Source organism: Dermacentor silvarum, chromosome 5 (assembly GCF_013339745.2).
Source record: "Dermacentor silvarum isolate Dsil-2018 chromosome 5, BIME_Dsil_1.4, whole genome shotgun sequence".
Classification (NCBI taxonomy): Eukaryota; Metazoa; Arthropoda; class Arachnida; order Ixodida; family Ixodidae; genus Dermacentor; species Dermacentor silvarum.
In genome coordinates, this window is record NC_051158.1 from 18,707,514 (window position 1) to 18,779,602 (window position 72,089).

The following is a 72,089-nucleotide window of genomic DNA, read 5'->3' on the forward strand; positions in this document are numbered from 1 at the left end:
GTGACCGCCCGCTCCCACACGCATAGTCGCCTTTACCGCTTTGAAAAACGCCCGTGTACTTGTGCTGTAGTGCACGTTAAAGAACTCTGGGCGGTCAAAATTATCCCGGAACCCTCCACTGCCGCGTGTTTCACAATTAGATCGTGATTTTAGCACGGAAAACCCCAATTTTTTTTAACGGCCTACAAACTGCTTTGCATCGTCATTTCTTGGTATGTGTGCTTCGCTTAGCGATATGCTAAGCAATATTTGAATGTCTGCATGCTTTCAATATAGTGGGCTACTTCTATTTAACGCAACAAAATTCACATGCACGGACATGCACCTAACTCTAAACCAAAACTCGCAGAAAGAAACGAACACACGTTTTGAAGCTTGGGGAAAAAGTGCATATAGGTGAACCATTGTGGCAAGAAAGCTTTCCCTGAATGAAGCAGCACAAAAAATACTGAGATAGTTTTCTCTGCCGCACGCCAAGAAACATGCTTTCATTGACTCACCTCGCCGAGGACGATGGTAAGACCCGACGACAGGCGCTTCGCTGCAACCTTCCTCACCCAACCGCTCGTGAAGTAATTGTGCGCCTTCGGCGATTTGTAAGCCTTTATTTCGTTCAGCGTCACGTAGCTCGTGGACGGGACAAGATAATTAATAATATCCACGTACGTCGTGGCCGGGTGTGGTATCCACGCCAACGTGCAGCTAGTATGGCTCCACGCCGTCGTACATTCCGACCTTTTCTTTGTAGCGAGCCCGCGTCGGCCCTACAAGCTCGTCCATGTAGAAAGGGCAAAATTCAGGGCTCCTCACTTTTGCCATCGCAAAGCTTTCACGACAGCAAACACGCGGCGCTAACACGTAGAAACGAACGCCGAACACAAACGCAACGGGCCAGCGGCTAGTAGCGAGGTGCCTAGCGATGGCGGACGGTCGGGGTAGGCGGCGGATATGACGTCACGTGCAAACTATGTATACAGCTTTCGCTGTAAAACACTTCTGTTTACTCATCTTTAATACTTTCAAAAATATTCCAGCAATCTTTGGACACCCATCAGCTCCCTGCAGACTGGAAAAGTGGGAAAGTGGTTCCACTCCACAAGTGCGGCAACAAAAGCTCACCTCCTAACTACCGCCCCATTTCCCTCACTATAGCATTCCTTGCAAAGTACTCAAACATATCTTCACACGCGCACAGCACGGTTTCCACAAAAGTTTGTCTTGTGAAACAACTGTTTTCGTTCACTCACAATCGTAATCTTATTCTTGATAAATGTTCATGCGCAGACTGTGTTTTCTTCAACTTCACAAAGGCTTTCGACAAGGTATGTCATAAACTACTCATTTTAAAGCTTATGTTGAATTCCAATGGCAGATCGCGAGCGCTCGGCCAGATCACGAACGGAGCGCGTCGCTCCGACTCGGATCGCTCCCGACCAGCTCGCACCAAATCTGCGAATGGAATGCATGCGCTCCCGCGGGGGCACTTAGTATATGGTCCCTTGAATATTGGCTAGTCTGCCGTCCGCGCGCCGTGCCGTATGGAGAGGGCAGGACGCTTCCTGAATGAAAGTGTAGAGGGCGCTGCGAGCAGTGCTAATGCTACGCTCTTCGCTCGAGCGAGCAGTGCATGGCATTGTGCAATGTGCGGCCAGGCTTCCCATCTGGTTAACCTCTCTGCCTTTCCCCTCTCTTCTGTCTCTAGTGCGGCTGGCCGAAAGTTCTCGCTTCTCAACCTATGCGACCGTCAAACAACTTCGTTTTGCGACGAGATCAGTCGCGCGTCTGGTCGCGATCGCCAGTGGGAATGTGCCTTTACGTTGTGCGTGTGCTTAGGTGGCAGAGCTCGTCATTTGCACTTCTTGTTGGATTTTCCCCATCTAGTCAAACATGTTAAAAACGCATTTGTCACTAATGGCTTCAACATACCTGAAGGTCGCGCCCATGTAGGGCCCATTCAAGAAGCGTGGAAAAAGGATAATAATAGTGCTTCACTTAAAGTGATGCCAAGTATTACCGTATCCATCCCAATTCCTTCGGGAAAATGAGGCTTGCCCCAGCTTTCCATATATTTGACTACGAAGTAATCAAGGGGCTCTTCCTTTATAGCTCTCATTTAGAAAGAGCTTATGGTTCTGTTGAAGCAACAGAGAATTTTGCGAAAATAATGAACAAACTGATAGGGATAATGACTGCTCGTATTTCAAAAGCGGGTTTTGTACATGCAGTCACCGAACTACATGTTTGTGAAGGAGTTCCTCGAATATCTGACGAAATGAAAATAACACGCAAAGGCAACAGTTGGCACTTTTCTTAGCTCAAGTACGTACCACTGAGGGCCTCTGAGTGACAATCTAAAGCACGCTGAACTTGCTTTCATACCTCAGTAGCATTGACTCAAGTACATACTTACTGCATGTTTGAGCCGGGACAAATTCGAAAATTTGTTTGGCATTGTCAGGCAATCTTCTGTAACTAACGATCACCCTACTGCTGCGCAGTTTTTACTTTTAATCAATTCACTTGCATTTTATAACCTTGCAAAACCACCTAAATTAGGAAGCTGTGCTCCAGAACTTATATAACTGCATTGGTTTCTGTTCCCAAGGTGTAACCAAAAAATTAGATTACAATACTGGACAAATTGATTGAGGTAGGAAAGTTTGGCGATGCCAAAAGTGCACTGAAATGCTGCGCTCTGCGCAGAAGCATTTTGTCAGACCGCACGGATTTTGTGACTGCAAGAAGCCATGGCAAGCTCGTATGTCATGTAGCAGGGTACACGGCAAGGAATATTTTGGATGCGCATCAAGCATATCTCGCCAAAGCCCTTGAGGCACTTCAATATCGCGCCACCAGGTATATTCATTCTACATACTCCTACGACGTCAGCATTTCATACTTGAAAAAAGAATCAAATCTTCCTTATCGCTTCTATCCTTTCGTCGCCGCATTGCCACCCACTCCCTCTTCCATAGGTTCTACTATTCGACGCTTAATCGTCCACCATACATTGTCCCCCATCACGCCGGTCACAACGCATTGGCCATCCCCTTTTGTGGTGAATTTGGTTGGCAGGTAGCACAACCAAACTCACGCACAAATACATTTTCAGCTTCGTTTTTCTACCCAGCATCTAAAGACTGGAATGCCCTTCCTCATCAAGTCGCTGCGGTCACCTGTTCATCCCAATTCGTTCAAGATGTAACAACTTTTATGTAACGAATTGAAATCATTGTAACACTTGTTTGTATATGTTGTATCCCCACCCCTTATGTAATACCCCTACTACGGGGTCTTTAAGGAAATGAAATTAAATGAAATTTTAAAGAAGACCTCTGTAAAGAATGTGCGCTGTTGCTGACAATTGAAAAGAACACAGCTATAGCTAACAGCGAAGCTTCAGCCTTCACATTGCAGCTTGACTATGGAGGCTTGCTGTACCCCTCAGGCCTTCTAATAATTATTATTACTTTCCTTGAAGATAGCTGCACTACATTTTTTTCCGTTTAAATGACAGCGTGAGAATAGCATTTTCGACTTTACTGCATTTATTTCTCAGGTGCATTTTCCTGCACTAGACTGTCTTAAAGATGGACAGCAAATCACTTGTGAAATAGTGAAGTTTTACACTCTTCTGCGTCACCGGTTTTTCACAAAGTCTCTCAATAATGAAAGGACAGCAAAGAAAGAAATGCTAAAACATTTGAAAATGCGAAGATGCTAATAACAGCATTTCACCAATTGCATCACAAATGAGACGCAAGCTCAGCGGCCTTGTAATTGTCTTTTTTCAATAATTTTTCGTCTTATTCACGAACCTCTTGCCAATTCATCGGTTGTTGTGTGCTGTAATTTGTTTACATTGTTTTCTAAAGGTTCTTTATGCTTATTTTTATAGTTTGTTTTTGGTGTTTTCGCTCACTCTTAAGAAGTGGTCACTCTCTGGAAGTGCTTTCTCTTTGTCTTGTATAGGTTTTGAACGAGCTTGACGCTTGATTTTTTTTTACCCTCTACTATGCCAAATTGCACACCTCTACCTCATTTTTTTTTTTTTTACTTTCAACCACTCCGGCCATAACTACCAAATGGCAGTTGGCAGTACAGCATGAATAAATAAAGTCAGTGCTCAACCTGTTCAAGGCTGAGCAGTCGCTTTGCGTTCAGAGGAAAGGGCTTTCTAGTATTTCATTGTTGCTTGTGCTAAAAAAATGATCTAAACAAAGTTGTCATTTTTTTTATTTTCATTTGGCTCTGAGGCAGTCAGCGAGCAAGGTAGAATAGTCGTATCCTCACTCCACAGGCATGCTTGCGATGCGGCTCAGCAAAAAGTCTTCGCGAATGAATGCCACGTTACGCGGCTAAAACATCTCATCACAGCCGTAACAAATGTTGCTTTAATGCGACACAAAATCATTAATAAATAAATATGGCTAAACTACGCCGAATGCGAGCGCGCTTCGCCCACATGCAGCCGGGCGGCCGAGCGCCGCGCCCTAGCATGAGGACTGCTCGCAGCGCCACCGCCACCGTCATTCGGAAACAGTCCTCAATCCCGTCGGCGGACGGCAGACTAGCCAATATTCTAGGGACCATACTTAGTACACGGAAATGAATTGAGAGGGCGCTGAACTAGAGGTAAAATAGAGAGGAGAACAACAACTTGGTGGCGCAGCCCACCACACCGCTTCAAAGGAGATGCTTATAGCATCTATCCATTCATGTGCATCGTCCCAGCATTCTCTGGGTTTGTTTTCCTTCTGGTATTTCGCGCGAGCATCGCACGCGTTGGCGCGCTTGTACCACCTTGGGCTGTACGGTACCTCGTCGTCCGAGTATCGCCGAACGACATCCTCGACGAACCCAATCACTTTAGGCCTCTTTGAAGGCAGGCGAAACATCACATCAAACGCCCGTTGACACACAGCAGCGTCACATTCACTGTCGGTGTCGGTAGAATCATCACTGGACTGTGTCCGAGTCGGAGCTGTCACTATCTAGTAGCATGAACAAAAGCGCACGGCGCGTCGCAGCATCCATGTGGTCCATGTTTTCCATGTCTACTGCCCGCGACCGGAAACAGGCGACCATGACAGGAAGCAGAGGCGGGTGAAGGAAATACGTCACGCGGACTTCCGGTGAAATCTCCCGATTTCGGCGGAGCAGATATTTTTGCTCCACAGAGCGATCCGGAATCACGGAGCAAGAAACCTTTAGGAGTGGAAACTCCGCCAGTTGCGGCGATTATAGATAATGTCACAAGCCCGCGGAGCCACTATCATGCTGGCGGCACCTGGCGGCTGAGAAAGAAATTACCGCCGTCTTGGTTGCCAAGGCAACCGGTCACATGTGTTTCTCTCGTTCGCGGCCGCGCGCGTTGCTCCCGTTCGGTCGCGCGCCTCACAACTTCTACTGAGGGCACTCACGCATCCCACCTGCATCCCATCTTAGGCTAGCAATTTCCGAACAAGGGTACACTGCACGTATCAGCGCTGTTAGTATTACGGCCCTCGAACAGACACCGACAAGAACAGTTACTGTTTGACGTAAAGGCCCACAAAAACAACGCTACGGCGTGCACGCTGAAGCGAACGCCGAACGCCTGTGTCGTCTACTTTGAGCGCGGGAGACACGGGCGCCGCCGAAGAGAACGCGCCCGAGCGGCACCACCGATCCGCCGGGCTGCTGCTCTTTTTTTTTTTTCGCTGCTGCTTGCATGACGTGCCGCAAGGCGCCGCCACTGCATGCGCCCCCATCGGCGCATAATAATGTGACGTTATCTGGTCGCACGCGAGCGCCCGCGCTGACGGGAGTTTCTACTCCTAAATAATCTTCCTCCGTGTCCGGAATCGGCGGCTGGTCCCAATCTGCCATTGGAACACACAACTCACGCTCCCATTCTGCCATTGGAATAGACTTGCTCCACACAGAGCAGAAATACTTGATCTGGATCTACCATTGGAATTCAACATTAGTAAACTGAAAATTATGGGGTTTTACGTGCCAAAACCAGTTCTGATTATGAGGCACGCCGTAGTGGGGGACTCCGGAAATTTGGACCACCTGGGGTTCTTTAACGTGCACCTAAATCTAAGTACACGGGTGTTTTCGCATGATTATGTGCATAATCAAAACATACATTAGTAAACTGAATCTTGATCCTAATCTGTTTGCATGGCTAGAGCACTTTGTTATTAATCCATCACAGTTCATTGCATCTAATAACCACTTCTCTCCATTTAGCCGTGTTGAATCTGGCGTTCCTCAAGGATCAGTTTTAGGCCCTCTCCTCTTATTAATTTACATTAACGACTTACCCAATGAAATTTCTTCTAACATTTATCTCTTTGCCGACGATTGCGGTATTCTTCGCGAAATTTCTGACATTGCTGATACTAACATTCTGCAAAACAACATTAGCGTTGTCTGTCACTGGTGCGAGTTGGGGTTAATGCAACCAAACCCATCTAAGTGCAAAATCATGCGTGTAACCCACCGTGAACTTCCTCTTCCGACCTTAACAATACTGCCATGTAAGTCGTTATATGCATCTTACAGATACCTAGGTGTTCATTTAACCTCTACTCTTTCCTGGTCTTTACACATCGACAGCGTTATCAATAAAACTAATCACATGTTAGGTTATATCCGTCGAAGCTTCTCTTCCGCTTGGTCATCATTAAAGTTAATTTTGTACAAGACGTTTATTAGAAGTAAAATGGAATACGCTTCATCAATTTGGGACCCGTATGCTGAGACACTAACCCAGTCTCTCGAATGTGTTCAAAATAATAACTATGAAGCGTACCTTCTATGAAAAACATCCTGCAACTTCCACCGCTTTCTGCTCGTCGCAAGTGCTTTCGCCTATAGCTCTGTTTCATCAAATATACTTCCATAATTCATATCTGCGCGATAATCTTATTTCATCCCCAACCTACATATCTCCTCGCACTGATCACCACCACAAAGTTGGAGTCTTGCAGTGTCGCACTAGAGCTTGTCAAGAGTCTTTTGTTCCCAGGACCTGTCAAGAATGGAACCACCTTCCCAGCGCGATGATTGCCATTGAAGACCACGCACAATTTCGTACACCCACAATCGACACCATCACTTCGATCGGGCTTCACATGACTATGTCTACGTCACTTCTGCCTTCCTTCTTTTCGTTGTTTCGTAACTTTTTTTTTCTTCTTTATTTTTTTTTACCCCACTCCCCTCTGTAATACCTTTGTGATCTTGAGGGTATGGTTCTGACACGTAAAACCCCAGAAAGAAGAAGAAGTTGAGGGTATAATAAATGAAAAATGAAATTACATGAAAACGTTTTCAAAAGCATTGTTCATCTTCATAGTGAAGATGAACAACGTACGATGAGTTGCGCATTGAAAGAGCCAGACCAGCTCATTCTATCTGTATTTGTGCAATGGGTTGGGAAGAAAGTAATTAGCAAAAGTAATCGATTGCACTTCAGTGATTGCTCAATTAGTTTCGTGCGTGATCGAGTACTTGGTCACTATAATAAACTACATTTCTGACTGAAATAATTGCGTTGAATTCCTTCTCTTCTGTAACGCATACAAGTCTGATCCTCGTTAGCGTTCACAGCGCGTGCTCCCGCAGTTCGCCGCATGCGTCGCAAGGCTTTCCATCCGCTTAGCTTACGTAAGGTGTTCGGTTCCTTATAAATATGTAGACATAAAACTGCCATGTAGGGCCTACATTTTCTCATCGGCTCACGTAGTCTAAATTGAGAATGACTGATAAAATTTCAGTAACAATTTAGACTAAAAAAAAAAACATATAAGTATTCTGCCTGTATTGACATATTTCAGAGTTCATTTCCTGTCTTTTGTATAAATGTAGATAATCATTTTGTATGACTAACTCCCTTTTACGCACGCCTCCTCGTTTTATGTTTCCCTATTGGTTTCTCTGTCTCTCATTGATTTGTCTACCACCGAGGTCTTCGTTGTACACTTTGTCTCGCATTGAAGCACAGTGAGAGGTCGTCGAATCGCGCTGCTTGAGTCCGTCTGCTGTTTATACACACGTCATCATGTAATGTCGGCATCGCAGCGGGATCTGAGAAAACTTTCAATTTCATTTTCAATTAACTTTATTTGATGTAAATCGACAGGGAAACCAAAACGTTGATTCTCCCAGCAGTTCATGACCGCAGCCATAAAAAATCACAGCCCCTTCCACTCCGTGAAAATGGTCGAACAGCGAAGCTGTGTTAGTTACACCAAGCGTTACGGGTGTTACATGTGCATGTGTTGCACGTGACGCAATTGCGTAAACACAAGTAAACACTGATCTACAACAGGAAATTATATTGAAACGTTGCGAGGCGAGAAGAGGCAGCGACTTCCGACGCTACTAGACGAGTGTCCAGTTCTCTGATCGAAACCTGCAAAGCTGCCGCCAGAGGTATCGGCTGCGATCACGGACACTGCGCGCGCGTTTGGCGCGAACGAGGGGAAACGTGGACAGCGTCGGCAGCAGCTCTACGCGTTCCGCGTTATCCGAAAGGGCCCGCCGCACAGAAAAACCTTCTCTTATTGCCTTTCCTCCTTGCGCCCAGAGCGGCCTCTCATTGGTCACCTCGTCCCCCCAGTGCGTGCCCTCTCATTGATCGCCTCCTCCCCCAGCGCGCCTCTCCTCTTTGGGTCACGTGATCTGCCCTCCCCCCGGCGCGACTCTCATCCTCTCCTGGTCACGTGACCTGCGTGACGACGGACAGATGGCGAAGGGCAGACTAAGAACAGCTCCGCTGTTAAAACCGCACACCTTGTTTGCATATACGGGCTGTAAAACCAGGCTGCATTCCCAGGCTGCGGAAATGCTCAGCTATTTCTCATATTCTGCGCTCCACAAACTTAATTATGACACCAACTGTATACTTAACGGGACAGTGCTCGCGTCGGTTCAAGAAAGTACAGCCGCGTTCGCATCATGAGTACAATCTGGTCAAGTCGGTCCCATTCTGCTACCGAAGTGGCGACAACATTTGATCGAGCCTTCGCGGGAACGGTAACAATGACACAACGCCGAAAGTAAAAGGAAGTATGTGTTGGAATGCATTAAAGGGGCCCTGAACCATTTTTTATTGAAGTATTAAAGAATTGCACTTAAGTTAAAATAAACGATTCCAGAAATAATTTGCTGCAATAAGTACTTCAATACGTTCAGAAGAAGCGGAGTTACTGACAATCAAAGGTCGCGTATGATCCTGTTCGCTGTGCTCCCTTTTTCAATGCTTGAATTGCGAAGGCTACGGCGGAGCGGGGTGTGCCCACAACGTCACCGTGGCGCACAAGTCAAATTTGATTTTGGATGCTCACGTAGACACCACTACCAATTTTGGCGCCTACGACGCGCCAAACGTGGCCAACCGCAGTTGTCCTCAGCGAGCCGCAGTGCGCTCAGCTAGCAGACTCGTCGCAGCACCTCACGGCGGCCGCAGTATCTACACTATACCAGTAACAACTTAATGAGGGCTAATTGGTTCATAATTAGAGCAAAAGGTATAAAGTAACAGCGCGAAAGGAACAAGGACGACGAAGGAACGAAGAATACAGGACAAGCGCTGACTGCCAACTGAATGTTTATTACAAGAAAACCAGCCTATTTATACATACTCAGAAAACATGCACACATCAAACACTCGCTAATCACAATCACAATCTTTCTTTCAGGAAGTTTCTTTCTTTCTCTGATAGTAGAAGAGGAGGCAAACTGACACAACTGTCACCTTCATTGCTGATCCAAAAGGCCTCTAAAATTTCTCTTTCCTTCTTAAGATTTTCCTTTTCCTATAAATTTTGTTTTATTAAACATCGGAGCACATGCGTGTTTCTTAAAATGGTCAGCTCATATCCGTTCTTTACGTTATTGCAGTGTTGACGAGCACAATCATTGAAACATTGTCCAGTTTGACCTATGTAAACTTTTCCACAATTCAAGGGAATCTGATATACTACATTACTCGTGCAATCGGACAAAAACGGGTTTTGTGTTTGATAGTGCAAGCAGGGGGCCTGTATTTTGGTTTCGTGCGTGCACAAATCGAAGACAGCTTGCAAGGGGCGTTGAAAAACAAGTTAACATTATACCTATTTGAAATTTTCTTAAGATTGTGTGATAACTTGTGCATGTACGGAATAACGTGCACTGGTCTCCTGTCTTGCTTCTTTTCTTTGTTGCCTGGTTCTGTTTTTGCTCTCTGCAGGATTGTCTCGCACATAGATGTGATGACATATTGTGGAAAGCCTGCATCTCTTTACCTTGCTAGCCGATTAATCAGGCTACGCTCACATTCGTGCTCACATGACTTATTTAATGCTGTCTTAATACACGCGGTGGCTGTGCCCCTCTTAATCAGTTTAGTCTGTGCGCTGTCATATGGCAACAAGGTTTTCTTGGATCTAGGCTGATAGGCTCAGCATATATGCTGACTTAATGAAAAACATAGGTTAATGTCAAGGAATTGAATTCAGTTACTGATTGGCAACTCGTGCGTGAACTTGAGTCCTCCCGATGACTTGATGAAAATGTTATTCACTTGGTGCTGTGAATGGACACAATCACTGTTCTTCATAACAACTAGGTAATCGTCAACGTACCTGAACACTTGTGTTACAGGCGTGTCTACTAACTAATCGGCGATAACGTTGTCAAGAGATGATAAAAATATGTCGCACAAAATGGGAGCTATGGCTGAACCTATACAGATTCCGGTTCGCTGTATGAAAGGTGCCTGCCAAATTCGATGGCCGTTGAATGAAGATAAGATTCTAAAAGCATTAAAAAGTTGTTGCTCCTAAGGCCCACAGAATTCTGCAACTTCACTTCCCCAAAATCCTCCATTCTTTCACGCACAGCTGACATAAGACCAACATGTGGCACTGAATAATACAAGTCCTCAGCATCTATTGAAAATGCAGCTCGATTAGTCCCTTGAGCTTCCTTGATTGACAAAATAACTTCATCTGAGCTTCTTACCAGGAAAGGGTTCTTTAACGGCAGCTTTTTGAGATGAGTCTGTAGAAACTTCCCCAGAAGGCACTGCCAATATGTCTTCTAGGATACAATTGCCCTAAGAGGGTAATCAGGCTTGTCGGTTTTGCATGTGAACAACACTTCCAAGAACGCTGCATCTGCTGTGTTGACAAGCTGCCTCAACGAGTTCACGTGCATATCCTTTAGTAGCTTCAGGGCAACTTTCTTTTGTTTCTTCGGTTCGAAAGAAATTTATATGAAGTTCTTCAAGACAGCGTTCCTAGATTTTTCTTTCATTAACGTTTCGGGCAGAACGACGAAACCACCTTCTTTGTCTGCCTGTACACAGCAGATGCAGAGTTCTTGGAAGTGTTCTTCAGTTTCCGTTGCAGCGATATACCGCACGAACCTTCGCTCGCTGCTGCCACCACGCTTGCTCACGCCAGCATTTTGACAGTGGTTATCTGCAGTCATTGAGTGTGATCTATTCATGTTTGCTTGTGCGCGCTGACACCAGGCTTGTTAATTGAGTTAGTAAGCGAATATGTCCAAGTTTATGCAGCCAATAAAACTATCCTTACTCTGTATAGCTCCTAGTAATTTGCTATCGCAATTGATCCTTTGCCTTTCGAGCGAAACTGCAACTTTTTTTTTTATTGTTTACCCTTGGTGGCAGCTCACGTAAGCACAATATTGTATAACAATATTTGAACTACCACTATGAGAATGGTAACAGTGCCTGGCCACCGTCCCAGCACAGCAGTACACTTTTAGATGCTCCGTCTGCATTGTGCAACGGCAGGAAATTATTAATCGCACTGTCCATGCCAAAGCTTGTCCTACACTCCTGAATCATTAAGTTAAATGTTTAGATGACTTCTGGTAAAACTACACACACTGACTCTATACTGCTCAGCTGAATATTGTTACCAGTGACACATGCAGTCAACTTACAAAGGATGATGTTTTAGGTAGTCAACAAACTTAGGTGGACGGTAACCTCTTTTGTGAATGTACCGCCACATGAATTGCTGTAAAACTATAGTTTGATTAGTCAGAGGCAACTAAGCTGCTCACTGAGAACAACACTGACAAGTCTATCAGCACAGGAAAACAGAAGCTGCTCCACTAACAACAAACTTTATTCGAAAACATGGTAGCTGATGTTCAAAGAACATGCCAAAGCTGACAACACATGTTTTCCCATCTGTACCTAAGCACCTGTGGCACTGTATAGGTGCCCCAAGAGATAACAATGACAGGGTCCTTTGCAATCCAATCACTATTGTTTATTAAATGTTGCAACTAGGAACAGTGTATTTCATAGATGGTTCTTACTAAACCAGCTCTTTAGAATGAAAACTTGGGCGAGCTTGACTTCTTAATTAGCTAAACGGCACAAAAAGAACAACACAGCAAAAGTGACAGTGTTTTATCGTCTTGGTGCAGCTTAGCTAATTATGGGTGCTATTCTGGAGACCATCACATCCCACCATAGTGCCAAATTTGCCATCTTGTCAGCTCTGATTGGCTGAGAGGGCAGCTCTCTGATCCGCTTAAAATGCCAGCATGTCAAAATTTGATACTGTGTCCAGAACAGTACCCCATGAAAGCAATGTGTCACTGCAATGAGGCTTGACAGAAAAATGGTGCATCTTACAGAATAAATATAGAGTACTGGCTGCAACAAAACATATGTGTAATAGTACGCATCTCAACACATGTCAACATCATCATTCAAAACAAGTCACTCCTCAGCAATGCATTGCTCGCATCACCAAACCAAAACACACTAGCAAACCAACAAACAAAGCTTCTTGTAAACTTAGCAGAGGAAGAACTGGTGGTGCAGCGACTATGGGAATAAAAGGAAGTACATGCTTTGGCCTCATATTTGTTTACTCGCATGCTGCACAGCAGATTCAGTTGTCGCTACAATACCAGTTTTCTTGTAGCTCGGTAGCTTTCACACTCCCGCTGCAAAGTTGCGAAAAAATTTTACGTCTGCTTCTGACAGCATATGCTCATCACCTCTGCAATTTCGTAATGTTCATAACTGTGTGGTGACACTGCCACTTGTAGCGACCGTTATTTGAGCAGATGGTCAAACTTTATCGGGAAAAATGTTTTTTAGAAAGTTAAAATTGTGGAACGTCCCAAAGCTGCATAGTGGGTTATGAGGGGCACCACATAGGTGGAAGGGGGCTCCAGATGAATTTCCATTATTCTTTAATGTGCACAGTACGCGCTCGTTCTTGCATTCCACCCCCATCGGAATGTGGCCACCAATCGAACCCGCGACCTCGTGCTGAGCAGTCAAACACCTTAGCCACTGAGCCACCATGGCCGGCATGTGCAACTTTTCAGAGATTTAAAACACATACGACGTCTGTGGCGACAAGTTTTGCTCGGAAAGTATAATGCGAGGTTGATTTTGGTTGATGTATTGCTTCATTTTTGTTGCCAAAAGTGAGCATTTATGTTGCTATAGTCCCATCATTCAACAGGCCAGTAGCAGAACACAGCGATTTTCATGTTCCTCATCATTCCCTTAGTGGACAAAGCAATGCTGTCGAAACCTGCACAGACGCTAGCACCACACTTTCTTCTAGGGAAGGTTTCAGAAGCTCTGTCAAAAAAAAAAGAGCATGCCATCAGCTGCACATTCAACTACAAGACTTGCAATTCATTAGTCGCTTCGCTAAGTGTAATCAATGCACACACACTAAAAATATATTATGGCCAATGCCACTTACATCTCACACACACGTTCTAAGCACACGCTGAGCACTTCGCTACAGGCAATACGGTGGGCAGGCACCTCGTGCTGTCGTCCCCTCCCCCAGTACCTTAAACGAGTACTGACACACATTTTTGAAGTTGTAGAAACAATACCACATGCTTCTCGCACATACAAGGATCACATTTAGCAAGTGTGAAGGTTGGAAAACATTACAATTGAATTTATACTAACAAACCTCAAAACGCCATACCTAGAGTCATCAACGTTATTATGATGTCATGACACAAAGCAATTTCACTGACATCATGTAGCAATAAGGCTGGGTATGATGGTGCTGCTCATGAATGATCGACTAACACTACTGAAGAAAACGTGGCGCGTAAAAAAATATGAGTGCCGTGAGCATTTCCTTTGGCTGCGATTGCATGTGGAAGCTGCAGAAATTGCAGGAGCCAGTATATTGTGACATCACGGAGCATACTGGGTACCGAAAATGGCTCATAGAAACAAGTATTGTAGTACATTATGCATAGCACACGGCAGTATTGTTCTGAGGGTTAGGGGGTTTGGACCTTCACTTAACGCACACAAAAATAGCTGACAAGGTGAAAATGTTATGTCAGTACTCCTTTAAGAAACACCTGGTATGGAAACCATTTTTTTCTTTAATAATATTCTTAAACTTTTACATTATTGTTAAGGATTTTGTACTGATTTCAAATGTAATTACTTTTGGTGTAGGCCAATTAGTTTCTAACATAATTAAAATTTCACTTCCATTGTTGGAGGCCAAAAAAAATTGGCACCAGCAAAAAACTATTTTAAGGCATGGTTAGATAGCCTAAAGAGTAAAGAATGAAACGTTGGAAGCAGATCTCGTTTTTATTTTCACAAGTTAATTCATTTTGCGACATTTAACTGAGCTAATAACGGTCAGATAAAAACTCTGTTTCCATGATTTCACTCCTTACTCTTCGGGCTACGAACCATGCCTTAATTTTTTTTTTTTTTACGGTGCCATTCTTTTATGCATTCTGGCATGAAACATTGGAAGTGAAATGTTAATTATTTTAGGGAATAATTTACATACACCAAAACTAATTAAATATATAAAATCAGTGCAAGAAACTTAACAGGAATGTGAAGTTTCGCTATTATTAATAAAAAACAAAGAAAATGAAATGGTATCAACACCAGTGTCCTTCCTTAATGAGCAATACTAATCTAATAGTATTTACTAGCAATTCAGTACCGTTACATGACACTCAGATGTTTATACTCAAGCCATTCAGCTGGAGTGCAGCCAATACATTCGACACAGTCATTCAGCAAGCTCAACTTCACCCAGCTAAGTGACAGCTTGGAGTTCACAACACACACACAGTCTGAAAAATATTGCCATTCAGAAACACGTATTTACATTACCAAAAGAATAGGCCAATTCCATCATCCTCGTGGTGCGAAAGTCAACACATTATAGTAACAAGAGAGAAAAAAATATCAAAACAAATAAAACTTACAAGAAAACAAGAAAAATCCACATACACACACTGCTAGAACTCTATGCATTTGCTCACCGCAGGCGCAAGCAGCAGGACTTCACTCGGAGCCAATCACTGAGTGCCAGAAAAAATATCAGTAACCCAGTACTACGCTCTGAGAAGTCACACAAACACACAAAATAAAGTATGTGCTCTCCAGCAAATAGTAATACCCACGATAAAGGCAGCGGAATCAAATTCACTAAGCCAAGCTACCGTTTCATTGCTAAAGGATGCAAATGCAATCATGACAGAGTTTCGCAACGGTGGTTGAACAAGTGTTTAAAAGAAGCAAGTCGTGTGACAAGACTGCATTCAAAAGAACTTATTTACACTAAGCCAACAAAAAAGCAGGGCTGCTTTCATCGTATCCAAAATAACACACTGAAGGAACAAGAAAAAAAAGTGCAAAAGGAAGCAAATTGAGCAAATCCAGATGCATACACAACTGTAACTGTGGGCAACAAGTTATCAAAAGCTATTTGCCAAGCCAAGTTACATTAGGTGAAGCCCAAACTCGTAAAACACATTTGCGAACAGAAACTGTCAATACATTTTAATTGATAGGCAGACCTGCCATGAGGTTTGAACATTAATGACGACATCTGTCACAGCTTGGTCAGGCTTTGAAGAAGTCCTTCAACATTCTAGTCAGTGCTAAATCTTTTGACAAACTTTACTGTTTGCTCTACTATCACTGGCAACAGGACCCCTGCCAAAAGGTTTGTTAAGCACACCAAACCAGTCAAGACTTCACAGCAATTGGCTAAAAATCTAAGCTGCTACCTGATCATCATAGCATTGAGCCATGCTACAGGCATTGTCCTTTGGCTGTATGTCCCTACCGTTCCTACTATAAATATTCTTTTCTTTGCTTTGGAAGTAAAAATTTATTTCACTCAGATTTCTTTTTATTCACACAAAAGCCACTAACTGGCCACTCTCCACATAGTACAACATTAAATTAACCTCTACATTTGATTGTTTAATCTGACTCATCCTTATTAGGAGAAACATTCTCCGAATTTGGTTGATAAATCTTCGATCTGCAAAGACATTAAGGTCAGCAAGTTCGCTAAGCTTGCAGACTGATGAATCAGCAGATGGCACACAAAATAACAAAACTACTCCTTGATCCTCAAGGAGTAGTTCCGCAAGTCCTCATCGATCCCAGCAGGTGCACCAATTGGAAGGGGCTACTTCTTGATAGCCTGCTGCATTTGTTCAAGCAGACCTATAATTCGCCATGTGCACGAAAGTTCTCATGACCAGCTTCCAAAAAGCCTACCACAGAAAGTCCACGATCTATGCCGAGGCTGTGGGTCAATGTAGGCTGACTGTCCTCGGGATGTCATCCAACGTGTAGTAGTGGTGCTCGATCTTGTCTTCGCCGACTTTTACGACACGAAGTCCGTGCCCATCATTGCCGAGCTGTGCTCCAACGGCGGAGGTCACAACCAACTCCATGTCCTTGTAGAAGCCGCCAGCATTGCGATGGTAGTGGCCACAGAAGATGGCACGCACACCTTTATGCAGTGGAGGGGGTAAGAAAACAAAAGCATACAGTGACGTAAGTCAATCAACACAGGGAGTGGTCAAGTGTGTGGAAATTACTAACAGCCCTGTTCCATGGGCACCGCTCTTTACAGAGAGGTGTCCGTGAATTCAATTTAAACAATTTGCACATACAGTATAGACCACTTATAACGTAACCGCTTATAGTGCAGGACCGGATATAGTGCGGTCTTTTCAGACTCCCGTTTCAAATCTTATCGATTTGATAATAAAGTTTACGTTCTTCTTCTTTCAGACTCCCGTTAATTTTCCCATAGCACTCCATGTATACACATATCGCTTATAGTGCAGTTGCGGGAAACGAAATACCGGTTACAGTGCGGCTGCCTGGGAGTACGGAAGTCAGCAGAGACGGCGAACACTCCCCTCAAACGGGCGCCCCAAGGAGTGCTCGGGGAAGAAAGAGAGACGAAGTGGAGGAGAAGGGCACGTGGTGCGAACAAACAGCTGAAACCAGAATCTTGAGTGTGAGTCGTGAAATATCACGGCGCGCATAGCGAGCGAGGGCCACGAAACGGCCAACGCTCGCTTCACGATAACGACAGTAAACGAAACTTCAGCGAGCGAGCGGGTGGCGCCGGCACGGCACGGCGAAGGGCGCACGCGGAGACCATGGAATGTGAGTGAGGGAGGAGAGCGGCAGGGAAGCGGATTTCGCCTCGGCAACTCCGCCGCTTCGGTGGCTCCCCTCGCCCTCCCTCGTAGCTCCCTCACTTTCGACTGTCACCGTGCGCGCCCGCCGCCGCTACAGCCGGCCCGGCGCCAGCTCCCCGAAGTTTCATTTTCTCAACTTTTCTGCCGTTATCGGGAAGCTCAACTTTTCTGCCGTTATCGGGAAGCGGGCACTTGCCGGCGTGGGTAGTTTCGTTGGCCGGCCTGGGACAGCGCCGCTGCTTCCCTCTGCGCCGTAGCCGCAGCGTGCAAGGTCAACACGTGACTAGAAAGTAGAGGAAGCATAAAGGAGAAAGAAGGGTTCACTGCCATTTTCTACCCGTGGCTATGGCAGCGTGACTGAGACGTCGGCACGTACACGCATGTTCCGGCGCAACGCAGAATCGGCGACCTTGCCATTTGAGAGAGGGTGAAATGTCCGCCGCGTTTATTTTTTTTTTTAGGTTTGTTCACGCACGACATTGAGGGATCTCCCCTAAGCTTTTACTCTATGGCGGTGCCGGAGAAATGCCGGTCGGAGGTGCCGCCGCGTGATTTGGTTCGAATTAACGAGATTCGACTGTACATTGAATGCAAGCGTTCTAGCCGCATTCCTCGACTGTCGCATACGCGTGGCGGCTCGGTGCACATGTTTTGCATATTAGCGGGCCTTGAAAACTTGCTTTGGTTATAGTGCGGTACCACTTATAGTGCGGATATTCGCGACTCCGGCGACTTACGTTATAAGCGGTCTACACTGTAAACACATAAACATAAATAGGTTTATTGGAAATGACACAAATACAAATTCCATTAATTCCTTTTAATTAATGTGCGACTGCATTTTGCTTAAGGGTGTTCGTGGTGTGTTCGTTGACTATCGGAGCTAGTTTACTTGTGTCTCTCTGAACATGTGTGTGCTGTACAGGACCACATGTGGACAACTTTTTATTCACAGCCTTATATTTCATGGGAATCAAACAATGCAGGAGATGTGTCATGTAGTGTAGACTACAAAGGTACGCTATACGTACAGTCTTTTGTGCTGTTCGGTTTTTCATGTTCGGTTTTTCAGCCTCGTCACATGTATTGCTTTGCATGAAATAGAAGAAGATACAGAGCTGTACACTGGCATGAGACATACAAAGTAAATAGTTTGTGGCACTGACTCTTTCGCAGACTACAGAAGATTCACGAAAATCGCAAAAACAAATCCCCAGAAAAATTGGGCTGTTCACCCCATTTCTGGAGCGCCAAAAGATGGCAAGCAGGCGCAGCACACTTTTTGGGATCATGCTTCTCCTGAATGCTTATCATAAACAGCTAAACATAACACTTGAGAGCGAGAACCAGAGAATATAAGGGGTTCACTTTATTGTTCGTAACAACGAACGAAGCAAACAGACAGAGAAACTAGAGAAAGCATGGGGTAAATAAACTGTCGTCCTAATTGAAATTTTAAAAATTAAAGGGGCCGTATTCTGAAACAATCCACTTCGGCGATACTATCGCCTTAGCCAACGGTGCGTTGATTGGCTGTTTTAGCAGAATTTGATGAGCTCATTGGCTGGTTGTGCACGATGTCATCCAATTTTGCTCAACTAGCCAATCAGCACGCGCCTGAGGGCAATATTGTCGCCGAGGCAATACTATTGCTGAAGTGGATCATCCACTTCTTTTTGGAATAATTTCTAAGCGAAGCTTTCTTGAAAAGTTTACCTTCTATGCAAACAGACATATGGTGCATCCAAACTGTGCAGATACAATGCACATGTTTGAATCTATGTGAAGCAAAACATTCATGATGCAGTTATATAGTTAAACTGCCATAGAGTCGAACCCGCTAATAACGATCCCAGATATAACAATATAGTATTGGTTATAACAACCACATTCCACGGCATTTACTGATTTTCCGAACCTGCCTACTGAAACAGCGTCCAGATATAATTAACATTTTCAAAAGCGCCGTACTGTTGCAATGAACACTTGAAACCTGGTCGCTTTAGAAGGAGAGCGCACGCGAAGTTCCGAAGCACACGACCAAATTGGGTGCATGTAGCACTGGGAACACAGCGCACGCTCCCCCCACCACGCGTGGATTTCGGAAGCCGCGAGGAAAGTCACCCGCTTTCAACCATGCAAGGGTAATCGTGCTCTCGAGGCATGTCTCCAGCGTGCTTCAGGGCAAAGCCGTACTGAGTACGGCGGCTGTGGCCTCCAATCTCAGAGGCCACGACGGCGGCACACTAGTACAAAGTTTTCCAAGCAGCACTTTGACGGCAACCACATGCAACCTCGAAAGCTATGGCGGCGGCACTGTCGTTTTTGCGCAGTTCTCCATGCTGCACCGCATGCACTACATTATGTATGCTATGTGGACGATTTAGACCAATTTTAACCAAGAGCCACTCAAATGACACGTCACTGCCACGCAAAGAGTCAGCAGCTATGGTTTGTTGACGCTTTGTTTACATTGTTGCCGATAACGGTTCGCGATACCATTCTGCCTTTAAAATTTCGGACTTTTTAAGCCTAAGTAGCATAAAAAAATGTAACGTTGTGGCTCTCGGTGCACGTGTGGTCGATGCTGCACTTGAACGACAAGACCTTTGCAAAATGCCAGCATGCCAAATTTTAGCACGCTCAAAATCCCATGCTATATAAGCTGGAGCATCACCTGCACAGTACTACGGTAGCCCAAATGAGAAAATTCAAAGCCATGGAATATCATGCACTATTCCATTAAGAGGTCCGAGTGTTTTAGAGATATACTTATGACGCTACATTGTAGTATGCAATAAAAGTTTTATGGAAGCACCACAGGGGTTGCCTTTTATACATACATATACATGTATATGAAATCAGATATGTCCTTGGATCCAGTGTTTTCAGGTGTTGAATCATAGGACGCACAAAACAAAAACATTTGATTTTTCCGACATTTCGGTCTCCATCGGGGATTCCCTGATGAAGGCCGGACCCCGGCCGAAACATCGGAAATATAAAATGTTTTCGTTTCGTGCATCCTATCATTCAGCCCCCCCATACACACATTTTGCTTTCTCTCTCGTTGTGATGTATTGTTTGATCATGTAGAACACAGGCATGCTGACTTGCACTACTTTGTTGGCCAACATGCAGTGGTTGTAAAGGTCGGAGCCTAGATATATTCAAGGACAGAAAGCACGGTCCATTCAGACGTTTCTCTACCCAACGTTTTAGCAGGAGCACCGGCCATTACCAAGAGTCTGTTAACTGTTGATAAAGGCCGGTCCTCCGGCCGAAACGTCGAGTAAAGAAGCAACATCTCAATGGACTCTGCTTTCTTTCTTTAAATAAGTTGTGCAGCAAGCAAGGACCCATTGACTTTACGACTATATATGTATATCCTGCGAGGTACAGGCTGATGGATGTGAAACCATGGTGGGCTAGGCAATGAAAGCTTCGCTTTGATAAGGAAAAGAGAAATGTAAGGATAAAAAGACAACTTGGCACAGGTGGGAGCCGGGCGTGCAATGCTTTAGTAATTGAGCTACCACTATCAACTTTCTTGGGTCTTTGTGCATGTGTGCAAGATCAGCCCTGAGACTGTTCGACAACGGCCAAGGCAACGGATGAGGAAGGTCTTTTCAACCACACACATCACCTGTTATGTGTAGTTAGGCGCTGGCAACTGGCCAGTAAGCCATTACATGCAACCGCAAGGCATCAAGGCTGCCAGGGTCCCTTGCTACGCAAGCTACGCAATGAGCAAGAAGAATCAGAGAACCTGAGAAGCTCAATTTGTTGTTATTGCCAACCAAATGGAGCTAACAGATAATTATGCCAAGTAAAGCATTCATTCAGTTCATTGCACTGAAGAAGGACAAGGACAAACAACTGCACAACTGCCCTTCTTGGTGTTGTCTTTTGCGCGGAGACCAGCGCAGTGAAGTGAATGGTGTCGTCGTACCAACTAGTCACAGTTGAAGCATTATTGCAACCAAGGAAAGCACTGTCCCTATTGCTGTTGGTGGGTTTGGTTCTCACCGTTGGCAAAGTTGTCCTTTCGTCCCCTTGCATTTCCCTTTTGCCTACAATTTCTATGTTTGAATTAAAGAAATATCTGGCGTTCCGCAGGACTCAGTCTTGGGCCCTCTGCTCTTTGAAAAATGTTATTAACGATCTTCCCATTGGATATTCTTCAACCAACCGACTCTTCGCAGACGAATGTTTCGTTTAACTGCCGTATAACTTCTGACCTAACATTCATTACTACTGATAGCTACCACTGTCACACTGCCATTGACGGGTACAGGGATCCCCCATCAAGCTATTGATTGACAAGGCTTTTACAGTGAAAGCTGTATATGGCTAGGTGAAACGAAAAACCATTCGCCACATGTTTCGATAAACGTCTCCAATGGCTGTGCCGTCAGTTACGTCGTTCTCTACGTCGCACCCAAGCACGCGCGCCATTGACAGCGCCGTTAGTGACGCCGTTAGCGAACGCGTTCCCGCCATTGCCACGCTGACGCTGCTCTGCCCGCAACACCGCCTTCTTGGCTCGCCGTTGTCGCATGCGTTCAATATCTCGAGTTAGCTCGGCGTCGTGGTTAGCAGCATCCGCCCGCCATTGGCACTCGCGTTCCACTTCGCGATTTCAACGTGGACGTTTCGTCGCAGCCGAAGCCAAAGTGCTGCTCGAGAAACTCCGAAACCATCTCATAAACCATCTGTACGGAGTACTTGGGTGGTGATTCTTGTTCCTGTTCCCTGTACTTCTGATGTACGAAACACAGAAATAAATTTAAATTGAAACATTCTACGCTCAGTTACCCCTACTCCTTGAACTCAAGAACCATAGCACTGGTTGACTCGTATTGTCACCTAGCCATCACCATTACAAATAAGCATACTTGGTCTAAACACATTTACAAATTAACAGCTCATACATCAAAAAATATCTTAGCTTTATATCGCTAAACCTGGTCTTGTGCCCTCTCTCCACCCGGTAACAAGTCTACGAAACATTTATGCAAACGAAGCTTGAACACATCTCGACGATTGAGTGTCTTCGCCAAACTAACAGCTTCAGCCAATCATTTTACCATAAACAATTGCAGAATGGAGCAAGTTACCAGGTCAAATTGTCAACGAAGATAATTGTTTGAAGTTCAAGAACCTATTGACAGTTCAATTCAGAAATGAATACTCCATGTCATGCCACTTATATTCTTCTGTGTCTCATGAAATGTGAAATGTCCAGTTGTTTTATACATTAAAGGAACCCTAAAACACTTTTCTAACTATAACAGAATGACCTCACTATTAAAAGATGTTGTCTCACGAATATCATGCCGCAAAAGTTTTTCCAATCCTTCAACTATAATTGAGTTACTGCACCGATACCTGGCTTTCTATCGCCTTTCGTCTTCACTAGAGCGCTGGAAGCTACACAAGAAGCCAAGAGGGCAAAGCCCCAGCCAAAAGTTGAGTGTCGAGGCGGCGAAAGGGCCTATTGCGGCACACCATGGCAGCTGCGGTCGACTACGCGACACAGCACACCGCTGCCATCTCGGAGGCTGACGCAGCTACACGCAGTGCAAGGATGAAATTATTTTTCTGTCTTTCTGAGATTGCAGACATACCGGGTGCGTGAGGTATTTGAGAACACTATTCCTTATTGCCATAGACACCAGCAGGCTCATCATATCTATCTAGGTGTGCGGCTTCTTGTTGGTTGACCCCCTATCATTCATACTGCACAGTTTGTTTACAGATGGAAACGTACAGGTTGATGCAGGAAATGAAACACCATGCAGTCCTCGTCGCCCTGGCCGCAAAACACAGCGACTTGGAAATTGATCGTGGTTTTGGCACGTAAAAACCCCATAATTTAATTTTTTTTTTTAATTGCCACCTTTCTGAACGTATCGAAGTCTTTCGTTTACAAGGTGTGGACAGACTGATGTGTTCTGGCGGTGACGTGGCATCTGTGGCGAAAAGGAAAAAAGCACGGTCAGCATTCAGACGTCGTCAGAACCCCCGATTTTCTCTGGCGGCTGCAAGTCATTGTGAGTGATGACCCAGGGAAATCAATGTGGGCCCATTGAAAAGGAGCTCCCAGTCACAGAGTCGACTCGCTGCGCACGTGTGTCAGGCTCGCTGTGCACGAGGACTTGAGGTACCATTCCTATGTCATGAGGAGGGGGCAATTCATGTCCGATAAAACTCGGCAGAATCGTCTGCTCCGGTCCAAATGCTTGCTAAGCAAGCTGAAGAGACCAGAGGAGCCTGGAATGCTGTTTTTTTTTTTTTCAGCTGAAAAGAACTTTTACCAAGACCAAAAAGTTAAACACCGTAACGATAGGCGGCTTTGCACAAGCGCTGATGAGGTGCCTACAGTGAGGCACACAAAATTTCCATCATCTGTGATGGTGTTAGCTGCCGTCAGCAACGAGGGTGACGTCATGCCGCCACACTTTTTTGCAGAAGGACTCCGCATTAATGCTGCCGCATACGTGGAGGTGCTGGCCACCGTTGTGAAGCCCTGGATAGAGACTGTTTTGAAAGGAAGACCTTATGTCTTTCAGCAAGATTCGGATCCCAGCCACACCGCCTGCGTCACCCAGGAGTGGCTGGCTGACAACTTCTACGACCACGTCACTCCCAACTTATGGCCTCCTAGTTCTCCAGATTTAAATCCGCTCGACTACTATGCCTTGGGCGTCGTTGAGAGAGAGGCCGACAAACAGCCACATAATACAAGACTCGCTGAAGGCCGCCACTGTTGACTTAATGGCCAACATTTCTAAGGACCACCTGATCCGTGCATGCAGCTGTTTCTGAAGCCGAATTCAATCGGTTATTGCTGCAGATGGCGGATTCATGGAGTAATTGTGTAAATAAAATGTAAGAGAAGTATTTCTCAAAGTTTGGTAAAAATATGTGCATTTTTGCTGGAGATATTCTCTGCCTGAAGCCAACATTGTGTTCTCAAATACCTCGAGCACCCGGTACATTTTTAATTTATTTAACTCAAAAGTAGCAATTATGTATTACTGGGAATGCTCTCGCGATCATGAAATCAGTTAACAGCATTGGTGGGCCACCCATTTCGATGACGCTGCAAGACGGCATTGTGGAAGGGAGAGCAAGCAATTTTTCGCTGTTTACACAAAATTCTAAATTCCCGGCTGCATGCAGCTCAGTAATATTTAGCTCACATGTCCCCATCAGCCTCTATGACAGATCGGCAATGTTTTCTTACTAAGTTCAAAAAGTGTTTTAGAGCCCCTGTAATGTAAAGACCTGATTTTGCCTTGTCTTTATAATAATGCCCTACAATAATGCCCATATTAGGGCGCTGTAGGTATCTGTATAAATAAATAAATAAATAAATAAATAAATAGAAATAAAATGTTTATGTAAGCTATGCTAATGTAAGCCATGCTTTGACATATATTTTCTTTGTGTACCCCCCACCGCCACTTCATGTAATACCCCTAAGGGCCTGAATAGACGATTATGATGATAAAGAACACTCAATTTCCCTTATGCTTTTTTTGGCTGCACTGTCTGTTGGCTTTCTGTTGTGATTGCTACTCAAAATAACCCTTTGACGATAGTGCTTGCAAGCCTGCCAGACAATGGGGCTGCGTACCAGCTTGGTGGAACTTCTCGAGCATGCGTAGCCTCAGTTCCAGCACGATGTTGAAGTACTCCTTCTCCTCATCAAACCTACGCAGGAACCAGGGGATGTGCTGGAAGACCACCACATACTTGGCATCCGTCTGCTGGGCTTCGGCCAGCTGCTGGTCCAGCCACACATCCTGTTCTAGCGCCAGCTCTTGCACCTGCATAGGAATGTGATGATGATTAAGAGGAGATATGGGCCCTTGAGCGAAAATTTTTTAAATCTTTATTCGTCAAGCTATGGTGCTGTAAACTTCTGCATATATATAATTTGATGTGCTTATTTCAAATATGAGGTCCATTTTTTGTTTATCTCCTTTGGTTTTAATTTTATGCAAGTGTCCTTTAATTATCTTCTGCAAAGCTTTGCAAAGTATGTGTCCTTTCAATTTCGCTAAATAGGGTATCAATGGCTTCTGTGTGGTTCAAGGAATGCCGTAAGACCAACCGTGTTGCTCTGCCTTACCTAGAACGTGAGTTGCAAGGTTTCGAAGTTGAAACTCGAAACAGTGTTTTTCTGGTGCCTAACTTTGAAGTGTCGCAACTCGTGTTCTAAATAAGGCAAAGCAATAAGGTTGATCTTACGGCATTCCTTGAATGATACAGAAGCGATTGATATACTGTTTAGCGAAATCAAAAGAGCACATATTTTGCAAACCTTTGCAAAAAATTATTTAAAGGAAGCTCATATAAAATTACAACCAGAGGAGATAACCAAAAATGGAGTGCATATTCAAAATAAGCACATATCATTACATATATGCACAACATTTCAGCATCATATCTTGAATAAAAATTTTTTTTCTAGAACACTTTAGTCAGGAGCTCCTACCTATACTCCGTCCCACAATGTGTTGGCAGTGAAATGGAGGAAACCAGCAGGTATCAGACAATCAGGAGCACGATCATGCGAAAGCACTGCGTTCCTCCGCTATGGAGTGTCGTCTGCTCTCAAAAACATGATACCCGGCTAGGGTTGCCAACCGTCCTGAAATTAGCGGGAGAGTTCATACATTTAAGAAATGTTCGAAGTCCCGACTTTACCCTGTCGGAGATGGCCACATGTCCCGACTTTAGCTTTTTTCCTACTGAATAACAATCAATAAAAACTATATTTCCTTTTTTATATAGCCTGATAGCTCGTTTGCACATTTTTCTCTTTTGTTGCATTATAACAAACATAAAGGTACTTTTGTTTTTGTCGTGGTTCTAGTTCTGTTGCAAGCCCTAACCGTTAGCAGTACCTGTATCTGTATTGGCAGCTGCGTTAGTTGGGCAACTACTGCATCTTCTTTTACATCGCAACATAGTGGGACTACAAAAATTTTTGCAACTCTGTTGCATGTAGACTATGGCACTGATAAGATGGGTCGTCGTCAGCCGCGCCCCTACCCTTCTCCCCCTAGTCCCGACTGCATCCTCTCGAGAGTTGCCAACCCTGTACTCCTCTGCAGACAGCAAACTGTACCCTTAGAAGCACTGAATGGGGATGTGTACCTCATTGCAGAGCTGACGTTGTAGACTTTCCTTTAATAACTTGTGGGGTCAATTAAACATTTTGAAAAATGGCTTTATAGATTTAAACCACTCTACAACTGATTTGCTAATATTGTGTTGTATTGCCGATTGTAATATTGCATTGTAGCTTAATTTTTATTAAATCAGAAACTGAACAAATATCGCATAAGGTACTCACCATGGATGGGTCCTCATAGAACTGTGAGTTGAGGACAATGCACATTACACCACCACACCAGAAGGCAAAGTAGTCATCGCCAAAGCTGTTCTTGTAGGCACCAACACTGGCAGGTGTCGGCTGATTGCCAATGTCATGGTTGCCGCAGACGCACACAAGTGGCACCTCACTGCTCATCCTTGAGAAGACCCGCTTATAGTCTGCCTCCTGCACTGGCTTCAGCTGATCCCCTGGTGGAACCACACCAGAAGGAGAAGAGCATACACATGTGCCCCCAGTACACTTAAAGGCCAACTGCAACAACCTTACGAAATGCGTAAAAAGCCCAGTCTGAGAGAGCGAAGAAACACATCATGCGTTGAACAAAATTTTATGCTTGAAATGAGTGAAAGCATCATCAAAAGCTCATGAAAATAGATGTTTTTGATACCAAAAATAAAAAATAAAACACCACCATTAAATGGACACTAGAGAAACACTGAATCAGTTTAGGTTGATAAAGAACTCTACGTTCGTTGATTTTGCGATGGTAGGTTGATTATTAGAACAGAAAATGACGGTCCAAGTATCATTTCTGAATTTCGTGCTGGAAACCCAGGGCCGATACGTTAGTGTGATGTCACAAATTACAAAGCATTTTTTTTTCCCGCATTTTGGCCGTTGTGGTTCAGTAAAAGGTATTGAAACCTCCTATGTTTAGCCTTTGGCTCTTTTATAAAACGATGCAGTCCAATTTTATTGCCAAAACATTAACTAGGCCCATGCAGACGGCGTCACAATCCATAACATCATGAAGAGCCGGTGCAAGAATTTCAAGGCAGCATTGCCACCCATCTTTTGTTCTTGCGTCTTTTATGGCATACCAAGCGTCTTCTCGCAGTAAGAGTGACTTTTTTGGTATTATGGAAGGCCAATTCACTAACAACATTCAAATCGTTTTTATCTTTAGTGTCCCTTTAATGCTCTCCGGAAGTGATGTACAACCTAGAACATTAAAAACCAGCACAGCGGCTGGGCATGACCTCCGAGACTTGGCGGTGACCACGGCCTGCTAAATATCTTGAAAGTCATGGTCTGCTATACGCATCATATCCACTAACCATCAAGTGCCCTTGTCATCTGCAAACGTGCTAGATAAAGTCCCTTAATAAAAAATATGAGAGTATTGCCAGCCCAGCAACTTCGCCAAGGTTTCTTCGATAGCCATGAGCTACTCATTTAACACCAATTTAGCAAAAGCAAAATTTTTGTTGCAGTTGCCCTTTAACATTAAAGAAGTGTTGACATAAGCTTTCTGTCTCAATGCATGTGAGATTAACACTGCAGGAAATTAAAAAGAACACAGTACTGGTTGTCCTCGTGGTTCCTTTGCTGTCCTATTAACACTTGTTCCTTTCACACCAAAATGCATACCTAGCACCAATGTACCGACCAGCCCAACTGAGTACTTTGTCAATGTTTTCTGTCTGAATAATTTTCCTTTACTAGGTGCCTGTCAACTCCAAAATTGTGTTATGGTGCCTCAATTCTTCAAGCATGCAACGAGTAATCAACAATAACTTCCTTTATTGGGACTAATTCAAAATGCGAATAAAGTGCAGTGTGGCTATGCACTCAAAGTGGGAGTGCTCATTACATCATGGAAATCATGGAAATCATAGATAACGGTGAAATGGTATCACAGACCACTGAAAAATCTACTGGTCGGCTTGGATTAGTGGTCACAGGCCACATCATGACCTGACCGTGTCACCAAAAGCTGAGCATACTTGATACTCAATGGGATTCAGAGGGGTGCTCCGCATTCTCAGAGAATTGACAACAGAGGACCACGGTTATCCCATGTTGAATGTGGAGAAGTGCAGAGTGAAGGAATAATGGCCAATGCTGCGGCACGTACCCAGCTTTCAGCAACACAGTCATGGTGTGGCTTACTGATCCGCACATCAGTGGCTTGTGATACCGTGTGCGAGTATCATAGCTTTACTGTTTCTCATCTGTAACTTGAATCAGGACAGATCAAACACATGATCGACATAACACATTGACTACTGGTGTCACACGGCCACTTTTGATCGTGTTCGAGTCTGATCTGGGTCGAATTTCTTGATCACTAGTGACAATGATCACTGCTACACGAATCAACGATCCAGATCGAGTTTAGGTAAGCTCGAGTGCAACAGGTGTTTTAAGTGGGTCTAAAGCATTTATCAAATTTGTTTAATATGCTGCAAGAAATGGAAAAAACATTTTTTTTTTCTTTCAGAAAATTTGTTACTGTGGGTACTATCGTTTGCTGATCATCTGCAACTCTCTGAACTGCATGGTCGTCAGCCAATGATTGCAACCAAGAGGCTTGCTAGTAATGCCCGAACTGTGATTGTTTGCATCTGGATCGAGCAAGATTGTGATCAAAAGTGATCTATAGCAGCACTTGATCCGAATCGAGCTCAACCTGGATTGGGCCAAATCATAATTAATAGTGACCGTGTGACACGAGTATTACTCCCATTCCCAGAGTGTTGCATAGCTGGCCTCGTACTTATATATTCGCACTTCAGCGGTGCACATGTGCCAACACAGATAATGATGACAACCTACATGACCAACACCCCTGTTACATGTAGACAGAAGAAGAAGTCACATGCAGACAGAAGAAAGGGCCGAGACCCGAGCTCACAGCGAACACCAATACAAGTGAATTATTGCTTCATCCCCCAAACTCCCCAGCCCTGCTCTCCACTCTGCCAACTGCTCGTAGCAGTAGGTGGCGCTAGTAGCCGGTGGCGCTACAGCTAGTGCAGCACAACACTATCACTTGTCACAACCCCTTTAATTTCTGTGATGTAAGAAAGAGTCCTGCTTCAAGCACGAAGCCATGTTGCACTTGCTGTGTATTTTAAGTATGTCCCAATAAAATACAAGTAATTAAATATTTTTTGCACTCTTGAAGCTTCATGCTATAATTAACGAGCCAACAGCTATACATCTAAAGGGAAAAAAGTATTTAAAGAAATTATCAGGATGGAAGTTAGGGCTGGTTGGTTCGATATTAGGAAAGGTAAAGCAGCGCGAAGAACATAGACAAAAGGATGACGTAAAATCCACACCAGCTTGACTGAATACCTGACTAATTAATACATGTAAGCATAAAAGGCGACGCTGCTAGTCAGCACCTGTGTGTGCTTTACACCTTCCTTTCATTGATGTTCATGCTGCTTTACCACTTTTCAAAAACGAGACAAAGACTGTGTCGGTGCTTATTCAAAGAGACCAGGGTCAGCAGTTCTGCTAGCTATAAGCAGATTCGAGCTTGTTAGTTTCTTTCACGTGGCTTGTAAAGTTTGCCGGTCACTTGTCACGTACTTATGGGCAGTGGGGCTTGTTGACAACCGTGCTTTTATTGTTCAAGACAATGGTAATTTGATGTTATGCTCACTTTCATGAGCGTTTGTGTAGTCAAATTTGTTGTCACCTAGACTTGTGCACCGCACAAATTTGGAAAAACTATCATCAAAATCAAGCACATTAGCGCAAAAGCTATCACAACCAAAGTTTGCCTCAAGGATAGATTTGCAACCAGTTATAGTGGGCAGCTACTAGCTGTTACTCCAATGTACAGTGGAACCCTGTTGATACGTTCCTTGCTGTTGTGTTTTCCTGGCTACTACGTTGTGTTTTCGTGGTCCCAACCTAAACCTCATTGACTCCTATGTCATGTATCCAGCGACCATGCCTATGTATTAGGTTCCCATTTGATACATCTGTAATGTTCCCACATCTTGCATTGCGTTTGAACGTGGCAGTCATGTAAATTTAGTGGTGCAAAGGCAAATTTGCTCTCACACGTTGCTATGAAAACGATTAATATAAACTCGCGGTTAAGCTTGTCAAGCCCTGCCTGTGGCCCCATCCCAAAAAGGTGGGAGTATGCGATCACCAGTCCCGATAAGCATGTCTCGACACAGTTGCGGTTCTTGCAGGCTCCCTAAAGTCAGCTTTGCTGCAGTAGAGCCATGTTACGTGGTGGAGATTAAAACTGTAAAGAGGCAGTGGCGCACCGACGGGGGAGGGGGGGTTTCGGGGGTTGTAACCTTCCCCCCCCCCCCTGAGGCCAACTTAACCCCCCTTTTGTTTAACCCCTTCTCTTTCCTTGCGCATTTGAGTACTGCAACTAAGATGTAAGACGCGCAATCGTCTGCACACTCGCAAAAAACACATTTTTTGACAATTTCCCGTCAAGAAAGCAAAATTAGTGCTGTTTAGATGGTATTCCCAAACTGTCAACCCCCCTCTGGCAGAGATCCTGGGTGCGCTACTGTAAAAAGGCTACTGGCACATAACCTAGTATGTGTCCCTTAATTATACACACACGCACGTACCGTCTAATAACTGCACAAGCAGCCATTCAGAGCTATTTCTAATGTTGATGTTCCAATTTATGGCCTTCCCAACTGTTACGGTTCTTTTTCCGTGGTCTTTTAAAGAGGCCCTGGACTACTTTTTATCGAAGTTGAGAAATGCATTTGAAGTTAAAATAGACTATTTCAGAAATACTTTGCCAGAAAAAGTCCAAAAGTGGCTGCTTTCGAAGCTCTGCCCGGGACAGAGCGTTGCTTGACCATTCACAAATGCGAGAAGTACCAAAAGGCACCACAAGAATATACCGCCCTAGAAGTGGCCATGAGTGAGTGCGCGCGGGCAAGCACGCATGTGGTCTGACCTTAAGTTTCTCGTGGTTCGAGGTTAGTTGAGTGCTCAAAACTAATTGAAATTAGTGAGATCTGACGGCTACAACACCAATAAGCAGGGTGACCAAAGTTTAATTCCTACATGGGCGGCAGCAGCCGAGCGTGAGCAGACGATAATCGGCTCCTTCTAGAAGTCCCCAATAATTAGCGAAATTCGAAAGCAGATTTTCCCTTACTTCAGCCTGTTTATTAAACTGCGTCAATAACACAGTAACAGTAGGAAGAAGTGCACTGATCCAAACGCCCTTCTTGATTGATGTCAGCTATTGTGGAATAGCAGCCGCAAATGGGAAACTGCTATATTACGAAATAAAGTGTCCAAAAATGAGTGAGGAGAGGCTTCTGTTGAAAAGAGAACGTTTGAGAAGACAGTGACATTGCGCTCCGCTTGCGAGGTCCATGGCCTGCGCACGAGTGCAAAATTTGGCTGACATGCTGACAGCAGTGTATGCTATCCACGGACTGTGTTTTTTTTTCACCAAGCCCGAGGGGTGGTTCAGGACCCCTATAATGTCCACTTGTGCTTCTTGCTCGGTCCAATTAATGCTGTTAAAATGTTCCATGAAGTCTGTCATTACTATGCTTGCTGCATTATATGGCCAAATCTTCCATTTCACATATGAATGCAAAAGCATTACTGCAGCCACTTTGTAGGTATCCATCTGACGAAAACTATGGGCCAATCCCAAAAGCAGTGCAGTCTAACACAGAGTCTCAAAGAGTCAGCTGTCACAAGAAGGTAAGAAACTGGCATGTGATGCAAGCGCCAAACGTTTCACAGAGCGACCTTGGCACGAGAGAAGCATGCGTGCGACTGTGGCCTAATAGTTAGAGCTGAAAGACAGATCCCACCATTGGTCTCTCATTTTTTTATAGCATTATAAACAGAACTTGCTCACTTTGGAGGTACCTAACAGAAAACTCTAGGTGTGTTGTGCGAACGTTAGCACATCACAGAATGCCAGAAATCGCAAGCTCGTAAGAAATACAAAGTATAGAAACATCACTTTAATAAATGAGAGTGTACAAGGTTGCTTGTGATACGTGCACACACGTGCAGCTGTCGAGCAGTCACAATCATCACAATTTAAGTATGCTGTCGCATACTTAGAGAGAAGTGCTACACTGTGGCCTAGTTTTTTTATGAGTGTTTATCTCAGCAAAGTTCCGGTGCACACTCACCAGGCATGGCATCCACGAGGTCTCCACAAACAACAAAGAACCGTGGCTTCGGCTCCATCCGATTGACAGCCTCAACGGCTTTCTCGGTGAGCGCTATTTCCTTGTCCCACCGTGGGTTTGGCTTTTTCTCCAGGTATGACTCGATCATGCCAAACTGCGTGTCTGCTGCTTGGATGAAGAAGAATGGGCCTTTCCACTGACCCTCGGTCTCTGCAAAAGCAAACAGGAGAAAGAGGCTAATCATAACCTCTTAAAGAAATACTACAAGTTATGTCCAAGATCCGAGTTTTCCTGTCAACCGTCTTCAGCATGGGAGAGCACAGTCAGCTGTTTTGTCATTGTGGCATTTAATATGCAGCAGGATAAGGAACTGCAAACTGCAAATTACTGAAATTCTTAACAGAATCTACCCTTTCATAGTCATTTTTAACAGCGGAGCTGTTTAAACCGGCCGTTATTCCGTTAGTCGTCCACAAAAAATGTGGGCCGATCCTGGCGGTAGTGCAGAAAGGGTCCAAGCGCAATGCACATACCCCTGTGAACTAGCGAAGCTGAGCCTGGATAAGCCTAGCTGAGCCTGGCTAAGTTTCGTTAAGCATGGTTGGGACTACTTAAGCTTAGTCAATCATCGATAGCCAATTGATAGCCAATCAATAATCGATCCAAAATACCATGCCTACTGCATGGTCAATGGTATAGTGCTGTTAAGTTTCAGTTTTGCAATAATGGTTGAGATTTTGGAATTGCTAATCAATCAATAACCAATAAATTCTGGAAAATGTCGAGAGTGACTTGGTAGTGCTTAGCCTAGTCCAAATACGTGGCCAATACCTTGCGATAGCCAATCGATAGCTAATCGATCAATAATCAATAAATTCCGGAAAATGCTGGGGATGACTTGGTAGTGCTTAGCCTAGCCCAAAAGCAAGGACGAGCTAGGTGCCCATCAGCTCTGCTGTCTCTAGCAGCGCAAGCTATGCTAGTTTTTTTCAAGGACATAAAAAGCAAATGCTGATAAATCTCATACAAATGTGGAAGTATTTCCACAATCCATGTGAAACAAGGGACTAAAAGATGGAAGACACGTTGTTGGGCTAATTGGTACACGTTAACCCCTTCGTGCCTTGGACGAGCTGGGTTCATCCATGCAATTCTGGTATAAACAGTCAAGGACAAGCTATGCTTGTTGGCGGTACATTTTATTTTCTATAAATGCCATGAACGAGCTGGTTTTGTTCAAGTGCTTTGTCGTGATTCTGGTAGATGGCAGCACACAATTCGTAGGGCAGTGCAAGAAGGTGCGAGTTCATTCTGCCAGAGGAAATAAAACAAATTGGCAAATGGGGTCTATAAGAATGGCGATGCCAACAACTCGAGCTTCGTTGGCTTCTTTGCAAAAAGAAAGGCTGATTTCAGCGATGAATCGAGTGATCTCAAAGATAAGTATACTGCTCTTCGAGTGAAGACAACACCGAGGTTCTTAATGCACTCAGCTTGTCTTCTGAGAGGCGATTCCGGTGACTAACTTTGCAAAGCAGTGAGAAAAACTTGGCATAAACAAAGCCCCTGCATGCCTGTCTCGCTTCATTTTGGAGTGTCTTGATCTGGAGGACCCAAGTGCCATTGGATTATTTCAAAGTGTACTCTGCAGGCGAACGTAGAGCTTAATGGGTTTTTTTCCCATACATACTGCATGGTCAATGGTATAGTACTGTTAAGTTTCAGTTTTGCAATAATGGTTGAGATTTCAGACAAATAAACACTTACCACATCATCTGCAATGTCTTCATAAAAAGTTCCACAATAAAAATTTTGCCTATTTTTGGTCAAATTTGGGGTAATAGTGTGGCATGGAAGGGGGTTAAGGACATAATGCAGCGCTATGATACAACCATGATGAAAGACGCACTAGACGCAGAAGAATGATATTTACAGAAACCAGATGGTTCAGGGAGCTTTACTGCAGTGTCAATATTAAAAAAAAAAAAAAAATGTGCAGAAAGACACCATGGCCGCTTTTTCTAAGCGAATAGCCTAACACTTCAAGAAAGTTATTCGCTTTATCAAAGGAACGCTGTGCTTGAAGGTATATATTAGTTGCAGTAAGGATATTTATGTAGCGCTTGTTGTTTCATTGTGTATTTCTGTATAGAACAGAGCCATTAGCCAGCACATCTGAAGCGGTTGTATAGGTGGACAGCAGATGCATCTCAAAGAGCTATAATAGGCGTTCAGCACGGTTGTGCAAAATCATGCATCTTTTGCATGTCCAATCATCACCACAAACCACGAAAATGGGCAAAAGAGCCAAAGAAAGCTATTTGCTTTAAAATTAGGCTTCTCGTCACCAAGGCAAGTGTGATTATCCTTGGCAACATTCACCAGCCAATGATGACCTCTGCTACCACAATGAAGCAATGAAAACATTGGTACTATTCACAGACTCCATGCTTATTTTGTGATTACTTTCTAATTAGTTACTACAGCCAATGTATTTGATGCTCATCAAAGAAGCATCCAGGTAGCCCTTCACACTAGCATGCCTCTCCCAATCTGAAATCTAATTCATTCTCACGTTACCGTTACTCACAAAACAAGATAAACATTTGCTTCTTGGGGGCATTCCTGCCTTACCAGCAGGGAGTGCAGATGGCAACAGATTGACAGCATGAGTAAACGACAAAGGGCAAAGAAAACGATGGGACAAAATCTCCTCCCAGTCCAAGTGTGAAGCCATGTGAAAAGGGGGGGGGGGGGGGGCAAAATGTGAAAACAAGAAATAGTTTTTGCACTCATACAGCAGAGACAAGTGAGGACGAGGCATTGATTGCTATTAAAAAGCAAAACAAACTGCAATTAGCAGTCATCTAGCCAAACAATTATTTACCCGAGGAGACTTCTCTTTTAAACACATTATCAATTACAGGATTAAGTGCATTTGTAGTGCCATCAAACTTTGATGAAGCTTCTGAACAAATACACATAGAACTTACTGTGCACTCAACAAGGAAAAAAGAACTGATAAAAAATTCACTACACAGTCAACTTGAAAGGTAGGATTCCAAACTAAGCATGCTGCCATCTACAGTTTCAACCGAGAGCGAGCGCCCGCAGGAGAAGGTGGCGGCGTGGGCTCCCCGCAGTTGACATGAAATTATCAGTTGTTGAACATGGGATGTCTCAGAATGGAGCCAACATTTAGACCAGAGGACTGGTCAGGGCGACAACTGCTTTCCTTGGCAGCATTGGTACCCCCAATGGGGAAGGAGAATAAGCAGGTGCACGGAGCAGGGTGAAGGAAGTGAAAATTTTTAAAGAAATTGGTGTTTATTTGTGGCAGCTGACACACGAATTACTGTAGCTTACGTGTTACTATGTACAGAGCGGTCCACTGTTAAAGGAAACACCGGAGCGCGTGGCGTCTGCTCTGCACCACCTCCGGCCGGCGCCTGCACCAACAAGTTTCACGCAGGCGCAGTGAGTTTCGGGCAGGAGCACTGAGCGGTGCTATTTCGTCGTCTGCTACAGTCTGCTGCCGTGATTCCGATATTAGCGAAGCAAGCAGTCACGCCTTTTTAATGTTGGCCGGTAACTGCATGGGCACACTCTGATAGCCAGCTGTTGCAAAGCTGAAAGAAAATTAGATGAGGCAAAATACTAACTCGCTGTTTTTTGTGTTTTTTTTTTATGTTTCAACTTACACGACAAACATGATCATTTCTTTACGGACGTCTCTTTGTGGCACAGCTATATTGGATAATACTTTGTGTGTAGTGCCCATCTCATTTGTAGCACTGCATATTTGTGTCGCTGCAGTGCGTCGACTGAAGAAAGAATCCACAAGCGCATTTAAAGAGCATATTAAATTATAAAGAGCTATCACTCGAGCTATCGTTGAGTCATGGGAATCGACATGCACAGTAAGCATTTCATGAAGTGGTTTTGAAGCAGACAAATTTTTCTGAAAAGAGAAGGCGAACAAAAGACGGCAGCGTCATTGCTGCTCAAGTTTGGGAAATTTATCTGATTATAAATCGATCCAGTCACTTTCCTTGAAGCTAGAAGGAAAGTGGCTGCTTTCATATGAGGGCGGTCCGATAAGTACTTAGCCTCACCGCAAGAGCGCGACGCTATCGCATGAGACATATACTGACATTGAGTACGCTCTCTTAGAGGGACACATGCAAAGGTCTAGTCGAATCGGGCTCGCGGTTTTGTTTTTGGGCGCTTGAGGAAGAGGAAGCAGGTGATTTTTCGTGTGTCCGTTAAAAAATGGAAAAAGAGCAATATCGGTCGGTGATTCAATTCTTGTTTTTGGAAGGGAAATCGCGCAGCGAAATCAAAGAGCGACTGGATGGTGTCTACGGTGAGTCTTCTCCTTCGATGGCAACCGTCAAAAATTGGTTCAACGAGTTTAAACGTGGTCGCACGTCGGTTTTTGATGAGCCTCGCCCAGGGGCCCCGTAAACGGCTACCATGGCCGATAACGTGGCAAAAATCCACGACCTCGTATTGGCAGACCGCCGACTGAAGGTGCGCGAGATTGCTGAGACAGAAGGCATCTCAAAAGATCGCGTGGGTCATATCCTGCATGAAATTTTGGGCATGAGAAAGCTGTCGGCGCGATGGGTGCCACGTTTGCTCACTCCGGACAACAAGCGCGTCCGTGAGACCACTTCAGAGCAGTGTTTGAAGCTGTTTAAGCGTAATCCGAAGGAGTTCCTGCGTCGTTTTGTGACAGTCGACGAAACATGGATCCACTGGTACACACCAGAGACCAAAGAACAGTCGAAACAGTGGACTGCACCCAGAGAACCTGCTCCGAAGAAGGCAAAGACTGTTGCATCGGCCAGAAAGGTGATGGCCACCGTTTTCTGGGATTCTCGAGGTGTGATCTTCGTCGACTACCTTGAGAAGGGCAAAACGGTGACAGGACCCTACTATGCCGAATTACTGGGCCGATTCGATGCCGAATTGCGAAAAAAACGGCCACATTTGGTGAAGAAAAAGGTGCTCTTCCACCATGACAATGCGCCAGCTCATACCTGCGCCGTCGCCACAGCCAAGTTGGTCGAACTGGGCTACGAAGTGGTGCCCCATCCAGCGTATTCGCCAGATTTGGCCCCGAGCGATTTCTTCTTGTTTCCCAACTTGAAAAAGTCACTCGCCGGACAAATATTTGAGTTGAATGAAGTTATCGCCGCCACAGAAGCCTACGTGCAGCTCAGGAGAAAACATATTTTTTTGACGGGATCAAGAAGTTGGAGGATCGCTGGGTCAAGTGTATAGAGTTGAAAGGGGACTATGTTGAGAAATAAATCGACACCATTCCAAAATTTTCGTTTTTCTTTTGAAGGCTAAGTACTTATCGGACCGCCCTCGTATACGAATAACCCGAGCTGCTTGCTTCGCGACGATCCGAAGCGCTGCAGCAGACGACGAAAGAGCATCACCCATAGCACTCACTGCGCCTGTGCAACGTTCATTGCAGCCGCCGGCCGGCAGTGGCACCAAGCAGACGCCACGAGCTGCGGTGTTCCCTTTAACAGTGGACCACTCTGTACATGGACAGTAAGCATGATAACACATAGCAACCATGTGCCATCCTGCCTCCCTTCTGTCCTGTCCATTAAGCCTGTAAACTACAATATTCATGCTGCATTTCAGCAGTAGTTGTTGCTGCACATCTACTTGCAAATGTTTTATAGTGCACTTATTTTCTCCCATCAAACAGTGCACTACGCCCTCACATAAGTCATAAAACATTGTTGATGTTACATTGCAAAGTGGTTCCCTTCATATCACCCCAAGGGGCACAACATGAAGGAACGGAGGTTCCTCAATCATTATGTTTGAAGTATTGTATACTCTCAACAGAATGCCATTCCAGGCTGCCTCACAATTTCCTAAGGAATGTGGCCCCCAGCAAGTTTGTGAGGTTGGAGCAGTGAACCATAATTTCAAGCCACAGTTTTTGTGCACTCTTGTAATGAATATGTGTGTAAAAGGGTTTATGTACAATGCATAAAAACTAAAACTTCCTTGAAATGGTGCATGAGAACTGTACTGGACATGTATGAATACTCCCACCATTCATCACATTCTGAGATAAACCAGACATCACATACGCACGCTAGCAAAAGCAACTCATTTGTGCTCATTGGTAAGTGTATAGGACTGACTACTGGCCTCTCTCTCGCTCTATTTTTTTTTTTTTTTCAGCTGAAGAATTTACATTGGGTAAAGAGAATAATGAAAACCACAACTTCCAAAGTGAGAATGGCGGGCGGCATATTTTTTCTATTGTAACAAAAGAGATATGATGTCACAATTTGTTGGGCTGCATATGTTGAGCTTCTTCAAAGATGCATGCCAGTTCGAGTAGCCAGAGGAAATTTCCGACTGTCACGGTATTACACTTGTTGCTTGCCAACACCGAAAGAGTGGCACAAAGTGGTTGTACTCCGCCCTAGCCCAACTAGTTCCCATTCCAGCCTCGTCAAATCACTTCGACGCTCAGGCCTACAGTTCCTACTTTTATCTCTGGAATTCCTTTTTTTCTTTTCTTCAGGCTAATGTTTATCAATTTTTCTTGGCGTAAGATTACCGCACCCTACGCACCACTTTATTTCCGCACGGCTTAAAAATGTAACGGCGCAGAGAACGAAGCTAACGCCGGTTGACATAACCGATGAACGCCAGCTGTTTGTTTGCGTTCTCACCCGATGCTTCAAACAATCTATGAAATCGCCGTACTGATAACACCGCAGAACGCACAACACACTTGCACAAACGTTAGGCGGTCGTAAATATTTGACGACGAAACTTGTGGCACCTCACTATTTGCCGGTGATCGGAGAAACTTTGGCAGCTGTTCCGCCTGCAACAGTACGGAACGCCTTGCTTCAAGTTCATTGATTTCCGTAACGAAAGCTTTCGGAATGGTCACGCAGGCTGATGCGGCAGGCGTTGACACTCAACTATACTGACCCGAGTTTCAGATCGGCAATATATATCGTGCTCGCAGATACACTGCGCAAGCAGGCGACGCTGTCGAAATCGGTAGACGCAGATCAGGCAAAAGAAGACGCGCCGCACGATCTCGAGAGACCGGCGACATGCCGCCGCCAACACACAGGACGATCATCTCACCCTTCGTGAGACCCTCGTACGATCTGTTGCGAGCACGGATCCTGAATTCGGTACTCATCGCCGCTGACTCTTCGGTGATGTGGTAAGGCTGGAAAGACTTCTCTACGGTGCTCGGCATTGCCGCAGCTGAAAGTGAAAATCCCGGAAACCACCGGCGGAAACCACCGCACCTGACGGCAAGTCTAGTGCAGTGTGCAAAGAACATGCACACGCGCGCGAAACTGTGCACTGAACTCGGGGGTTGGATGTCACAACCTTTCACAGATAAGCGCCGAGAATACACGACAAAACCTTAACCACTCCAAAGAAAACGAGAAAAACAAAACGGAAACTCGCTACGTCGCAGCTGGAGTAAGATTTGCGTCACATGCTGTCGGCCCAATCCTTTTTTTTTTTTTTTTTTTTTTTTTTGGGGGGGGGGGGGGAACTCGACATGGAGGTAAAAAAAAAAAAGGTAAGTTTTTTTCCTTCCTCCATGGAACTCGAGATGCAAATCGTGTCAGTAGATTTTCTGTGTGTTGCGTGAGCAAATTTCAAGTTCACCACCAGCACAAGCACGATGACCAATTTGAAGTTATTACGCGATTTGTGGTTTAAGCCCCGAATCGAGCGCAATACAAAACATACAAACAGCGACTATGAACAGCGGCTGCAGCGGCGAAGAACGGCAATGGCTCGAACTCTAGCTACACTCTAGTTCGAACTATTCGAACACAGCATGGAGGAAGGAACACAGCCTGTGGCTCGGAAGATGCTCGAAAGTGCTCGAAAGACTCGAATTCGCACTTTTATCGGCCCCGTGCAGCAGCTATCTATCTATATCAATTTACGTACAGCATAATTTACAATTAACACCGCTGTTCTTCTAAATGCATAGTGTTGTAAATAAAACAACAGCGTACAAAAAGAAATTACATCACTGTCGGTGTCGGCATCAAATAAAAGTAGACAACTCATTAGCAATGCAGATACGCTGCCCCCATTTTATGATGGTGTACTCAAAAAAAAGAACACGGCCAGCTTACAACTGCAAAATTATTGTCCGCAAGTGGGCTGCATGACATTAATTATTCTTTCATAAGACAGCGCCGGTCAACGCCGTAACACTTCAGAAGAGGTTCCAAACAAATTCATTTGAAATTAGCTTTTCGGCCATTTTGTTAGAGACAGCGCGAGTAAGTGGTGCGTGCATTGTGAGTGCGTCTGTGCGTGCGTTTGTACCCGCCTACTGCTCTGCGTTATGGCTTTGCGTGAGGGCTTTCGACGTCTACTCTAGCTCCGGGATCATGTCAGCTAATCTGTAACGCGGAAACCCGGAAAAACATCGTCCTCGTCGCTTCTAAAAGCAGTCGGAGGACACAGCTCCGAAAAACCTCGATGCATCCGTGATCCGGAGCGTAGAGCGGCAGTCAGTGGTAAAATGGCGGATCAGCAACGCGGGATTTCACGGATAAATCCCCGTAAGTACGGCTTGCTGAGCTGATTTCAGGAGTTGTTCGCGCGCACGAGTTATTCGCTGCGAAGGTTTGAGAAATTTAAACGAGTGCTCGACAGTGTAATGAAGCTGACCTGCGTTTCTGGTATTGTTTTGCTTTTCGTTGAGGGCCGTAACGTCTTTGCAACGAATGCGTCGAATATCGCGGCTTGCACGCATACGGTTATGTATATTTTTAACTTTCGAAGAAAACAAGGCGATCATCTTAAAGTGATCGAATTAATGTTACGTACTTCTCCCCGCGGGAATTGATGTAGGGTTTTGTGAAATGTGTTGAGTGCGAAGCAGGACGGAGAGAGATTTTTCAGATCGTATGTGTGTGGGTGAAGCTTTTGGCCGTTTTCGATTACCGGAGTGCAGCGTGTTATCAAGTATCTTTGTGCTCGCATTTCCAGCTCGTGATGTACACGGTCGTTCGACGACGAGAGAACAGCTGAGGCTCACTTTCGGAAACGGTTCCAAGAAACATCTAGGGAATGCCAGCAAGCTCCCGTCCAGTATACCTGGTTTCAACTACCCCGTGCGAACGTGAGTAGCAGAAGGAAGCCTTTGGACGACTTTCCCAGGGAATCCGTTGGCGTACTTTCCTTGTTGCATAATAATTAGCAGTCAGTGTACACGATTAACGTTGTACGCATCGTGTACTCCCCTCTAGTCCATATCCCATTCAAATCGTAGCTCAGGGGTGCTGAATATTATGGCTCTTTATGTGGTGCTGCCAAGTTCACAGCGTTACCGCAAATCCTGATGAGACGGCAAAGCAGCCACATAGGCTTGTTTGACATTGTGGGGAGCATATCAACTCAATTCCACCGTCTGGAATAAGAAAACACGTTTCAGTGAACACTCTAGCCTCACTAAACTAGCAACATACGTGAACCGGAACTGTACTACTGTTGACTCGTGATAAATGAAATTCCAGTTAGTTCAAACAAATATTGCCCTACCACTTCCCACTGTTTTCAGTGCATTTTGAAGCCGCAAAAGACGCTGCACATGCGAACGCTCATTAGTTAGAAAAAGCGTCCCAGGCTAGTTGACAAATCAAAGAGCGCTTTAATTTCATGAATTCACATATTTTGGCTTCCCAGAGAAAAGCGAAATAGCCAAAAAGAGGACAGTGGCACTGCGTCTAGTCGGAACATGGTAATGTATCATATTTAGGCTGCTTTGTTTGTTGGCGTTGCTCAGTTTATGCAAGATACCACCATGGACCAAGTTGCGTGTTTGCAGTTCGGGTATCCGGGACTGCCCCTTCTTGCTTCTTTTACAAAACATAGATCTGATCTTTGCATACCATATCATTTAACGTTGTGCAGAAGTAAGCACAGAAATGTGCTTGTAACATACGTGCCCGTTCATATTAGAATTATTTGTTTCGGACCATTCACCTTCAGATAATTCGAACTTCCGATGTGTAATTTGTACAGAAATTCTGCAAATTGGTAACATAAAAAAAATGAAGGTGCCAAGTCTACAGCCTTACAACTCCGTAATAATAGTCATCACAAGTCAGTGAACTGTGTTCAGTACAACATCTAAGTAAATCAAAATTGATTTGTAACACATCACTCGTCAATTGTAGGTGTCATTTGAGAAGACATTTGTAAAACTTGTGTGAACAAAGTAATGAATGCATTACATGCATTATCTGCTTCAGAGGCTGCAATAGATTCAGTTTGCAGTAATGTTGTCTTTGTTTTTGGTGCAATGTTAGAAGGTTGGGTAAACTTGGTGCTGTGTTTTTTTTTTTTTTTTTTTTTCCATCGATGTTTGGTACTCCTGTGAAAGAATTTGAGGGTCTAGCAAAACACTGGCTTACAACATTTGCTAGAATTTAAGCTTCTTACTTAATGTTACAAATTTAATTCAAATCAGCTTTATGGTTCCTTAGTGGAAGTGCATCTGCATTTGACATGTAGGTGAATAGGGAAGTCAGAGTTATCCCTGAGCTGAATTTTTTTCCTTATTTATGCTGTTGTGACATTATTTAGAGTATTTTTGAAATGTCAACCACAAACCATGGTATCTGCCTAACTTTGCACATCACAGCAGCAACCACACTGCATGCTGCTGTTCACAGCTACGCAGTGGGCATACCTGCAAACTCCCGAATGTTCTGTAATGTTTACGAATTCGGGCTTGTTTTAAAACTTTTACAATGGTTGTTCTATGAGTTGCAGAGCAGTATAAAAAAATTGATGGGAAATTCTTTATAATTTGTCCTTAGTTGAAGCAGGAAAAAATTATTCTGTGAGGCAAAGCAGGCAGAACTGGATTGATGAAATTGTGTAGGAAGAATTAAGTGGGAGAACTTGCCATCAACAACTTTATGGCACCAGTATACTATAATAAGATTAAGTTTTATTATGCTACAGGCAGAGGGCATCCTATATGCCTGAAGCATAGAGTAGGAATCACATGAATAAAAACTAAATGATATTACCTTTAAAGCCTGGTTCTGTATGATCTGCATGTTGCTGCAACTGTTCACAGCCACAACGCTAAACTTCATTTTCTCACACAGTGAACGGGTATGGTTGCCACCAAAAATTCACTCATCAGGAAAGCTCAAGATATCACCTGAAGAGGTGAGTACTACATACCAACCAGCTTTGACTATTTTATCGCAAAATGCAGCATTTTTAGAGCTTGTTTATGATTGTTGTAGTGATGCAATAATTTGACTAACTTTTATTTGTGTTTAGTTTACAGTGAAATTGCTTTTTAAGGAACGCAAATACAGTCACTGACCAAATTTGTTCTGTGGAATGAGTGTATCTGATGGATGAATGTATGTATGATGGCACATAGCTTTGATAGACTGCACAAGAGAAACAGAAGAGTGAATGAAGTGGTCGACTTCCAACAATTTATTTTATTTTCTGAAATCACTGCCACCAAAACTATAAGCCATGTTTTACCAACAAACCCCATCCTACACTCCTCTGTATTATGACAGTTGAAGTTCTTGCTGCCTTTACATAAATATTTTATGAATAAATTTCGTCAATACATATATGCTGTTGTCTGTGGCACAAATCACTCTATCAGTGACTCTAGAGCAGGTAATATGTTCAGAGCATCCCTAGAAAAGTTCAGCATTCTTTTTTTGACAAGTAGTCATCTTGTGTAATAACACAAGACAGCAACAGTTTGTAGTGTTTTCCAGCAAATTTTTGCATTTTATTGGCTTTGACTGTAGTATTTTTCAAATTTTAAAGTTCGCATTTCTGGTCACATTTACCAGAAATGCGAACTCATGTGATGAGTAGGGCTCATGTGATCATTGCTGTCTTGAGCAAATCACATGAGCACATTGGTAATGGTGTAAGAAAATAAAGTTTGCTTTTTTTGCTAAGACTTGGTCCTCGTTGCAGGAGTATGATTTCACCGCCGAGGATCTGATGGACCTTGGTGAGATTGGCAGAGGTGCATTCGGCACGGTCAACAAGATGGTCCACCAGAAAAGCAACCTGGAAATGGCTGTCAAGGTTAGCTTGGTGCTTTGTGTACCTTTCGAAGCAACCCTTTCTTTTCCAGAATCCTATGTATAATTGAGGATAATGTCTGTGCTGATTAACTGCAGCGATATTATGTTACCGATCCTTTTTGATTCGGGTCTGTGTTGGCATAACTGTTTCAAATGTTGTATGTTCGTTTTGTGTGGACAAAGCTTGCTCATTTATTTCTTGCTTGTAGCTGTAATAAATTTTGTACTTTCAGCTACAGTTAACTCCTGTTAATTCAGCTCTCATGGGGCTGCAAAATTTAGTTGAATTATCCGAAAGGTCAAATTAACAAATGAAGGCAAAATGCCAAACTACATCATGCATGGGGGCCTGACATGACTTCAAACAAGCAGGAACGGATGGCGTCAGCCTCTAATACTTTAAACCTCGATATAATTAACTCGGTAAAATCTGTAATTTGCTTCGTTATATCGAAATTTTGTTATACTGAAGTTAAATCTTTTTCAAATAATACAGTCACCGATGGATTTTTCTTACACTGAAGGGGCCACAAAGTTTTCCATATCATTGGGCAATTGGAAAAAGCAAATATGAATGAGGAAAAAAAATAGTTATGTTGAACTTGAGAATTGGCGACAAAAGATACGGTTTCAAGACCTGTTGACGATAGCTTCACATCGGTGGTACGCAGTGAAGCTAGCCACGCTTTCAAGTCCACTTCGCTCCTGCGGCTGATATTGTTGCCTCCAGTGGGATGACGTAATCATGAAAAGCGCTGACAGCGGGAGCCGAATGCTTTGTCTGCCTCTCGCTTCAACATATCTCCAAAACTCGGAAGTTACGCAACCTCCAGCGCTTAATTCGCTGGAGGACAGTGCACAATGCCACACAATCTCAGGTTGCCCAGTCTTTCAACATATTGCCTCTAAAAACCTCCTCTGATTGCATGTGAATGCACACGCAAGCTGCGTATGCACTCGGCTACGCTGGGAGCCACAGCCGCGCAAGAGGTATTCTATGGACAAGAAGTTGTAAATAGGTAAATACTTTGTTATATCGAGGTTTAACTGTGCCGGTGTCGCACAACCACTTCCGATCACGGTTGAGAATTTTGATTTGGGTTGGGCTTGACTGCAGTCGAAAGTGGCCATGTGACACCCGTATAAAATATAATACGGCAGTAGCTCCGTCTGCTAAATTTCATGTGTTTTCAAACTTTTAGTAATTGTTGGGAGCACGCTTTCACATTCAAACGAAACAAGTTGGCTTTCCTAAACAGTGTATGTATTCATGTCGGGACTTTCCAGTATGTTCGAAGTACTTGGAAAGTAATACAGGAGTCGACAGTAGCTCTTTCAAAAGAGTTGTGTGTATGTCATGCTGCATGCACCAGTGCCCATTAGGCCACAAACGCAGGAATAAATGTGCCATGTCCACAGCAACAAGTTGTTTATGAAAGTGCGTGCCGCTTTCTCCCGTTCTTTTCTCGTGGCAGCTAGCACTTTGAGGTGCTGTTGGGACCACCTCCACGATCGGCCCACATTTTCCGGTCCTTTCTTCACAGCAGCTAGCGTTACGTAGATGTTGTGTGTCATTGTACTCCCTTTGGGATCAGCTGAGGGTGTAACGGAACAGGTTGTAACATTTAACATAAGTTATGCCATTGCTGCCATACTATTGTCGTCATCATCATCACGGTCTTCCTGCTGATATCACACATGCTCACCACATTGGTCCATCTGGTAAGATAGCCAGCTAGTACTACCTGCAAAACGCTTTGCATAACACAGATTCCCACAGTGCTTGGGAGTTGCATAATTCTTTAGCTTTGAGTCAAGAAATGTTTTCTGACAGTATCATCAGGGAATTGCAAATCCACTGAAATTATGTCACTGGGGGCTGAGCAAAGTGCCTGTTGGCTTGCTGTGTGTTCCATGACATGGTTGTTGCAGCGTATCCGTTCCACGGTTGATGAGAAGGAGCAGAAGCAGTTGCTGATGGATCTCGAGGTTGTGATGAAGAGCAACGACTGCCCCTACATTGTCCAGTTCTATGGGGCCATCTTCAAGGAGGTAGGACTTTTGCTCCTTTTTGGACAGCCTGGTTTAGTGTTGCTGCATGTGTGTATGCATTTGAGAGGGAGGGGGGGACACTTCTGGGACTATGGAGGACACTACCTCCGACATTGATGTCACATCACTGTTACAGTCGACTTCCATTAATTCGACGCTGACGGGACCGGCGAAATTGATCCAATTATCCAGCGGGTCGAATTAGACAAGTGCTATGCAGCAAAGCGTACGAATGCTGCAAGAGCGGTTTTTGACCCAGTTTTCTTAGGGGGAAGGAAAGCAAAAATGCACGCGTTAGAATTGCAGTGATGAAAGTGCTGCACCATTTTGCACCGAATTTGAAATGCTGATACATGCTGCACCAAACGGCTCCTTTTCGCTTAAATTGTGCCACGTCTGTGCCAAGGCGCTCATGAGCGACCTAACCTCCCACGTCCGCACGACATGCAGAATTGTAATAGTTCTGAAACTGAAACTCTGGCTATGGTATCCGTCTGGCCAAGCCAATTTTCAGTCCCACTGGTGGCACGTGTGTGGAAGTACGCGGATGTGGTACCTGTGGTGATGGTGGCACGCTCAACTTCCTTGTGGAGCACGGCTTGCGATGTATATAATATATTGAATATTGATGCAATGTAGCGCAAGTGCATGATTCCATGGCGTGCCGTTTCCTCTGCTGACAGCCATAGTGTTGGGTAACGATTTGTGTTGCCAACTCAGTAGCGCACCTGTCGTTCGTTCTGTCTGGATGCGCGCACCGCTATTTCCTTGTTTCTTCACTACCATCTTCTCCACATTTGCGGTGCTCCGTGATCGCCACTCCAGATCGTACGAAATAACCGAAATGTGGTCAAATTAGCCAGAGTTTAACTATGGAATACTGTATATATTTGCCAGTACCAGACGGTAAATCTGATTTTCCGAACAGAGATCGAATTAACGACATTTTAACAGCACATAATGTTTATATCTTATGAGTACAGTAGGAATCGTTTTTAAAAAGTGATTGTTGCCGAGTTATTATTGTATTAAAGCTATGAGGTATATGTGAGGTTGCGTGTCAGCTTGCACAATCGGAGCAGCCAAGAAAGACAAACTTTCCCAAGACCCACTGAAAGCAAAAGTGAATGAACAGTGAATTATATATATAAAGATTGATTCTGCTAAGATGCTTGCTAATGCTAAGATGCTTGCTAATCATTGGAGAAGGGATGAAGGCCAAAAAGTTTGACGATATTGAAAGTGGATGAGTACTTCTGAAGCAGGTGCAGGCAAAACTTGCAAACAGCCTTCACAAGCTTGAAGACTCAAAAAGAAAATGTAGTGGAGCCCAGAAGGACTGATCTCAGTTTATTGGCTTGCACATTACTGATTAAGTTACAGAGAACTGATTAAGTTGCATTAAGTATGATTAAGTTGCGTTTTTTCTTTTTTTCATACTAATATAAATAACCTCTTAATTTTTTAAAGCTCATGTGATATTTTTATTGTGATATTAAATCATATTTCTCTGTGATACTGTTGTCATATGCAAAAGAAAAACCATTCTGTATATCTTGAGAATCTCCTAAAGGTGCTAATTTTGGAATTTTAGTAAATTGAATCAGTGAAATATATGATCAATAATAAATGCAAATATTTTTAAAAGTATGTATTTCTATTTTTGTCGTATTAAATTCATGCACATTAGCTAACTGCACGTGAGCAACCAGTTACTGCTCCAAACTATGGTTTCCTTACTCCTCGCTATTTTCCCTACTCCAAAACCCCAAAAGCCACTTCCATCAGTGGGATTAGGTAAATACCATAATCAGACATAGTAAGCTACCGTTATTGCTTGAAAATCTTCCTAGGGAATGCCGAGTACACTCGAACGTCTTTATAATTAAGTTGAAAGGGCCAAGCCACCAGCCTGCGCAGCGCGCTGCACTAAGAGGGTGAAACGAATGTGCAGCCAGGGCGTGACCCCTGAGATTGGGCCAGAGAGATTTCTGAGGCCAGGCCCAGCTGCAGCTGCCTGCGCAGTGCACCTTAAAGAAAGAGAGAAGTGAATGCACTAGTCTTTAGCACCACCACGCGTAGCTGTGCAGCAAGGCGCAACTTGCACATGCTTGCGCATGATCCAAAAGATAGTGCCGGGAATATCTCGGAGGCCATGCCCAGCTGTGCCTGCCAGCACGCCACACAGTTGCAGTGAATGCACTTATGTTTCGCACCACCGCACGTAGCAGCGCAGCCAGGCACACACTAGAGAGAGAGGTCAGTAGAGAAGTGCAATAGTGAGCTGCTGCTTGTGTGGCGTCGAGAAAGACTGCTGTTGCTCGATGACGTATTTGACATGGGACGTGGGGACAGGGTTTGGCACTCTGCGGTGCACAAAGTGCCAAACCCTGCGGAAACCAGTGTACTCGACACGCAACGGTCGGGCATTTTTTGGTTTTGGAGACAAATCTTGTTTGTTATATCTATTGGCAGAACGATTTCACTTCGTTAAAACAAGGTTTTAAATGCAGTGAAACATTGTTAATACGATATTTAATACATCATTCATATGCATAATAAGCAATTCCGGTTTAAATATAGTCGTGATGAATCCCCTGCTGTGTCGCTATTGAACCTAAATGTATTGGCTGAACACTTAAGCTGTAGTCGCTTAATGCATGCCAAACGGTTAGTGCGTAGTATTTACTTCATTTTTGGTTCATACAAGCATGGAGTGGGTGAAATGTTGTGCGCGCAGATTGCAGATCGCGATATTGTAGCACACGAACCTTTCCCGGACTGCAGTCGCCACCGATAGTGACATCAAAACATGGTAGCCATGATGTGTTTCATGTTCCCATAGCTTCTAGCACTTCCATGTTGTCGTAGAAAAGAGAAACTTGAGCATAATTTTTTCCACCTATAAGTTGTCGTGTTTCATTTCATAGTGTTCACATTTGAATCTATTTTATCAAACCCCCGATGTGGGTGAAGTTCTGTGCGGCCTTTAGCCGAACGGTTCTTCGTAGACCACAGTGTAGCTTTAGTGCATGAAAAATTTATTCGCTCGTGCTGCTTCAACTAGTCTGCTAAAGCTCGGTTATCCACCTTATCTTTTTCCAAGTGACAGCGGTAGTTCTTAACCCTTTCAGACGCCAATGAAATCTGTTGACTGAAAACTTACTTTCACCGCATTTCTTGCATATTCAAAACCATAAAAAGCACACAGCTGCAGAATAGATTAAGAATTTTCAATTCTTTAGCGAGTTTTGTAAACCTTGCAGGACATGGACTTCATGCGAAAACTCCCTACAGGAACATTACATATGAGAACATCAACTATTTTATATCTAGTTTGCTTGAAAAGCACCCATCCAGGGACTTATGCGTGATGCAACACAAGGAGAAAAACAATGAAAGGAGTACACCCACTACATATAACAACATATTCACAACAATTGTCTACATTCCCACTCATCTTACTAAAAAATTTTGAACCCGTTTTTCAAACTTGCACCACGATTCCAATCAGAACAGTTTCAAGATGTATACGACACATTAGAAGTACCGTTACTTTCGTCAACGCTATTGCTGTTGACGCACTTTCTTGGTGTACACAATTGTGTACACGGCTTCTTAAAGGGTTAGAGTGTTCTGTTTTGTCCATTATAGGGTGACTGCTGGATCTGCATGGAGATAATGGACACGTCACTGGATAAATTCTACAAGTTTGTCTACGAAAAGCAGCACCAGCGCATACCCGAAGCTATCCTGGGAAAGATCACGGTTGCTGTAAGTGGTGTGTTTTCTCTTGGTGTAGCTTCTTCTGCTAAGAGGAAGCTAGGGCGTTGTCTTAACATGGATCAATTTCCTTTCTTTAACTCTGACTTTATAGCTGCGGCGTGCTTTTGTTTCGTTAATTGCTGTATATTAGATGTTAAAGGTGTGGAGCTATGGGAAATTGAGGGACAGTTCGTTGCCATCCTGTCTGGCTCACTAACCCAACACACTTTTTCTTAACGCAGACTGTAAAAGCCCTGAATTACCTCAAGGATAAGTTGAACATCATCCACAGAGGTAAGTGCCCGTTTTTAGCATCTTTGGCACGTAATGATGAATACTACAGTTGAACTGCATTATAACAAATTATTTCTTTCACGCTTTACTTGCAGTGAGTAAAATATGAAAAGGGCCGCATGATGTGCAACTGGGCACTGCAACACAGTGGCCCAAAAAGTTATGTGAATTCCCATGCGATTGACATGATCGATGCTAAACAAACAGCTCACAATCAGCAGAAGTCAACACTGACAGCTTGTCACTGCCAGGCCCGTAACGATGCTATTCACAGCATCGTTTCAGGAAAAAAAAAATGTGGCTGCATGTTTATTGTAGACTTGTACACACTGCCAATTTATTTAACAAATTTTCTTCGAGTGGTTTAGAGGCCATTTAAATGTTTTGTACGGGCTTTATTGCACCCTTTTTGTTCCTTGCAAGGTCCAAACTAATCTTGCTTCCTTTCTGTCTGAATGTCTACACAGATGTGAAGCCCAGTAACATTTTGCTGGACCGACGAGGCAACATCAAGCTCTGTGACTTCGGCATCAGCGGCCAGTTGGTGGATTCCATCGCCAAAACGCGAGATGCTGGCTGCCGGCCGTACATGGCGGTGAGTGGCATTGCTGAGCTCTTGGGTGTGTTGGGCCCAGAAATGTTTTTTGAGAAAGCAGAAGAAAAATAGAAATGCGAATGGCAAATGTATTGCAGCTTAATTAAAAAATGTTGGGATGGAAGGCTTCGAAGATGTTGGGCCCCTCTATGCCCGAAGCAGCTCCATGCTGCAATAGTTCCTGCCATTGTTGGTTTAACGAAATGATGGTTATTGAATGAGCTTGCATCTTAATCACGTGTTCACGAAATACACTGTAAAGAACTTTCATTTCACATTTCCTTGCATTTTGCTATTTATAAGTTTTGAAATATGTCAAGTGTGGAACAGTTTTCGAGCAAAGGATAAGTAAAATACCATAGCAAGAAACTAGCTGCATTATTTCTGTCTTACTGTGTATTTGTACTTTGAAATTACAGGTATAAATAAGGCTTGAAAATAATGTGAGAAAAGACAGGCACGAGTACATTTTTAAATTAATTTGTGGCCCCATTGACTCTTATTTGCAGCCTGAGCGTATAGATCCTTCCAGTGCCATTGGCTACGACGTCCGGTCTGATGTATGGAGCCTAGGAATAACCTTGGTAAGTTAGTCTTCTTCTTTTTTTAAAACTTTTTTATAATACTGTTTTGCACAGTTAAAATACAGTGTTATTACAGTGTGTCTTTTAAATACATCAGGATACTAGTTGCTGTGGAGAGAAAAAAAGAGCAAAACGAAAAGCGCTGTCACTAAATGCAGCTGCTGATAGCCCAGGTAATAGAGTGACTGCACCAGAAAAGCAATGGTCCTCTGTTCAATCCTATTTGAACAAAGTTGCCACCACATGAACACAGCACCAAACCACAACTTTGGTCGCTGACTACCAACAAAGGGGCCTGTACTATGTTTCATAATTAGCAGGCAACGCTGTGGAACCTAAGCAAATACTAGTGCAGTCTTAAAAAAGCCCACTCCACGTATTTTGCAGTGCAGTTGTTTCTGGTATGCGACACTTTCTGCGGACTAAATACATCACATATTGCAACTACAACTTGCAAACGTAAGGTCGCGTCATATCTCATATTTGTGCACCTTTGTCCTTCCAGCATGCGACATACTAAGTTTTGGCCGTGAGCACTAGTAGTGGGCAATGGGCGCAGAAACGTATCACTCAACTACTTCGGTGGTGAATAGGTTCGAGTCTGCATGTAACAATTTACATCGTTAATTTCATCATTAATTAATGTTACATCAAATTACCTGACGCATACCTACACCTTTCTTTCATATGTGGCACTCAATTTGTTGATCACAAGTGTGAGCAGTAGGAGCAGTCTCCGTAGCCTCTGTGGCCTCGCTTGCTATGTATGAAACGGAGCATAGTGGCCTCTGGAGGTACAGCTGTGACAAAAATTTGCAAAGCACCGATGGAGCGACTGACAACAACCCGTCAGGCCACTCTGGTATACCTCGACCTGTAGACCTCATTGGCACTCGAGCATGGGAACACACACTCTGGCTAGACTGACGGCCGTAGTTGCAGACTTCGAGTTTGTGTGTGGCTCCCTCTGTGTCAGAAAAAATTGGTCAGTGGACTGTGTTGAGCAAGGGTAGCTTGAAGTTGTACATTCTGGGCACACTTGTGCACTTTTGCCAGCAAGCCAATACACTGAACTTGGGAGATCACACCAGTCACATGGCACCACATTGGCAGTCATGTAGAAGTTGTGTGCGTAATTTGTTGATCCTGCATAATTTGTTGAACATGGCAGCTTTCCAACAGGCATCACACTTTATTTTTTACCAGAGACCATATTGCTTTTTTTTTTTTTATGATTCCATCATCGGTGTGTGCAAATATTGGATACAATGAACTCATTTTTGTGTCCCATGTAACATCATCATAACGAGGTTTTCCTGTACTCATACAGTGGAATCTCGTTGATACCATCTTAAACTGCCCCTAAACCACCCAGAGGTCGAAATTTAGTTGTGGTGTTGCAGTTGTGCATGAGTCTACAGCGAACAGGTAGCCGCGAGAGTTTTTCGAAGTGGTGCCGTAATAGCGGAGTTACACGCGTTTGATGATCGAAACACGGCCCTTGCTCGTTTTGCTCTTTCCTTCGCTACTCTCCTCGTCGGCTGGTCTCTCCTCCTCGCCGAGCGCTCCTCCAAATGTCACGTGACATACGTCATCGCCAAAGCGCTTCTCAAAACACTGTCCAGTTCTGGTTAAGGCACGTCCAGGCTAGCGGCAAATACACCGACGGAAAACCGGCCCCCAGTGCCGTAGAACGTCTGCTGCGCGAGAGGTGTTCAAAGTAGACAGCAGTTCGGCCGGCGCACCACCCACCGCATGACCGACGGGCCAATCAACGACCGCGAAGCTGTGCCCCTTCGCCACTGGCGACGCAAACATCGGCTGCAGCTTCTGTTCCAAGCAAAATAATTTCCCCTAGATAAAGTGACGCGTAAATTGTACATTTTATGAAAAACGATATCCACTGTCAAACGTGAAACACGAACGAGAGCTCCGATACGTGTCGAGCTCGGCTACTGACGGCAGACAACCAGCTCATCTGTGCTCGCATCGCAGCCGATGCCGACGCTAATATTAGCATATTTTCTTCTTTGTGTAGAATTATTGCGAAGAGCGACAACAACGGTAAGAAAATATTGCGGCTTATGTGCGTCAGCGATTCATTCCAAAGCGCTGTTAGCTTTAGCTTTGGAGTGAACCAGAGAAGGCCTAGCGACGATATCGGCGCCGTTGAGCGATCGACGGCGGTGACAGTGAGGCTGCCGCACAAATCGGCCCCGGTCTTATCCTCTATACGGCAAGAAAATATCGCCGTTCGTGAGCAAAACCGCCATCGAACGGCGGCCCGCGAATGGCAAACGGCATGCGGCGAGTTATCATGCCGGCAACGTGGACAGGCCTTAGCCGCGACTCAGCGCTTCTCAGCTATCCATTGTTGCTGCGGTGCTGGCCCGTGTTCATGCGAAGCGTGCCACCACTATAGACACTGTGTAGCACACACGTCTGGTGCCAACACTGTCGCACTCTGTTCGCGCAGCTTATCAGACCACTAAGCACGACTGTGTTGGAACGTGGCTGATTTGGCACTGCGTTGCGGGTTGTAATTACCGATTCGCAAGGGCGCACAAGCGAGCAACACGACGAGGAAGAACAGGCAGCGCGCGTACCTGCTAGCAGACAAACCGGAAGTCGTAGGTTCTTGTTCGACCAATAGGCATCGTCACCGCCGTTGACATCACCAAATGCACCCTGCTGACATCGTGACGACCGCTGGGGATACTGGAAAGGCCAGGAGAGGAGGACGGCATTGTTCTTTTTTATTTTGTGGTGCGCCCGCGGCGCGTAGTGTTGCAACATTTGGCATCGTTAATCGTGACGGCATTCTGAACTCGATGCGCATGTTTACTTGAAATGTTCAAAAAATATCTGAGGTGGTTTAGGGGCCCTTTAAGGGGTGTCAGAAAATAAAATGTATCATCCGAAAATCGTGCGAGTATTATCCAGAGCAAGCTCAAAAAAAGTATGGAAATGGGCATACTTGGTCATAAACCTAATAGCAAAGGTTCGTGTAGCGTTGAGGGATACTGCTCTGCATAACACACTATGCGAAGCAGCATCACTCTACCCCACACGAACCCCAGCCAACGCACTTTTATTCAGCAATGTTGAAATAGCTTGTAAACTTGTACTGAACTTACTTCTTTTCAATGTCCATAAAAAGGTTCTGGAAAAAAAAAAAAAAAGAAGCCACTGTTCTCTCAATAAACTGAGCAGCAGCACACCACCAGTCTGCATGGCCGCACTGCCGCAGCAGCCTTTAATAGCCTGCGGCGTGCCGCGTGCATTTTTCCTCCAATGTGGCTGGAGCTTAACACATTGTTCATGGGTCGTTGGAATGTTAGTTAAGCTAGTACACTGGAATATGAATCTATGAGCTTTAGAAATGCTACTAAAAGCCCACTTCTGCAGTCGTATTATCTAATTTCAGGTGAAAACACAATCGCAGTAACCGTGTAAAAATACATTGCTTCTATGAGACGTAGGCCTGGAAAAGGGGAAGAAATGTAAAGTATACCCAAAAACATAGTATGCAGAATCATATCAACGAGATTTCACTGTATCTCTCTCTTACATTAGCACATCAAGCCGTGATTGATTTAAAGCGTGAATGAGCAAGTGCAATTGGCCCATTTGCTAGCTCATAACTGCCATTTTTACTTAATTTTCGGCCCTCCTCTGTGCTGGTGTGCAGATTGAGGTGGCCACGGGGCGGTTCCCGTACCCAAAGTGGAACAGCGTCTTCGAGCAGCTGACCCAAGTTGTGCAGGGGGACCCGCCGCAGCTTAGCCCTAACGAGAACGGAAACTGCTTCACCGCCGAGTTCGTCGACTTTGTCAACACCTGGTAGGGGCTTCTCCTCTCAAACTTGCACCATGCTGCTGCCAGAAATATTTGCCTTTTCGACCTCTTTGGTGGTTCGAACATTTAGTAGAAATCTGGGTACCATGATAGAATGTTTCAATCGGGTGAGGGTCACTGAAATATCAAACATTTTTAATCTATAAGGAAGCTCTAGCACAGGACCAGTTTCAATGTCTCTGTTCAAGTGCATGTGAAATGTCATATATGTTGTGATTGGAGCACTCGTCCACTACAGAAAACAATGTCTCCCAAATCCGGCAATATCTGGCACTGTCTTGCTCACATTCAAACATTGCTGCTTCAGTCGTCCGAGCAACTGCCTCTGTTGTCGTTGCAGTCTCACCAAGACCGCCCACACGCGCCCCAAGTACAAGCAGCTTCTGGTGAGCCCTCACACCTGTTCACCCTGGCATGTACTATATCATATGTTTGCATGTATAACCCACACCAAAGGTTCGAGAATAATAATTCATTAATGAGGGTGAGGATCATACAAATATTTCGCTTTCTGATGATGCTGCTAGCTTAAGGCAAAATTTGTCTTTCCTTCAAAATACACCTGAAGGTGAAATTTGCCCTGTATTTCCACATTTTGTGTATTAGCATGAAGCCTAGAGCAGTGCTCCATACACTATAACGGTATCATTTTTTTTTTTTTTTTCATAGTTTCTTTGTCATTGTGTCTCCACGCTTTGGCTTAATATACCTCTTTCCTAGTTCACTAATGCACTTTGCCGCATTGCATAATTTCCGATCCAGCAGCTGTACCAGTAATTGCGGAAATGAAAGTGATTTACAACATACCATCTCTTGGGTATTTGCTCATTACTTCATAAACTGCATTTTACATTTCATAAGATGCACAAACTGTTCACATTAGCGGTGTTTAAAAATTGACTATGCCACTATTACTACCATTGAGCCTCATTATAACAAAGCCACATCTGACACGAAATACTATTTTTGCATGCTGATATTGGTGATTTTCTTTGTTATAGTATCTGTGGTACTTATATCAGGGTTTGATACATTATCTTGGCAAGCTGTCTTGCGGGAAAAATAGCCTTACCATTATGAAAAGAGTGTGGTGCACGTTTGCGGATTCCCGGCACTCTCCCTTCATTTATGTCTTTTTTTGGTGAAAAATGCGATTTAACTCCACTGCAGGATCACGACTTCATCAGGCGTGCCGAGCGGGACACTGTGGACGTTGCATTCTACATCAGCAACATTTTCAGCAAAATGAATGGCATGTCTCCCTGATGAGAGAGAGTCATCCCTGAGGGCTTCCCAAACACTTTTCATCAACTGCTCACGCGGTTCTTTTCCCGCCCGCACGCAGTCGTCGCTGCACGTCACCGACCGAGCAGGGTTGCCGAAGGGCCGGCTCTTTTTTTCTTCAGTATGATAGCATAAGCCTGTTGTGATGACGTCGATATACATGTCGGCATGACTCTGATGTTGCCAGTCATGAAACCTCTCTCTCGTTTGAGCACACTGATTGGGGCCTAGCTAATTTAAAGGAGTGGGTGATAGGTGGATTAGGAGACAGTACAAACACTAACTCACAATCGGTTGAGAGCTGTTGTCGGAACAAAGCTAGAAACTCTCTCGGCCTGTAGGCACCAGCGAAGGTGACCAACCAGGTAGCGTTGCATGAAGAAAAATGCAGTGGATCCCACGAGTTGGATTCTTTATACAGTGGCGCTTTGCGAGAGTGTATAAAAAGTCAAAACAAGAGTTTGTGTTTATTGAATGTCTGCACACAGTGACATGGCATTGAAGAAAGGCTAATGCAATGCCGCGGAAGCCAAGCTTTCTGTTTGTTTTTCCTCCTTTCCCCTGCAAGGCCATGCAAATGCAAATGCAAATGTGTGTGTCATCTAGCAGTATGCAAGGAACCCAGCAGCGCACGTGTCCTCCACTATGATTGGTTGGCCTATTCGGCTAGAGAACAGGCCACACTGCAGCAAGCACAGTCATGAAAACACGGCGAGATTCGCAAAGAAAAGCTTCACTTTTAGAAGATTAAAGGTCGGAGACACGTTGCATCTAATGGCCTCGAAGGCAGCTTCTTTTCATTGTCAACGCAAGTGCGGTGTGGGACACTTGTCTTTTTACCACGTGATGGCACTAGCATGCTGTATGCCCTAAGTTGCTTGGAGCATTCATGACATGTACAAGATATAAGAAGGGTGTCGTGGAAGCAAGCTGCCATCTGGCACCATTGACTATAACTGTGCTTGGTTGACATAGAAACTGCATGTCCCTAGGAATGTTTTTGATGCTATCAGGCCACACCACAGAGCAGAGTTCCTGCTCCCAAATGTTTCTTACACTCTCTGGTTGGAAGTTATTTCCTGCCCTACCCCTTTTGTTGTCTTTCTGTGCTGCCCTTCAGAATGTTCTCTTGTCAGTCACTGATTTCATTGCGGATCTCAACAGGTTGTGCCGATTGAGAGTTGCAGGCTATGTATACACAGCCACCTGTGGTTCATATTTTAACAACCTTGAAAGAATATTCAGCACTTCACATTGTTTTTGTTTTGTTTTTTTAACTCATCTTTTGCATCAAGATTGCGTTCTGTCAGGATTTTCATTGTCGTCAGGCACCAAACCAAGATCATTGACCTGCAGCATGCTTGATTCTCTGGTAGCAAGAGTAGCAAACGACGGCGGTTTTTCTTCTTTCCTGGTGAATCTGGCAAGCAAAAATTTCAAGTGCTTTATTGAACTGTATGATCGAAAAAAAATCAATCTCGCTGCAGAATTTAAGTGACAACCAAACAGTGAGTATGAAATTTTAAATTGATACGGTCAAAATAAAAATGCAGCTCACTATATAGCATAACATAAGCCTCTCAAGCAAGATTGAAACAAGCACAATGTGACTGTGAACAAAAGGACATTCTGGTGTTTAAAGAGCTTGGCAAAGCATTGAAACATAGTATTTCAAATATGCAAACATGAGTTCAGTGATTGGTGCACAAAGCAGTCTGTCGCTGTGGAAGAGGGACAACAAAGCTTCATGACTGGCAAAATCTGGAGCTATGAGATCTTGCAAAAAATCCAGAGTGTAGGTGCCGCAACTCTTCTCAGCAAAGTTCCTCGACACTACTACAGGCTACCAAGACAGCAGCCAAGAGCATTTGAATGCAGCTGCTTGCACTACCATCCATGCAACATGCTGATGTCTGTGCATTGAATGGCATGCCAGATGATGAAACGAGTTTTCAAGTCATTCTATTGTCGGAACACGCGGTTTTAGAATAAGTTGTTGATGAGGGTTCAAACTCAAGTCTTTCATTTCTAGATTTCTCTGTTTTTCTTATGGACTGCTTATTTTTATAACATTTTTTAAGCTAGTGGATGTTCCAGCTATATTATTTTTGTGGTTGTCTCTTGTGGTGAATGCAGCGCAAGCTGCAAGCGCTTTCTTTTTTTACACAAGTTAACTAAACTGTGTGCCTAATAGAGGCACTGACCAGTTTTGATGATTTTTGGCATACTTTGTTGGATCGACACTGGATGTTTAATCTGTTATGCTAACATTGTGAAGCAGAAAGGAAGTGGTAAGCAGCTTTGCTCAGATTTATTTTAATGCTGTTCGACTGAGCCAGTGAATGAGTAGCTGGTCCTCTGATTCCAAGCATGCTAGTATTTGCCAACTGGTCTGTGTCTACAAAATGAAAAGCGCAGCCATTATGTACATATTGTACATAGACATGCTCTTAATAGCTTTCCAGACTTTTCACATCCTGCAAGATTTTACAGAACTAATAACCCTTCCTTCTCCTGTTTCGATCCCAGTCTCAATTTTATGGATTAGGCTTAGGAGAAACTCGTGCCCTAGTTCTTGAGGCAGTCTTAGCACTTTGACCTTGAATTTGGAGGACAGTGTAACCGTTGCTAAATGTTCACAGGCACACACTAATGTTAGCTGTTTAAAGACGCAGTCACTCCTGTCTTCTCTTTTAATTGCAAGTCTGCATTCTCATTGACCGTGAGATTTCATCTGAACGAAAGGCAATTTTAAAATTCGATTTCTGAAAAAAAAGGACACTCAATTTTCATCTGTTGGTGCATGTATGTAGTCACCTTTGAAAGATGCCAGGAATTTGAAATGCTTTGTTCTAAAGATGGGTCATGGATTTTGTGGCCACCTTGCAGGTTTTTAAAATTTTGGTGTGCAAGCCAGAAAAAAATCTTTAAAGTCACTATAATTTGTCATGTGTTGTTGAAAGTAGCCTTTTCAAGAGCTTCATACATACTCAATTTTTTGCAATGTGTAGGGTTGCTGCAATTGTTCCAACAAAAAAAGAGAATGGCAGGCTCCGGATGATAATGCCAGGAAAATGCATGTCGATCAGAAATTTGTACAAGAGAATGGCAGGCTCCGGATGATAATGCCAGGAAAATGCATGTCGATCAGAAATTTGTACCAGCAATATCTGCAACAAACTGGCTGTACCGTTTGGGAGCCAACATATTTTGCATAATAGCCTCCTCTCCTGGCATTTACAGCGCTTGTGGTGTTGAACTCTTGAAAAGGGAGTGATAGCAATTTCAGTTGCAGCTGCATAATGGACTGTATGTTACTCAAGAGGCTTGCCATGTGCCCACATTACCACGTCGCACTGTAAACGACACTCGTGGTCATCTCCAAGCTGTGCTTGCGTACGTGACTCGGAGGTGCACACATACCATCGTGGTTTGACCTACGGATGTCATATTCGTTCTAGGCAGAGTCGTCTGAAACACTTTATTCTGCACCATTTCTTATTAGCATGTAGCTCTCACAACAACCACATGCAAAGTACGCCTGCAGAACTCGTGTTTACTGGGAACGGTGTTTGTGTCGTCCTTAGACAAGACCACCACCGCCAGCTCCCTTTTCCAAGCTCATATGGTGATGTTTTGTTTTACTGCAAACATGTTTTATCAAAGAAACGCAAAAATAAAGGAAAGATCTAGTCTGAGCTGTATTGTGTGATTTACTCGCAATATGCTTTTGAGTAGTGCAGCCCACAGTGAGCGAGAAGGAAACGGGGATCCAAGGGGCTTGATGTATTAGTTGTAAACACAACGAAGCCAAAGCAGGCTTTGGGGAAGTTAGTTTAATTAAAATGTAGAAATAATAAGGTTAAGTGGAGCAAAAATCTTGCCACTGAAGGGAGCTATACCCTCATCTTCACACACTGGTTATGTGACGTGACAGTGAGGAATGGGGTGCAAGAATATTCTGCCAATCGCCTTCCAGCAGGGCAGTTCACTGGGGTGGTTGTACTCCCTGACTGACATGTTGCACCGGTTGTGCCCCGGTGCCGCTCATTTATTCCTAAATAAACGCATCGCACCTGCACGGATTTGTTGTGAAAACAGTCGCACCCCTCAAAACGCGGCGCAGTTGTTTGGGTGAGGAAGCGACCAATAAGAGGCCGCGCTGGGCGCGAGGAGAGGCGATGGGTATTGGGGGTGAGGACCATGGAGGAAGGAAAATATAGGAGGGAGCATACCGCAACGCGATTGTCGCCGACTGTGGTGGCCCAACACGTGATGAAAACGTCAGAGCGCGCGGTACGTTGTAGTACTCCCGGCTATTTTTTTTTTTTCCGATAACCATTAGAAACTCTTAAACAAGAAAAAAAAAAGGAAAACTCTTGTCGCTTCCTGCATGTGTGCAGCTGCCGGCCGAGCGCTCACCGAATAATGACTACCAGGTGCCAAACGTCTCGGCAAATCTCGGATTATCCGTGATCTCGACGCAAGAGGTCACATGTTGGGCCACCACTGCTGGCTACACAAAGCGTTCACTTGCCAAGGCTGGCTGCGTGACTTAATGCTCCAGACGTTTTCACGAGGGCACTTCCGAGGGTGCGACTATTTTCACAAATCCGTGTAGGGGCGGGTCCTCGCCTCGATGACGTATCACCAGTTTTTTTTTTTTTTTTTTCCCTGTTTGGCGGCGCGGTCGGTGTGCGGCGCCTCAGTCCGGATCAGCTCATTCCACGTGAGCGAGAACTTGGCGCGCGTATCGTATTCGCGGCGTGCAACGATGAGCGAGCCTCATGACCGACAGAAGGTGATCGAAAAGTACCTCCAAGGGTTACATCATCATGAAGACGGCTACTCCCATGGCTACCTGAAGTCAGACGATAAGCTTAAACTTTTTGAGGTCCTTGGCTGCCGTCAACGAGAGGTATGCTGTGCGGACGTCAAGAGACCTGGGGTGCTATCTTGTACACGTTCCAAAATGGAACGGAGGCGGTCCGTTCCATAGAGCCGCACACGATTGGTCAATTTGATCGTCACGGTTCAGATTGACCAATCGTTTGCGGCTCACGGTTCAAATTGAGCAATCGTGTGCGGCTCGATGGAACGGACCACCTCCGTTCCATTTTGGAACGCGTACAAGATCGCGCCCCTGAACAAGCCGTCTAAATGTATCGACTGCTTAATGTTTCGCTCTGCGCGTAAATTTATCATTGAAAAACGCAGTGAAAAATTGGTCCAAGCTGCATGCGCTTACCATTTTTTTTTTTTTTCATGGAAATCCAATTCGCGCATGTCCATTTTTTCATCGCGCAAATTGGCGTAAGCACGTGCTGGAGATTGCTGCATGTGCCGAGCCAGCCCTTTTTTTTAGAGAATTGGGTGACCTGCCTGCGCCAACTTTGTAATGGGCCCTTTTAACAGAAGTTGTTTGTTCAGGTAGATGTATAACCTAGGCGTTTGCCGTCAGTTGTACCACGGCCGCTGGATTAAAAAAAAAAAAAAAAAAAGGTGCGGCCTGCCGCGTCGGGCGCGCTGCAATGGGAGCGGCCGTGACGTGACGGTCGTAGTTGCATTGTCGGCCGCTTGGCTGGGCCGAACGGCGCTAGTCATCGGCGATGGAAGGTGTCTGCTTGCACGCGCGACGGCGTTCAAAGCGCGTTCCTGACGCATTTGCTATTGATACCTTTTCGCGGAGATCCCGTGGGCGCTGCCATGTTTGATCACGTGGTGACGCGTCCATTGCTTGCCTCAACTGCCTCCTTGTATACAATGGAAGTGTATGACGCCGGCGCGGCTTAGAAAACCTCTGTTTTCGGAGAAATCGTAGACGGTGACTAGGTGGACGACACGAAGCTTTGATCACAGCTTCAGAGAACATGCAAAAGCGCTTTCGGAGCTGATTAAGCTATGTCCACACGGCGCAAGCAGCGTATATGGTGCTTGTTCTAAAAGCGGGGCTAAACGTGTATTCCAAGCTATCCAAGCTTTCCGATTATGAATTCAGTCAGGATTAGTGTGTTTTACTCTTTGTTCTTTATTCGGCAAATATATAGATGCAGTGGCTTGTACGTTTCTGACTCAGTGAAGTTCCTCGGTGCGGCCGCTATTTGATTATTTTCTGCCTAATCGCTCGCGGGTGTGCTCAGTTCTGATAAATTTGTTCTTGCAGCGCACAAGGCTTGCAACGTAGCTGTTTTGTACATTGTAACACCTTGTAGCAAATATATATCACGGCTAGTAACTCGCTTACTCTTGTGGACCGTCACGAAATATTCAGCTTCGACCATTCGTGCGCCATAGGTGTAGTCCGTAATTTATTGTGCGTATACAGTGCGCATATATTCAAGTGTGCGCCCATTCACTTATTCTTGATACGTCGGCGATAGAGTGGGCGAAACTTTTCCTGCCATTTGGGACAGATGTGTATACACAACGTGCGCGAAACCTACTATGACAGGAAGCGCGCTACTCCCTTTGTCATTGTTTAACGAGTGGTACTCACTCTTGCCGACGTTCTGGGGATGAAGCCCTTTCTTTGAAGGTTAGCGATACAAGGCTGATGGATGAGCAAATTTCTGTATCCTCGAGGAAAGATGTACATCACGAAGTACCGGTAACACGTTCGGACAGTTGCAGCAGCGGTCCGCGAACTTGGCCACACAAATTCATTCTATTCCTTAACATGCCAGTCACTATTTTTGCAGCCAACTACTGCACACGTCTTCAATCAACATGATTCAATCTAGCATGATTGGAGCACAGTGTGTTAGCGAAAACTCAGTTGCATTTCCGACAGCTGATCGCACAGAAGCAAGGTAGAAGCAGTAATGGTTTCGTATTCGTGCGCGGTCGCTGAGGAGAGGTATGGCGCGCCGCCGTGAGCGCCATCTCGTTTCTCTAAAATAAACTGCTCCGCGAAAAGGGTCAATACCGATGCCAGACAACCATAGGTCGGCGCACTCACTCATGAGTGCACTCACTCACACTCATTTCAAAGGCGTGAGTGCGAGTGAGTGTGAGTGGAGGTGAGTGCGAGCGCGAGTGAGTGCCAGTGAGTGTGAGTGGAGGTGAGTGCGAGTGAGTGCCAGTGAGTGTGAGTGCAGGTGAGTGCGAGTGAGTGCCATTGAGTGTCAGTGCCGGTGAGTGCGAGTGCCACTGAGTGTGAGTGGGGGTGAGTGCGAGTGACTGGAGGTGAGTGTGGGTGAGTGCGAGTGAGTGTGAGTGGAGGTGAGTGCGAGTGAGTGTGAGTGGAGGTGAGTGCCACTGAGTGTGAGTGGAGGTGAACGTGAGTGCTGTGCGTGTGAGTGGAGGTGAGTGTCAACGTGAGTGCTGTGAGTGGAGGTGACTGTGAGTGCGAGTGAGTGCCACTGAGTGCCGCTGAATGTGAGTGCGAATGAGTGCGAGTGAGTGCCGCTGAATGTGAGTGAGTGTGAGTGGAGGTGAGTGCGAGTGAGTGTGGGGCCTGGAAAAAATTATGGTGAGTGAGTGTTCTCCCACACTGCCGACCTATGCAAACAACAGCCCCCGACGTGTGGCGCCGCGGCGGATCACATCGTTTTCGATGCACGCGGCAGGCCGCACCTTTTTTTTATCCGGCGGCCGTGGTTGTACGCTGGAAAACCTTGCCGAGCGATGACGTCACGTGCATCGCCCAGCACACAGTTGGTGCGAGACGATGCTAGGCGACGCACGTGACGTCATCGCTCAGCGAGGTTACCACCCTCGCCATATGCACGCGCCGCGGATGTAACACGACTGCACAGGATAAAAGCTCCGTGTCACCGCGACGACAGTACGCCTCGCCGTGATCAGGGGACGGCCGAAGAAAGTGCTGTGCCGAAACCCGAGAGAAGGTTAAGACCACTTTACAAGCACCAATTGCTGGTGTACCTCTGAGCCTGGCTCCTGCATAAGTTCTGAAATTGCCAATCAAATACTATCAATGTTTCGGTGCAGGGATGCTATTCTGCACATTGTAACACAGTGATGAATTAGTTATCTTGCTATCAGTGATTGGCTCACAAAGTGACCAGGCCTTCTCCGATTGGCAACATAAAAGAAATCCAGGCGTTCGTTCTACTAAGCTTCTGTCATTTCTAAACTGATTCAGCACTGTGGAAGGGAACCCGTATGCAATACACCAAGCAGCACAGCAATGCAAACAAGCAACGGTTGTTGTTTATTTGCATCTGGAGAGGGGTAAGGGGCACACAGTCTAGTCGTCGTCCTCTTCCTCCTGCGCAGTGCCTCCCTGTGCCTTGCGCATGTTCTTCCTCTTGACACGTCCTGGGCGGCCACCACCAAAGGGAGACTTGAGCGAGAAGTCAATGTGCTTCTCGGAGTCGAGCCGGACCACAAAGGAGGGCACGTTCACCACTTGCTTGCGGACCCTGCAGCCATGCAAATACACAGTAAACCAACAATGGAGGCACTTGCAAGTTAGCACGGTGGCTGATTGGGCAAGTTGGTGAGCCACAATCGTGAGTACAGTGCGAAGGTTTAAAAGCGGACGAGACAACTGACAAAGTCTTATGGCAGTTCTTTTTGTGCACTTCCATTTCGAGTGGCTCTACGGGAAAATATACACAACAAAGTATTCATGGTCCCTATTTTCCCTACAAGACAGGGACGTCGAATAATAATGAGACTAAATTGTGTACAAATTGTACCAGAGGCGAATAAAATAGTGAATACTGCTGCATAATGAACAGCCATTCTCACCATAAACTAAAACCAATCTCGACCGTTCTGGTACTATCAGTTTTTCTGCTGTCGTGTTATGCCAACTGCTTCATATGTTAGGATGTCAGGTACTACAGTTAAACCTCGTTATAATGAAGCTGGTAAAATTGGCAATTTGCTTTGTTATATCTAAATTTCATTTTGAAATTCGACTTTTTATGCAAATAAATACAGTCGCCGATCGATTTTTTTTTTGCATGGAAAGGGGCAGCAATATTTTTCTAATTATCGGGCAGTCAGAACAAGCAAATTTGAATGAGAAAACATTTCATTCTTTTGAATTTGCAAGTCGGGAATGAATAATAAGGTGGCGGTACAAATTAAGCAAAGCCAGCCACGCTTTCGTGTCAACTACGCCCTTTGCGGCTGATAGCGTCGCCCCACTGCGGGCGACGCTATCATGAAAAGCACCGGCAGCGGGGAGCGAATGCTTCCTCTGCCCTCTCGCATCAACGAGTCTCCGAAACTCGAGATTATGCAACCTCCAATACTAAACGCGCGGAATGACCGATTACATGATGACATGCCCACTCTTTGCCACGCGGCAGATTACCTCTAAAACAGGGTGCGCGGCTGCATATGCACTCAGCTGTACTTACAGCCATGCGCCAGAAATCGAAACGCATGCGAACTTACCCTCCACTCCGCCTCCTCGTGAGCGCTTGATTGCCTCACCGCAAGCTCGCTCCCCCCCCCCCCCTCTTTTCCCTTTGCTCGTGCGGGAAGGCGGCACTCATGAAGCAACCATCTTGTCTTACCCTCCCGCGCTTTTACTCGCACCTAAGCACACAGTGCACGATAGATGTTATCGCAATTGAACTTTATACGGAACATGAAGCTGCTCCACTTCGGTGGTCGCTCTTATTGCGCAGCGCCCGATTTGAGAGGTGCGTTTACAAGCAGCCGCTTGTAATTCAACTATTTGAACGTCTACGTCCACGGAAGTTTCCATTTGTTGTCTCGGTATTTGTTTGGGGCGGCAGTGAAATTTCGTTTTATTGAAATTGCGTATAAACGCTCCGTTACATTGAGGTTATAATTAAAATTAAATTATGGGCTTTTACGTGCCAAAACCACAATCTGATTATGAGGCACACCGTAGTGGGGGACTCCAGAAATTTGGACCATGTGAGGTTATGAAAAATGAAATACTTTGTTATATCGAGGTTTGCACACATTAAAAAAAAAAAATGTTGCACCACGCCTTTCTTCTGACACCTTCAAAAATTTTTCAAAACATTCATAAAAATGTAGAACGAGTCCATATATTTAAACATTACAAAAAATTATGGAGAGCTTACAGGTACGTATTCACAGCATCAACAAGCCTCTGTCGTAACTGGCACATTATGAAGTGTTTATTAAAAGCACAAATGCAGCAATGGGAGCAAATAAATCAGTTTCTTTGTAACCTCATGAATCATTGTGGCGAAAATGGGTGGCATAGCTGGAAAAGTCTGGATCCCTGAGCAACAGTGTGCTCCACTATTTGACTGCTCCTGATGTATACTTACTATGGCCACCAGGATGAAATTCATCACACTTCTGCTTCAATTTTATGCGTCTGCGTGCAGTAGGCGATTTAAAAATATGCAATTGCAAGGTTTAACATCCAGACACTGCACAGTGGGTTATGAGGGATGCCTTAGTGGAGGGTTCAGGATTTTAACTACATGGGGTTCTTTAAGGTGTACCCAAGTCTAAGGACGGAAGCGTTTTTGCATTGGCACACGGCTGCCACAGTCTCAAATAGTTGTGTTTACAAATGCAGACTGTCCAATTCAAAGACCGAATTTAATGGGGTAATATTGGATTTGTTATTACAGTAGACTTGTGTTAACTCTACACTGGTTAGGTTTTGTTGCTTAATTCAATCCCCGCCAGTGTCTGTGCGTTTCGATGGGCCCAAACCTTCCGTATTTCAATCATAAAATTGGCATTTGCCGGACAGTTCGAACTTGACCAGTCAGCATGCATGCGCCTGACCCCTATGCCGATTTCGATAGCGACCCCTTAAGTGGCAGCGTCTGTCTTGGCACAGATTTGTTGACACATATTTCATCGAAAACGATTATTTTCAACTGACCCTAGGAAGATTTTCAAGACACAAATGTAGCTCACAATGTTCGATTATGGTATTCGCCCGATTCTAACGCCAGCCTCTTGATACGAAAAAACATTGGGCCTAAATTACCTGCACGGTGCAATTGAACACTAAACCAATACTGCCTTTGCAAAGTTTGCAGCTTCGCCACATAACACGGATGCATTGCAGTGAAGCTGACTTAAAAACTAGTTTGGACACATAGAAGGTGGATGCTCTAATTGGGGGGAGTGTTAGAATCTGACAAACACTGGCAAGGGAATCAGCGGTGTGTTTTGGCCTTTTTTCTGCATCTTGTTTAATTTGGCTCACTGGTAATTCTATCGATTTTGTCAGTCCTGTCAGGGTCGAATTAACAGAAGTCGACAGTAACATGCTTCAAATATTTGCACACACCTATAATGAGCATATAGCTTTGACTGATATGGGTGACAAGAAAAGTTACCTTAAAGGAGTTCGGTGAGCACCTACACCACTTGGGTAATGAGAGGTGTTACGACAGAGCTTTGGGGCAATATTATGTAACAATTCCTTTTGCGTTTCCTCATTACCTCCAACACTTCTCGGACCACCTCGGAGCCAGTCAGCAAATGTTAAAAGAAAGAATTACAAAAAAAATTTACATAATATGACCCCTGGAGGTATTATGTCCTAAAACCACAGTGTAGTGAGAAACTCTAGGTTAATTCTGACCACCTCGGATTCTTGTAATGTGCACCCAATGCATGGTACACAGGCATTTTTGCATTTAGCCCCCATCGAAATTCCTGTAGCAACTGCTATGATGTTGAAGGAATGTCTGACCCAGAAGAAAACAAAAGCTGCCAGAACTAATCAGAACAATTGTGTCAACAACTCGAATTACACAATTCCCGTAAATTTTGGTGCGCTGGGTCAATGGCACTTGGTGAGATTTCTTAATGCTGACACACAGCATGCTGAAGAACAGGCTTGGAAGAACCCCAAGTGGTCAAAATTCACAATTCAGCTTCAGGACAAAAAGCCTAATCAATTACTATTACGACATCAGCAAGCTCCATTGCAGCCCTCCCTTTCAGGCACCAATTATTAGTGCCAGCTGAAACTTGTTTTACCATGTTTCCAGTGTTTCGAAACAATAAAACCAGACACCACCAGAAAAGGCTGCAAATTTTTCCCCCAAATTTTCCAGCGTGATCAATTATTTCGCATGCAGTGCTCTTTTTTGAAACACGACCACTTCAGAAGTTCCCCCACAACATGGTCGCATGCTGCAGCGATTGTAAAGCACCCAATGTCTATCTGTTTAACAGATATGACAAGCACTCATTTTGCAGCACAGACTTAATCAGCAGTACCCCTACTTCTAAGATGTCTTTCTCTATATACACACACATTTTGTTATTGCTACACTTGCCACAATGAAGAGAAAGATGCAGATGTGTCGGCATGCATGTTACTGCACCAAGTAGTAGTCCATCAGACCGCTTTGTATTGGTTTGTCATAGCAGATGTCACTCAAGTTTTCCATTTGCCATAACACGGAACAATAAAGGCATTATTTAACACTGAGTGCTGTACTTCGTCTTAATTAAAGTGACTGCAAAAAGGTGTTTTTCTTTTTGCTAGATTACATTATTATGGGGTTTTACGAGCCAAAATCACTATATAATTATAGGTGACGCCATAGTGGGGGACTCCGAATCGATTTTTATCACCTGGTATTTAATGTGCACCCAATGCACGGTACACAGGTGTTATTGCAGTTCACCACAGAAATGCGGCCACCACGGCCAGCAATTGACTTTAGCGTTCTCGGGCTTAGCAGCACAACACCAGAGCCACCACGGCGGCTACGTTGCTTTCTTGCGCGAGATCTCCAGCAAAGTGCGAATGAGACTTCAGCGCTATTTTTAAGAACTCTGTTCCACGTGAGCTTTCTGCCTCTGTAGCTTTTACTTCATCACCACAGCCAGATATATGCAAGTATAATCTTGGCCTCTAAACACACTGCTAGAAGGCTTCCCGCACCTTCTCACAGTGAATACCCAGCGGTGAAAAAAACACCCACCGAATGTGCCTCTGCCGGATGAGCACACGGGCATGGTGGATGCTTTTGGCGAGGCCGTGCTTGAAGACCTGCGTCTGCAGGCGGCGTTCCAGGAAGTCCTCAATGCGCAGACCCAACACGTAATCGAGCTTCATCTTGCTCTCCTCCAGCACACCCACACGCACTAGTCGACGAAGCAACGCATTGCCTGCACACAGGGAGAAAGCCGTTGCAGTCCCACACGATGTCTAAAGCACTGACGATGGTGGTAGCTAGTGCATTGGTTTGCGAAGTATCAGATGGAGAATACTAGTCAATACTTGCCGTCAATATCACATTTCACCTCGATGTTGTCATATCCAAGCAAGGATATGTGCCCGGCACTGCTGCACTAAACACTCGTACTTTGCTGTCTTTGTGGTGCAGTTAAATCAGTCAGACTGGCTAATTCAGCATCACACTGACTGAACAAGTAAACACCACTGAGTGCCACTTTGGTGGCTGTGTGTTACACCGCAACATGAAGCACAATGAAGGCTTGGGTTTGGCTCCCGCCTGCAGCAAGTTTTCTTTTATTCTTGCTCACAGCAAAATAGCATTATTCAAAAACAACTAGCAGGAGTTGGTGATAGGTCATTAATATTGCAAAACTCGGCATGTCAAGAAGCAATAGCGGCAGCAGCTGAGAACTGAGCAGTAGAAGTCCCTACAAAAATTACTGCTGTGTATGTCAGCAGCTGTCTTGTGCAGAGGCAAGGCATTCATACAATTATGCACCCAGCAAATTATTTCCAAGGAACAATGCACTTAGCACAGCCCTAAAGTATCTGGGCCAATGTAAGTAATCAAAACTGAATTTGCGGGCCACGTGTTAACACCCCTTTTCTGTGAAGCTCTTAGGTGCACATGTGAGCCACGATTTTTTGCTATTCACAATGCACAGACTATAGATGTGTGCAAGGTTATCCCTTATGGCTGCCGCAGAGATGAACAGGATTGCCGACTATAGGCTATGTCATAGCACACCAAGCGTATTCTCATCAGCTGCGAAAAAAATATAGCAATGGCGCTACCTTTTATGAAACAGCTGTCTTTAGCAGGCCTGATGAACTGCAGAAAAAACGCTTCTATTTAGACGTGTCTGTCGGAAATAGACTCATTTCATCCTTCACTGCTGGGATTGGTGCACTAAGGCAGGAAACACATTTTGTTGCTTTTTAAAGTTCTTTTTTCTTTTTCGTGGCACAGATATGAGATGTCAACACATCAGAAACGCACCCGGGCACACCGAGCCATGTGAATAATCCTGGAATCATTTCTCTCACTGGCCGCTTTGCAGTGCGACCGTCTGTGTGCATTGTGAATCAACGTTTACAGTCATTATAATCAGTGACCCTTATAAAAGAATGGCCTTTGCAGAAGACAACTTACTAAAAGACATTAAACAACCAATAATTACCATGCTGCCCAAACGAGTACCCTATTCCAATATGAGCAAAGCTCTGTGAATGCAAAATCTAACAATGGACCAACAGGTTGAACAACAGTTATATCGCCTCCGAACTTGCAGACTTAAAAGGACCCACTTAAACCCCTGTCACACGGGACAACCTAAGTGCACTTCGCGCCGAGTGTCATTCGCATGCTGTCACACGGGCACACGTAGTGACACTTCCTGGAAATAGCACTCACCAGCGAGTGCGAAATAAATAAACTAATATCAAAAGCCGAGTCGGTAGTCTTTTTGTAACTATTGCTTTCATTATTAGGAATACTAATACGTATTAAAACATACCTTACAACAAAAATTACTAGTTTACTATTCTCA

At 44.6% G+C, this 72,089-nt stretch overlaps 3 protein-coding genes across 3 annotated transcripts in view; 1 reads left to right on the forward strand and 2 right to left on the reverse strand.

Moving 5' to 3' along the window:
* Window positions 1-12,122: 12,122 nt before the first annotated feature.
* LOC119452981 (serine/threonine-protein phosphatase CPPED1) lies at window positions 12,123-40,344 on the reverse strand. The gene is made up of 5 exons (XM_037714946.2): window positions 39,973-40,344; window positions 32,821-33,030; window positions 26,888-27,117; window positions 25,160-25,352; window positions 12,123-16,811 (listed from the first exon to the last, which is right to left on the reverse strand). Exons 1-5 carry the CDS (start codon window positions 40,175-40,177, stop codon window positions 16,609-16,611), a joined length of 1,041 nt encoding a protein of 346 aa, XP_037570874.1. The 5' UTR covers window positions 40,178-40,344; the 3' UTR covers window positions 12,123-16,608.
* Window positions 40,345-41,161: 817 nt separating this feature from the next.
* Window positions 41,162-61,090, forward strand: LOC119452980 (dual specificity mitogen-activated protein kinase kinase 4). The gene is made up of 12 exons (XM_037714945.2): window positions 41,162-41,432; window positions 41,863-41,995; window positions 43,995-44,058; window positions 44,848-44,961; window positions 46,893-47,012; window positions 50,667-50,786; window positions 51,020-51,071; window positions 51,539-51,666; window positions 52,176-52,250; window positions 55,942-56,093; window positions 56,449-56,494; window positions 57,279-61,090. The coding sequence occupies exons 1-12, from the start codon at window positions 41,393-41,395 to the stop codon at window positions 57,372-57,374; spliced, it is 1,140 nt and encodes a 379-aa protein (XP_037570873.1). The 5' UTR covers window positions 41,162-41,392; the 3' UTR covers window positions 57,375-61,090.
* Window positions 61,091-65,542: 4,452 nt separating this feature from the next.
* Window positions 65,543-72,089, reverse strand: part of LOC119452983 (40S ribosomal protein S9) — an 8,437-nt gene continuing 1,890 nt past the window's right edge. Inside the window, exons 3-4 of the mRNA XM_037714948.2 lie at window positions 70,283-70,469; window positions 65,543-65,776 (exon numbers count right to left, since the gene is read on the reverse strand). Of these exons, the coding sequence (XP_037570876.1) occupies window positions 65,602-65,776; window positions 70,283-70,469 (362 nt within the window). The 3' untranslated portion in view covers window positions 65,543-65,601. The remainder of the gene's footprint in view (window positions 65,777-70,282; window positions 70,470-72,089) is intronic.

Bases quoted from the DNA above. Each gene is read 5' to 3' on its own strand.
- LOC119452981 (XM_037714946.2), bottom strand. From the start codon at position 40,177: ATGTTCTTTGCACACTGCACTAGACTTGCCGTCAGGTGCGGTGGTTTC. The intron at 27,118-32,820 runs GTGAGTGTGCAC...TGGTTCCACCAG, and splicing joins CCTCGTGGATGCCATGCCTG to GGGATCAGCTGAAGCCAGTG. The intron at 25,353-26,887 runs GTGAGTACCTTA...ATTCCTATGCAG, and splicing joins TCTATGAGGACCCATCCATG to GTGCAAGAGCTGGCGCTAGA.
- LOC119452980 (XM_037714945.2), top strand. From the start codon at position 41,393: ATGGCGGATCAGCAACGCGGGATTTCACGGATAAATCCCC. The intron at 44,059-44,847 runs GTGAGTACTACA...TCCTCGTTGCAG, and splicing joins TCAAGATATCACCTGAAGAG to GAGTATGATTTCACCGCCGA. The intron at 47,013-50,666 runs GTAGGACTTTTG...TGTCCATTATAG, and splicing joins ATGGGGCCATCTTCAAGGAG to GGTGACTGCTGGATCTGCAT.